Below are 72,089 nucleotides of genomic sequence, written 5' to 3'. Positions count from 1 at the left end.
TAGCCTACTTTTCACATCTTCAACTATTTCAGCTGTGCTGAAAAAGGCTCCACCTTTATAGAACTGCAACAGAGCATGCCTCATCCCTTATCAATAATTAAAGGGGTTGTAAAGGTAACATTTTTTTTCCCCTAAATAGCTTCCTTTACCTTAGTGCAGTCCTCCTTCACTTACCTCATCCTTCCATTTTGCTTTTAAATGTCCTTATTTCTTCTGAGAAATCCTCACTTCCTGTTCTTCTGTCTGTAATTACACACAGTAATGCAAGGCTTTCTCCCTGGTGTGGAGAAAGCCTCCTGAGGGGGGAGGGGGTGAGCAAGAGAGTCAGGACGCCAACTAACACACAGCTCCTTTCTCTATTTGCAAAGTAGAGGGTGTCCTGACCCTCCTGCTTGCCCCCTCCCCCCTCAAGAGGCTTTCTCCACACCAGGGAGAAAGCCTTGCATTACTGTGTGGAGTTACAGACAGAAGAACAGGAAGTGAGGATTTCTCAGAAGAAATAAGGACATTTAAAAGCAAAATGGAAGGATGGGGTAAACGCAGGAGGTCTGCACTAAGGTAAAGGAAGCTATTTAGGGAAAAACAATGTTACCTTTACAACCCCTTTAATTATTGATAAGGGATGAGGCATGCTCTGTTGCAGTTCTATAAAGGTGGAGCCTCTTTCAGCACAGCTGAAATAGTTGAAGATGTGAAAAGTAGGCTATAGCTCCCTCTGATGGCCGGATAAAAAAATTACATAATGTTAATATGCAATGCATCATCTTTACCTGAAAAATGCTACATTTTGTTTTAAGTTGTTTTATTCCTGACAATAATAATAGTATAAATATAAAAAAAACAAAAAAAACAAATGCCTATTCAATTTAAGACACTTGCATAAGTAAACTTTTAGGGCTAGATTCACAAAGAGATACGACGGTGTATCTCCTGATACACCGTCGTATCTCTGAGTTAGGCCGGTCGTATCTATGCGACTGATTCATAGAATCAGTTACGCATAGATATGCCTAAGATCCGACTGGTGTAACTGTGTTACACCGTCGGATCTTAACTGCAAATTAAAAATGGCCGCTGGGGGCGTTCTCGCTGATTTACGCAGAGAATATGTAAATCAGCGATATACGCCAATTCACGAACGTACGCGGGCCAGACGCAGTCACTTTACGTCGTTTACGTAAGCGTTTTCCGGGGGTATACTTACCCCTGCTTCTATGAGGCGCAGCCAATGTTAAGTATGGCCGTCGTTCCCGCGTCAAATTTTTTTTTTTTACGTCGTTTGCGTACGTCGATTTACAAAACCGCTTGTCCTAGCGACGTCATTGGGAGCAAAGCATGCCGGGAAAATTCGCGGACGGCGCATGTGCATTTAAATCGGCGCGGGGACGCGCCCGATTTAAATGCTACACTCCCCCTAGCTGCAAAATTTGAATTCCGCCGGGGGATTTAAGATACGCCGCCGCAAGTTTGGAGGTAAGTGTTTAGTGAATTACCCACTTGCCACTAAAGATCTAAAGATCCGCTGATCTATCTGAATCTGGCCCTTATTGTGGTAAATTATCCAGCTACATGGTCGGTGGCCTCATTGAAAGTCCATTCAGCCAAGACATTTAATTATTAACTGCTTAGCATTAATATTATTTCATCTGTCCTGAATACTATAATGCCTTTTCAGGCCTTTTCAGATCTCCCTGCCTATGCAACCCCTTTAAAGACAGCAGCAAAGCAATCTGCTCTCCTGGGCAGTATCTTCCAAATTCCAAAGTGCTTTGATATTTGAGCAATACATAGATGAATTACATATATGGTAGCAGTTTTAACTCCCAAAGAATTTGTATTTCTGTCCATCTAGTCCTTAGATGTACACAAGTCTGTCACATAACACAGCCCTGTCTGTGAGCGGAGATCCGATTCTGCATCAGCTTGTTGCTGGACAGTAGGGATGAGCCGAACATACCCGCGTTCGGTTCGCACCACAACGTTCGAACAGACCGCGGGTTCGCGCGAACATTTAGAACCCCATTGAAGTCTATGGGACTCGAACGTTCGAATTCAAAAACGATCATTTTAAAGACCAATCTTCAATTTAATGTTGGAAAACGTCGTTCAGAACCCGGGTCTTGCCCCAGGGAACATGTATCAATGGAAAAAAAAACTTTTAAAAACGGCCGTTTTTTCTGGAGCAGCGATTTTAATGATGCTTAAAGCGGATCTCCACCCTAAAGTAAAGTCGCGCTGATCGGCACCCTCCCCCCCTCCGGTGTCATATTTGACACCTTTCAGGGGGGAGGGGGGTGCAGATACCTGTCTAAAGACAGGTATTTGCACCCACTTCCGGCCACACGTCACGGGCAAAAGACGGGTTTTTCCTGACTTCCCGTCTGTCCCCCGTTGTGTGCTGGGAACACTCGGCTCCCAGCACACAGCGTGTGAGCCAATCGGCGGGCGCAGCGCGACTCGCGCATGCGCCGTTTGGAACCCGGGCAGTGAAGCCGGAGCGCTTCACTTCCTGGTTCCCTCACCGTGGATGGAGGGGGGAGCAGCAGGGTGACGAGCGATCGCTCGTCCTCTGCTGCGGACGCCGCTGGACTCCAGGAAAGGTAAGTGTCCTAATATTAAAAGTCAGCAGCTGCAGTATTTGTAGCTGCTGGCTTTTAATATTTTTTTTGAGCGCACATCCGCTTTAAAGTGAAAAAAAAAATTGAAAAATTCCTTTAAATATCACACCTGCTGGGTGTCTATAGTAGTGGCACCTGTTCAGGGCTGGTGCAAGGATTTTTGACACCCTAGGCGAAACCTTATTTTGCCGCCCCCTTGGCTCCTCCCCTGACCACACCCCCTTTGTGCTTGCCCTGACCTTTTTAATTGCTGCGCAAAAACAAAATTAAAATACCTTCAAAGTTGCTGCTTTCTCCACAAACCAAACTTCTCCTGCAATCCTCACTCCCAGTACCCTGCCATCCTGCTCCCAGCAATCCTCACTTCCAGCACCATGCCATCCTGCTCCCAGCAATCCTCACTTCCAGCACCATGCCATCCTTCTCCCAGCAATCCTCACTTCCAGCACCCTGCCATTCCTGCTCCCAGCAATCCTCACTTCCAGCACCCTGCCATTCCTGCTCCCAGCAATCCTCACTTCCAGCACCCTGCCATTCCTGCTCCCAGCAATCCTCACTTCCAGCACCCTGCCATTCCTGCTCCCAGCAATCCTCACTTCCAGCACCCTGCCATCCTGCTCCCAGCAATCCTCACGGGGACGCGCCTGATTTAAATACTACACTCCCCCTAGCCGCGGAATATGAATTCCACCGGGGGAGTTACGATCCGCCGGTGCAAGTTTCGAGGTAAGTGCTTTGTGAATACTGCACTAGCCTCTCAAAATTGCACCGGCGGATTGTAAATCAGATAGATTACGCAGATCTAAAGATCCGCTAATCTATCTGAATCTGGCCCAGTGTCTCTATCTCTCTCTCTAACTGTTATTGTACAGGCTCTCGCGCAGGGGAGCCGACCTGCCGCCGTAGAACTGCGGCGGCAGGTCGGCAAGTAGTTAAAAGGTGTGGTATACATGGGCAGGGCAAACAGGGGTGGAGTCAAGGGGGGGCAGCAACATTAGGTTTTGCCTAGGGTGTCAAAAATCCTTGCACCAGCCCTGCCTGTGGACAACCTTTTTACCAGACAGGAAGTGAAGGAATCTCTGCAAAGAGCTCCCGACTGCAGTAAAACAAGACAGGAGTTCTATTCCTTCGCCACTCTATCCAAAACTTAAAAAAGTGTTGGGTATAAATGCATTTTGAGTGGAAGTTTTATATTTGCCCCTTTGAAAGAGGTGTAATACTGCTGTGGGCACCGAAACAGCAGCCAAGTTTCCAAAGCCTGGAGGCTGCGGTTGGGTCTCTTGGTGCATAAATTATAATTCATTCAACGTGTAATTAGTGTCTAGCCCAGAAACTTTAAAGGAAGTGTTTGATCCTAAACTGTAACATGTTTGTGTACTTTGATAAGGCTTTGTAAGTGATGTGTCTTCCCCAGGTAATACAGACCTAATATCTGCAGCAAGAGGGGTGACCATGTGGAGTGACAGTTTAAAGCACAGGTTATATCAGGACACCACCTCCGTCTGATAAGTGGAAAATGTATTTATACAGTATATACAGTGCTGCTGACACTTTCTTTATAGGCACATTGAACCATGCCTATAAATTTATCAATTTCTCAGGTGACTGACCATTTAGTTCAATTGTTTTAATCAACTGAATGTCTAAAATGATCCTACAAAGTAGCGCAAGCAATAAATTTAACTGTTTTAGTCTAATGACTTTCAAAAAGTTTATTGGAAAATATGAACAAAAAGAAACTAAAAGCGATAGATTAGCTTAACCACTTAAGGACCCCATTCACGCCGATATACGTCGGCAGAATGGCACGGCTGGGCACATCCACGTACCTGTACGTTGCCCTTTAAGCCCAGCCGTGGGGTCGCGCGCGCCGCCGGCCCCCGGAGCTGAAGAACGGGGAGAGCTGTGAGTAAACACAGCTTCCCCGTTCTTCACTGTGGCGCCGTCATCGATCGCGTGTTCCCTAATATAGGGAACCACAATCAATTATGTCACACCTACAGCCACACCCCCCTACAGTTAGAAACACAGATGAGGTCTTACTTAACCCCTTCAGCCCCCCCCTTGTGGTTAACTCCCAAACCGCAATTGTCATTTTCACAGTAAACAATGCATTTTTAATGCATTTTTGCTGTAAAAATGACAATGGTCCCAAAAATGTGTCAAAATTGTCCGAAGTGTCCGCCATAATGTCGCAGTCACGATAAAAATCGCGGATCGCCGCCATTAATAGTAAAAAAAAAAAAAATAATAAAAATGCAATAAAACTATCCCCTATTTTGTAAACGCTATAAATTTTGCGCAAACCAATCGATAAACGCTTATTGCGATTTTATTTTTTTTACCAAAAATAGGTAGAAGAATATGTATCGGCCTAAACTGAGGGAATTTTTTTTTTAATACTTTTACGGACGGCGCATTCGCCGTTCGTAAAAAGCGTCATTTACGTGGGGTCACATCAAATTTACATAACACACGCCCACATCTACCACATTTGAATTAGGCGGGCTTACGCCGGCCTATTTACGCTACGCCGCCGCAACTTTCGTTTGAGAATACGGCACTTGCCTGTAAAAGTTGCGGAGGCGTAACGTAAATAGGATACGTTACGCCCGCACAAAGATACGCGCATCTACGTGAATCCGGGCCTCAGAATACACTGTATTTGACAACATTGAAACAAACAGGAATCGCCCCCAAAAAATGATATTCACCCTGCGAAAGACACATATTAAAAACATTTGTATGGAGGGCGACCTTCTGTCAGGGAAGAAACTGGAGAAGAACTGGCAGATATGCCAATACCTGTTATGGCCGCGCTAATCCCCGCATGCACATTAGCAATCGGCGCGTAACGGCGTACACAAACGTGCCAATTACCAAGTGTTTTGCTCGCCTATATAAGGACTCCAACTGCTCTCATAAATTGCTGTATTATCTATCGTCAGCTCTCCTGTGTTTCTTGCTACTGTTTGATTACCTGTTACCGACCCAGCTTATTCTGACCTGCTCTGTCTTCTCTTCTGGCTCTGAACCCGGCTTGTTTCACGGACCTGCTCTTTGCCTGTTCCAGATTGTTTTCCTGTCTTTGACCCCGGATTAATCACAACTACACCTCCTGCCTCTGCCTCTGACTGCTCTCCTGTGTGTGACCCCCTGCCTGGTTTTGACAACATCTCTGCTGATCCACCTGCTAAGATCCGCCAGTACCTGCAGGGAACCATTGGCTGTGACCACCTTCTCTGCTCCGGGGGAGTCCGCTTCTGGAACCATCAGACAGCTTCATCGGCAGGCAACCCGTGCATCTCTGTGCAGAGCACCCTCTGTCTCCAACTCCAGGGGTACTCTGCTCTCAGCCGCAAGGGGAGCCCTCTCGTCACCTCAGCCTCCAGCCTGGTACGTGACACCTTCCCACCATCACACAACAATTTGGTGTGATATTTTGATTCCCTATTACCTACTCTCCATTTTAGTCGCCCTCCACCCCGTGCTCTGAATATATCTTTTTTAACCAGGTCACTATTATGTCCTCTGTGGACACGCAGGACTTTCTCTTTCATGGGACTTTGTTCACCCCAATCATCGGCAGTGGTCATTACTTTGGATTATCTTGCGCGTTTCATGAATCGTTTGATTAATTCATATATCCCCTGATGAAGCTACCAGGCGAAACATGTCAGGGTAATATACGAATCGGAAACCTCCGCTGTAATCATATACCTTGGATAGAAGAAGATCCTGGACTGCCGCACTCCTAAAAACGATGTCTTTATTGTACAAATAAAATCCAAAAAACAACCAAAGCGATGCAGTCAAAATGAAGTGAACAACAGGAAAAAGGTGGCTGACATGTTTCACATCATGTGATGCTTACTCATAGCTTATACTTGTAATCATATACCTGCTTGTATGACCACTCACATTGCGAAATTGCTGTACACCATTGAAAAAATTGTCTGTGTTACGCTTTTAAATTTATACCTATTAACCACTTAAGACCCGGACCTTTAGGCAGGTAAAGGACCTGGCCAGTTTTTGCGATTCGGCACTGCGTCGCTTTAACTGACAATTGCACAGTCGTGCGACGTGGCTCTCAAACAAAATTGGCGTTATTTTTTTCCCACAAATAGAGCTTTCTTTTGGTGGTATTTGACCACCTCTGCGGTTTTTATTTTTTGCGCTATAAACAATAATAGAGTGACAATTTTAAAAAAAAATCATATTTTTTACTTTTTGCAATAATAAATATCCCCCAAAAACATATAAAAAAACAATTTCTTTCCTCAGTTTAGGCCAATACGTATTCTTCTACCTATTTTTGGTTAAAAAAAAACGCAATAAACGTTTATCGATTTGTTTGCGCAAAATTTATAGCGTTTACAAAATAGGGGATAGTTTTATTGCATTTTAATTAATTTTTTTTTTTTACTACTAATGGCGGCGATCAGCGTTTTTGTTCGTGACTGCGACATTATGGCGGACACTTCGGACAATTTTGACACATTTGTGGGACCATTGTCACAGCAAAACATGCTATAAAAATGCATTGTTTACTGTGAAAATGACAATTGCAGTTTTGGAGTTAACCACAGGGGGGCGCTGAAGGGGTTAAGTGTGACCTCATCTGTGTAACTGTAGGGGGGTGTGGCTGTAGGAGTGACGTCATTGATTGTGGTTCCCTATATCAGGGAACACACGATCGATGACGGCGAAACAGTGAAGAACGGGGAAGCTGTGTTTACACACAGCTCTCCCCGTTCTTCAGCTCCGGGGACCGATCGGGGGACTCCAGCGGCAATCGGAGCTTCGGGCCCACGGCTGGGCACTTAACGAGGACGTACCTGTACATGCTTGTGCCCAGCCGTGCCATTCTGCCGACGTATATGTGCAGGAGGCGGTCCTTAAGTGGTTAAACTTCTATAATAATTTTTTCTAAATATATGATTCTCATTATTATTTGTAAAGCACCGTAACAATCCCTTTGTCCTCCCCATTTGATCCATTTGTATGGGTGTTATTCGTGATTTTTACACGAATGCTGATACATTTGCACAGCAATTTTATTTATTTATTACGAGTGTCTCTGAAAATGATATATAGATGACAACAGGGGGTTAGGGAGCGCGCTGTATTCTGTCACATATGTTTTCCGATCGCGTATAAATAACTGAGTGGGGAGAGTGTAAGATTAGAGGTGGCCGCGTGATGCCAGGAGTAAACGGCATCTGCCTTTGTCTCTGCGGCATAACGTTATGACCAGAAATCCATCAAGTGCCTGACACGAAGAAACGCCAAAATGATCAGAATGAAAAGCGCCAGAGGGGCGCAGGGGACTTGGTGATACAGAGGCAGTCAGGCAACAGCTGAGGAGGAGGAGGGGGGATGATACGGAGGAGTGGGAGGAAGATGGAGGGTGGGGGGGGGGCATGTACTGTATCTCTTAGCTGGGAAATTACTCGGCATATTATCTTCTTACAAGAGCAGAGGGAGACGGAGAAAACGCGCTTAAAGTGAACCTGTCATTAATAGTCACACTTCGCATGACTCAATAGGTTGCCTTGCAACATTATCAACGTTGCGTTGCTATTTCGAGTTATTTAAAAAAAGGGAATCACAGATTGGTAATTCACTTGTGGCTTTACGGTCCGGGTTATAGTGGTTGTAAACCTCCGACATAAAATATGGAACAAAGCATATCCCTCTATACTATGTACTGGTCTCAAGTAAGAGCACAGAGGCCCAGATTCTCAAAGGACTTACGACGGCGCAGGGCCATGTATGCCGTCGTAAGTCCTAATCTGACCCGTCGTATCTATGCGTCTGATTCTTAGAATCAGTTACGCATAGATATCCATTAGATCCGACAGGGGTAAGTCTCTTACGCCGTCGGATCTAAACTGCATTTTTTTTTTGACCGCTAGGTGGCGCTTCCGTAGAATTCCACGCTGAGTATGCAAATTAGCTAGATACGCGAATTCCCGAACGTACGCGCGGCCGACGGAGTAAAGTTACGACGTTTACGTTAGGCTTTTCCCGCCGTAAAGTTGCCCCTGGGTCTATGAGGCGCCGCCAATGTTAAGTATGGCCGTCGTTCCCGCGTCGAAATTTTAAAAAGTTACGTCGTTTGCGTAAGTCGTCCGTGAATGGGGCTGGACGTCATTTGTAGCAATGCACACTGGGATATTTTACGGACGGCGCATGTGCAGTTCGTTCGGCGCGGGGACGCGCTTGATTTAAATGATACACGCCCCCTACCCACCGAATTTGAATTCCGCCGGGTGATTTACGCTACGCCGCCGCAACTTACGGAGCAAGTGCTTTGAGAATACAGCACTTGCCCGTGTAAGTTGCGGAGGCGTAACGTAAATCAGATACGTTACGCACTCACAATTTTGCGCGGCTGTACGTGAATCTGCCCCAGTGTGTCTTTTCTGTCAGCTGCCTCCTTCCTCCGCTATCGGCATGACTCACTTTGAAACATTTTTTTTAAAACCAAGAGAAAAAAGGTGACATGGGAGGGATCTCCAGCACGCAGCCTGTGATGGACAGCCTCAGCTCTTGTCCTGTGTGAAGGTGGGCGTGTCCTTTCGCTCCAATCAGCTTTCACAGCTCTCCTCACTGAGCTCTGCAGAATGTAACTTCAGATCTCCGCCCTCTGATTTCAGAAAGTTTAGACAAGCTTGAATGTAGAGAAGAGAAAACTGCAGATAAACAGATACAACTTATGTAGGAGGGTTTGTTTCATCTCTGTATATCACCCAGGGCAGCCATCACAAATTTTGGGGCCCCTTACCCAGCTTTAGGCAGGGCCCCCCTGGAGCCCTCCTCTCTCCTGCCGCAAGATGATAAGCGGGACGGGGGGGGATTGGTGCTGATGAACAAAGTCAAGTCAAGTCTTCTCTTCTCTCCCCTGCTGCTAATTGCTAAAGGTAGGGGGGTCAGATGGAAAAAAAAGGGGGGGCGGGCCCCTGCTGCAAGTTTCTAAAGATGGGGGGCAGACAATATATAAATAAAAAAGACAGGGGGCGTCCGGGCCCCTGGGGACGACCGGCCCCTTACAGGTGTAATGCCTGTGCGGCCCTGGTATCACCTGACGCCAGACACTTCGCTGGGTGTATGTAAGGGGATACAACCATTTTAAAGTGTATGTAAAAGCAAAACTTTTGTTGTTTTGGATAAAGTGGTGAAAGATTTAGATCCTCTGTCAAGTTTTTATTGCCCTGGAACAGGGGTCTCCAAACTGCGGCCCGTGGGCCAGATGTGGCCCTTTGCTCACCTTTATCTGGCTCTTTGGGCACCATGCCATCCTCTGACACCAATCATGGGACACCACTCCTCTCACAAACACCAATGATGGGGAACCATTCCTTCCACAGACACCAATGATGGGGTACTATTCCTCCCACAGAAACCAATGACGGGACACCATTCCTCCCACAGACGCCAATACTGGAGTACCATTCCTCCCACAGACACCAATGATGGGACACCACTTCTCCCACAGACACCAATGATGGGGGACCATTACTCCCACAGATACCAATGATGGGGGACCATTACTCCCACAGATACCAATGATGGGGCCCCATTCCTTCCACAGACACCAATGATGGGGGACCATTCCTTCCACAGACACCAATGATGGGACACCATTCCTCCCACAGACACCAATGATGGGGGACCATTACTCCCACAGATACCAATGATGGGGCCCCATTCCTTCCACAGACACCAATGATGGGACACCATTCCTTCCACAGACACCAATGATGGGGTACCATTCCTCCCACAGACACCTATGATGGGACACCATTCCTCCCACAGATACCAATGATGGGGTACCATTCCTCCCATAGACACCAATGATGGGGCACCATTCCTCTCACGGACACCAATACTGGAGTACCATTCCTTCCACAGACACCAATGATGGGACACCACTCCTCCCGCAGACACCAATGATGGGACACCACTTCTCCCACAGACACCTATGATGGGTTACCACTCCTCCCACAGACACTAATGATGGGACACCATTCCTCCCACAGACACCAATGATGGAGGACCATTACTCCCACAGATACCAATGATGGGGTACCATTCCTCCTACAGACACCAATGATGGGGCACCATTCCTCCTACAGACACCAATGATGGGGCACCATTCCTCCCACAGACACCAATGATGGGGCACCATTCCTCCCACAGACACCAATGATGGGGTACCATTCCTCCCACAGACACCAATGATGGGGCACCATTACTCCCATAGAGACAAAAGATGGGGCACCATTCCTACCTTGAATACCAACAATAGGGCACGGTTCTCTCACTAAAACCAATGACGGGCGCTATTTGCTCTGACCAACACCGTGCTGTTTTCTAATCCCACTGGCCACAGTCTGGCCCCTCTAAAGCCTCAAGGCCACTAAACCGGCTCTTTGTTCAGAAAGTTTGGTGACCCCTGCCCTGGAACAAGCATGAATAAAGATTCACTTAGCTGGATTTCTGAGTAGATCAATCATATTGCAATAGGGCTCAGTGGTTCCGTGAAAGCTGCTCTTTAAAAAAAAAACAGGTGCCCCTGAAACACGAGGCCCAGAGAGATTCACATGTAAAAAGTCGATTAGAAAGGTCAGAGAGCCCAAAAACGTTTAATACTAAAATTGGTTGACAGCAAGTCAACTCAGACAACTGCACCCTGCGGAAGACAATTTATGTTTTAGAAAATAAAATTTCGCACATATTAAAAACATTCACAGAGGTGTTCTTCATTTTTACACGAGTGCTGATGCGATTCCACCGCAATTTTTTTTTTAAATGAAGAACCCCTCAGTGTCTCTGAAAATGATATACAGTTGAGTTGACAACAGGGGGTTAGGACACGCTATATTCTGTCACATACAGTATGTCACCGATCGTGTGTAAATAACTGAGTGGGGAGAGTGTAAGATTAGAGGTGGCTGCGTCTGCCTTTGTCTCTGCTCCATAAAGTTATGAGCAGAAATCTAATGCCGCGTACACTGATCGTTTTTCGGCATGAAAAAAACAAAGGCCCAGATTCAAGAAGCTGTTGCGCGGCGCAATAGCTGTTTTGCTCCCGCGTAGCGAATGCCCCTGATTCAGGAACATCGCTACGCGGACTGCAGCCTAGGATATGACAGGCATAAGCCTCCTTATGCCTTCATATCTCAGGCTGCATTCTTGCGTTGTCCGCTAGGGGGCGCGGCCATTGTGATCGGCGTATAGTATGCAAATTGCATACTACCACCGATTCACAAAAGTTGCGCGGGCCCTGCGCACGCAAGGTACGGAGTTTCCGTACGGCGACTTTAGCGCAAGGTTGCTCCTGCTACAGCAGGGGCAGCCAATGCTAAAGTATAGCCGCCCTTCCCGCTCGTGAAATTTAAATTTCACGTCGTTTACGTAAGTGATTCGTGAATGGCGCTGGACGCCATTCACGTTCACTTAGAAGCAAATGACGTCCTTGCGACATCATTTGCCGCAATGCACGTTGGGAAAGTTTCCCGACGGAGCATGCGCTGTTCGCTCGGCGCGGGAGCGCGCCTAATTTAAATGATTCCCGCCCCCGGCGGGATCATTTACATTAGGCGCCCTTACGCCGGGCTATTTAGCATAGCGCCCGCGCAATTTACGGAGCTACTGCTCCGTGAATCGCGGGCATATCAAAATATTTGCGTGGGCGCGGAGCAAAAATCTTTGCCCTTTGCCCACGCAAATATTGCGCGGATCTACCTGAATCTGGCCCAAAGTTTTTCGGCATGTAGAAAAAACGACGTTTTTCCAACTTCATCATTAAAACGACGTTGCCCACACACCATCGTTTTAAAAAAATGCTCTAGCAAAGCGCGGTGACGTACAACACGTACGACGGCACTCTAAAGGGGAAGTTCCATTCGGATGACGCCATTCTTTGGGCTGCTTTAGCTGATTTCGTGTTAGTTAGTAAAAGACGATTTGCGCTTTTAACTCTGTTACAGCGTGATGAACGTGCTTTATGAACGGTAGTTTTACCAGAACGAGCGCTCCCGTCTCATAACTTGCTTCTGAGCATGCGCAGGTTATTAACGCCTTTTTAGCCCACACACGATAATTTTTTACAACCCGAAAAATGACATTGTTTAAAACGTTGTTAAAAAATGCAGCATGTTCCGAAAAAAAATGTGTCGTTTTTCAGAACCCGAAAAATGATGTGAGGCCCACACACCATAATTTTAAATGACATTTTTTAAAAACAACCTTTTTTTCATGCCGAAAAATGATCGTGTGTACGCGGCATTAGTCTAATGAGAGTGCTAAACGAAAGGTCAGAGAGTCCAAAAACTTGTATTACCGATATTGGGTCACAGCAAGTGAACTCAGAAAACTGCGCCCTGTGAAAGATAACTAACTGGGCTGTCTTGTTGTGAAGAAACATCAATAATTAAAATTAATGGCCAATTTTGTATTCAGTCCAACCTGGGTGAACATGTTATTTCAGGCACCTCATCCCATAGAAGTGAAAATAGGAAAAAAAGTTTGAGGTGGTTTTATAACGGTGCCAACAGAAAATGGAAACATAGAGTATTGCTGAGGCTTCGGTCAGTCACATAAGGAGCTGTGGAGAAGGTGGCCGTCTGACCGATGCGTTCAGACAATTTTTTAGTCCGCAGCCCCAAGGTATGACCGGTTCCAGCAACCATCGCCAGCGTCTGGTTTACATGGTGCGGGAGTACCTAGGGGCAAGATCAGACTTGGACACCTTCCCCACTGAAAATCCTCTGGCTTACTGGGTCTTGAGGATGGATCACTGGCCAGAGCTTGCACAGTACGAAATTGAGCTACTGGCTTGTCCTGCATCCAGCGTTCTTTTAGAACGCACATTCAGTGCTGCGGAGGCTTTGTAACCAATCACAGGGTGCGCCTCTCCACCAACTTGGTCGATGGACTGACCTTTATAAAAATGAATCAGTCTTGGATCACCACCAGCTACCAAGCACCTGATGCAGATGTAACTGAGTATTTTTTTTTTAAATGTCAGATCCCTTCAAGACTGCCTATGCTGATGCTGAGTGACTATCCTGTTATGCTGAGTGAATATCCTTTTCCTCCTCAATGATCATGCTGATAGCTTGTAAGAACATTGTTGGTTCTGGGCACCGCCACCAGTGGCTAGGGCCCAATTTTTCTGCCTCTGTTTAACAGGGGCGTGTAATTAAAATTTTTGATGCAATACTTTGCAGCGGGATCATTGCTGCGCTCCAACTAGAGTATCTGTGAGGGGTTGCAGTGTTGTGGCACCAGCACCAGTGCCTAAGGCCCAATTTTTCTGCCCCTGTTTAACAGGGGCGTGTAATTACAATTTTTGATGCAATACTTTGCAGAGGGCTCATTGCTGCGCTCCAACTAGAGTATCTGTGAGGGGTTGCAGTGTTGTGGCACCAGCACCAGTGCCTAAGGCCCAATTGTTCTGCCCCTGTTCAACAGGGGCATGTATCTACAATTCTTAATCTAATATTTCACAGCAGGGCATTCCAGCGCCCACCGAGACTAACTGTGAGGGTACAGTGTTGTGGCAACACCAACACCTAGGGCCCAAATTTATGCAGAGTATATAAGGAAGGCCCCTACTTTCAAACATCCAACTTACAAACAACTCCTACTTGCAAACGGAAGGAGACAACAGGAAGTGAGAGGAAATCTACCCCTAGGAAGGGAAATTCTCTTCTGTAAGAGGTGTCTCCTGTCCACTGATGCTTTATCACCAATCCTTGTTTCACTAAAAAAAACAAATTTTCAAAAAATCATTTGTCATTGGGACAGAAAGTGAATTGCAATCTTCTGAACAGATGCACACAGACAGCAAAACAAATGTTTACAGGGGTGATAACCCTTCTCTATGTTTTCAGAAAAGCTTAAAAATAGATTTTATGGCTGGAGCTACACTTTAAAAAAGTACCAGTTCACAATTACAAACAGATTCTACTTAACAACGAACATACAGTCCCTGTCTTGTTTGCACCGCCTGTATACTGCTGTTCAAAGTATATAGGGCCAAAGGGGCTTGTAATGACCTGGGGGGAGTGGGGGGAAACCCATGCTATTTTTCTCAATGATTTTCATCCATATTGCAGGGACCAGACATTACATTAAAGCCACAAGCAGTTTTAAATTACTTTTTTCTTATAGTAATCTTATTTTGTGCAGGGACAGTTCTAAACATGTGCCACTTCACAGGCATACTATAGACACCCAGCAGGTACGATATTTAAAGGAATTTAAATTTTTTTTTCACTTTAAGCATAAATAAAATCACTGCTCTAGAAAAAACAACCGTTTTAAAAACTTTTTTTTTCCATTGATACATGTTCCCTGGGGCAAGACCCAGGCTCTCAAACCCGTTTTCCGACAATAACTTGCATATTAGGCTTTAAAAAAAGCACTTTTGAATTCGAACGTTCGAGTCCCTTAGACGTCAATGGGGTTCTAAATGTTCGCGCGAACGTTCGGTCCGTTCGAAGGTTCTGGTGCGAACCGAACAGGGGGGTGTTCGGCTCATCCCTAGTCGCCGCCAAATGACCACGGGCGGTCAGCAAGTGGTTAATATAGAAAAGGATAAAATAGAAAGAATATAACCTCTATTTTATTTTATTCTATTGATTTTATATTATATTCTTATTTTCAATTCTATTCTAATCTTTTCCATTCTAAACCATTCCATTCTATTCGAAATTTTAATTTTGGAAGATGGATATATATTTTTTGTATTTTATTTTATTTTGTTCTAATTTTCAAATTATCAGACAGTATCAATAACTTAATGCAACAGCTGCATTTAAATGAAAAAAAAAAACCCTCAAATGTGTTTTCAACACCGATTCAATATTTTCTTTCAAATGCGGTCAGATGTTTTTTCAAATTCGGTTGAATTTTTTAAATTTGAATACGAAACTAACAAAATGAATGTAACGAATTTAACTAAACCAATTTATTTAACCACTTAAGCCCCGGACCATTTCACTGGCCAAAGACCAGGCCACTTTTTTCCGATTCGGCACTGCGTCACTTTAACTGACAATTGCACGTGGCTCCCAAACAAAATTTGCGTTCGGCTTTTTCCGGCGTATAGTTACCCCTGCTATATGAGGGGTAGCTAATGTTAAAGAGGGGGTTCACCCTATAAAAAAAATGTTTCTAGCATTAAATTAAGCATAGTAGCGCGAGCTACAGTATGCCTTTGTTTATTTTTTTTGCCCCGTACTCACTGTGTAATCCTATAGTGAAGATTCCGACTCCCCGCGGGGAATGGGCGTTCCTATCCAGAGGGAAGATGATTGGCGGCCGGCTCTGGCGCGTCACGCTTCTCCAGAAATAGCCGAAATAGGACTTGGCTCTTCATGGCGCCTGCGCATAGTCTGTGCGCAGGCGGCGTATAGCGCCGTGAAGAGCCGAGACCTACTCCGGCTATCTTCGGGGAGCGTGACGTGCCATAGCCGGCCATCAATCATCTTCCCTCTGGATAGGAACGCCCATTCCCCGCGGGGAGTCGGAATCTTCACTATAGGATTACACAGTGAGTACGGGGCAAAATAAATAAATAAAGGCATACTGTAGCTCGCGCTACTATGCTTAATTTAATGCTATAATGTTGTTATTGTGGGTGAACCACCGCTTTAAGTATGGCCATCATTCCCGCGCCGAGTTTTGAAATTTTACGTAATTTGCGTAAGTCGTTCGCGAATACGGCTGGACGTAATTTACGTTCACGTCAAAAGTAATGACGTCCTTGCGACGTCATTTAAAGCAATGCACACTGGGATATTTTACGGACGGCGCATGCGCCGCTCAAATAAAATGTAAAGATTGTGAGGTCAACACAAATTTGAATAAAACACGCCCCCTACATCCCCATTTGAATTACGCGGCCTTACGCAGCAACACATACGTTACACCGCCGTAACTAAGGGCGCAAGTTCTTTCTGAATAAAGCACTTGCGCCCAAAGTTAGAGTGGCGTAAAGTATCAGAGATACATTACGCCGGCCGGACAGATACGCCAATGTATCTGAATCCGGCCCACAATTTTTATCTTTTTGCTATAATAAATATCCCCCAAAAAATATAAAAAAACATTTTTTTCCTCAGTTTAGGCCGATACATATTCTTCTACATATTATTGTTAAAAAAAATCACAATAAGCGTTTATGGATTGGTTTGCGCAAAAGTTATAGCGTCTAAAAAGTAGGGGATAGTTTTATGGCATTTTTATTAATATATATTTTTTTTACTAGTAATGGTGGCGATCTGTTATTTTTATCGTGACTGCGACATTATGGCGGACACATCGGACACTTTCGACACCATTTTGGGACCATTGTAATTTTTACAGCGATCAGTGCTATAGAAATGCACTGATTAATGTAAAAATGACACTGGCAGTGAAGGGGTTAACCTGTAGGGGGCTATCAAGGGATTAAATGTGTTCTCTTAGTGTGTGTTCTAACTGTGGGGGGAGGGGACTGACTGGGGAGGAGACCGATCACTGTTCCTACTTACTAGGAACACACAATCTGCCTCTACTCCCCTGACAGAACAGGGATTTGTGTGATCCCCGTTCTGCCTTTGTCAGAAGCAATCGCGGGTGCCCGGCGGACATCACGCACATGCATAATTTTCTAAGTGACACGCCCCACGCGTGCACCCTATACCGCTTAAAGCGTCCGCTGTACAGCTACGGTGATTAACAAAGGGGAGCAATACTTCCGCTGACGGCGGGCGGTCAGCAAGTGGTTAATGTAAAACAGAATACATTAGAAAGAATATAACAGTAATATTCTCTCTATTTTATTTTATTCTATTGATGTTATATTCTATTCTCTTATTTTCAATTCTATTCCAATCTTTTCTATTCGAAATCTTTGAATGAATGAATGACTTGTATAGCGTTACTCATGCGAACTGAATCGCCTCTGGGCGCTTTTTCCAGCCAGTGTCTGCTTGGCTGGTGCGGTCATTTTACCCTGTAGGATCATGACACGCTTGGGACACACAGTCATACACACAGATATACATATATATACTGGGCCAATTTTTGGACAAGATCCAATTTTACCTACCAGCATGTCTTTGGAGTGTGGGAGGAAACCGGAGTACCCGGAGGAAACCCACACAGGCACAGGGAGAACATGCAAACTCCAGGCAGATGGTGTCGTGGTCGGGATTCGAACCAGTGACCCTTTTTGCTGCTAGGCAAAAGTGCTACTCACTACACCACTGTGCTGCCTATCATTCTATTCTAAATTCAAATTTTGGAAGATGGTTATTATTTTTTTGAATTTTGTTCTCATTTTCAAATTGTCAGACAGTATCAATAGCTTAATGCAACAGCTGCATTTAAATAGGAAAAAAAAAACCTCAAATGTGTTTTCGATTTCCAATACCGATTCGATCATTTTTTTCAAATGCGGTCAGATTTTTTATTTTTTTTCTAATTTGGTTGAATTTTTTTCATCCTGGACATGTCTAGCGATGTCATCGATCCCGCAAGTCCCAGGCGCTTCCATTTTTACCCTGTCTGGGTTCCGGCTCTTCAGAGCGCTTGAATGGCCGGGCTGCGATGACGTCATTCCTGCACCTGTGCAATGGGAGTCGCCACGGCACAGATCAGGTGCTGTAAATGTACTCTGCGCTGCGCATGTACGGCGCAGTGTATATGCAGGGCCGTCTTTACCATAGGACAAACAGGGGCAGCTACCCAGGGCCCTATCACTGTTGGGGGCCCAAAGCAACCCCCTTTGAAAAATTTTCTGTCCATTCTGCTTTAGCACCATGGGACCCCATGCCATGCCATGTGTAAAATAGAGGAACTCTTTAAATCACAGACCAGACCTGCAGTCCAGGCTGAGTAAGGCCTCAGAGCACATGGCATTACTGTCTGTATTTAACTGGTTAATGGGCTTATTTTGGGCCTGGCTGGTTCAGATGTATGTGTTTTGGCGGCCCACATTTGCGCAGGCACAGCAGCCCATTCATTTGAATGGGCCGCCATGCCTGCGTTTCCTGCAAAGAAAAGCGCATGCCTCATGTATTAGGCTGCGCACACGGCACACCTATACCCATCAAGCACTGAAATACAGCACTGTCTGTCCATTCTGCTGTCTGCTGTGACTTATCTGCAGTTCCCGCACTGTCAAACTTGCTGCATTTTTAGACGTTTAGGTCACGCTTTTAAAAACACAGTGCGTTTGTGTGTGCAAGAACTGCAGGTAAGTAGCATGGTGCAAAAGCAGAATGGATTTCAAGGCAACTGTATTTTTAAAATGCTGAATGCACTTTTTTTCTGCAGGAAACAAAGGCATGGCAGCCCATTCAAATCAATGGGCTGCTGTGCCTGCACAAATGAGGACCGCCAAAACACATACATGTGAACCAGCCAGGCCCAAAATAAGCTGGAGGGGGGCCCAAAAAAAATGTTTGCCCAGGGCCCAAACCATATTAAAGACGGCCCTGTGTATATGACAACTGATAGGCAGAGGGTGCAATTATGATAGGGTCTCTTCCATTATCAAAACCCTAAAAAAAAAAAATAAGAAGTTTAATACCACTTTAATGATACACAACCGTTTCACAAACGGTGCGTCGCGATCACCACCTTTCTGTCTGTCGCCGCCAGCAGCCGACGTAGAAAACACAAAAATGACTTTGAAACAGCAATCAGTCAACCATGTAACAACATCATTTCTTAACTCCTAATTGTGCAATAAATGAGCCAGTGAAATCTTTATTTTTTTAGTCATTTGTGTCCTCTAAAAAACAACATTACTTATTTACTTTCCATGAAATCTATAAAAAATTAGCAGCTTCTGAATAGGCATCAGTTTAATGGAGAAGAAAGTAATTTGTTTTTTGCAAACAACCTCTAGGTGTGAATGACAGCTTAGCAGTAGATGCCGTCCTATCACAACTGCGAGTTGTAAGTGGCCCCCCAGAGTATTCCGTCTCCATGGAAACGCTAATCTGAGCATTACATATTCACCAGTCAGTACTGTCCTGAAAAGTAAAAGATTTTTCCTGTTTTATTTTCATATTTCAAGTTCCAGGGCTATTCATGTAAAGCAGGCCTTGCATGTAAAAATATTATGACCACGTCATAGAAATTGGTCCCTCAGCCCTGTGACGTCAATAAAAAGGCAAAAAAAAAAAAGAGAAAAAATGGCCTGAGGCCGCGTACACACGGTCGGACCAAACCGATGAAAACGGACTGAGGTTCAGTTTCATCGGTCCAAACCGACCGTGTGTATGGCCCATCAGACTTTTGTCCTTCAGACCAAAGTATTGGAACTTGCTTTAAAATCGGACTGATGGACGTCTGAACGTCGGTCAAAACCGATGGTTAGTACACAAAAGCATCGGTTCAAAACCCGTGCATGCTCAGAATCAAGTCGACACATGCTTGGAAGCATTGAACTTTGTTTTTTTCAGCACGTCGTGTGTTTTACGTCACCGCGTTCTGACCCGATCGGTTTTTGAACTGATGGTGTGTACGCACATCAGACCATCAGTCTGCTTCAGCAGTGAACCGATGAAAACGGTCCGTTGGACCATTCTTATCGGATGGATCGACCGTGTGTACGCGGCCTCAGACTTTTATCCTTCAGATGTTGGAATTTCTTTCCCCTACTACAAACAAAAAGGATTTCCCAGAAGGTTAATGACAAAAGGAAATAGGACAGACTGTGGCACTACAGCTATGATATAGATACAGTTCGGCATGTAGGCCCACTCCTGGGACAAGGCAATCCAGCAACCAGGGCAAAGATGCCAAATTGCGCCCTCCCCCTTCCCTTTGGGTAAGGGTCAGGGCGCCTACAACCCTGCAATAAACCATTGCACCCAGGGCAGTCGACCCTCCTGCCCACATCTTGTCCTGGCCCTGTGTAGGCCCTCTGTCCTACCGATGTCCAGGGATCACAGCATCAACCTTATTTAAGTTACTGCACATGCTCACTATCTTAAAAATGCATTCGTTTTGTAGTGGTCACCTATTTAAAAAAACAGTTCTAGGCAGGATTAATCCATAAAGTGGGCATGTTGTGCTCTCCTAACATATTTAGAGGTGGGGTCTGGGTGGGACTAACTCATAAAATGGGGCATTCCCACCTGGGAAGTGGGCAGATGACAGGATCATAATGCCTGGATCTGTTGAAGTGCCTCTGTCAAAGTCTTTAGCATTCATCACTTCTGGGGAATGTCAGATGTCTAGATTAGGGCCAGTACACACGGGGCCTGTGCTACCACTAGGCAAACTAGGAAGCTGCCTAGGGCACACTGCCACCTAGGGTGCAGCCACGATTGCTGGGAGGGAGGAGATGGGGAAGTATCTGGCAAAAGTGACAAGCCGGCGGAAGAAGGATGTGACAAGCCAGCGGAAGAAGGATGTGACAAGCCGGTGGAAGAAGGATGTGACAACTCGGCGGAAGAAGGATGTGAAAAGAAAGTGGGAGAAGGATGTGACAAGTCTGTGGGAGAAGAATGTGACAAGCCGGTGAGAGAAGGATTTTACAAGCCGGTGGGAGAAGGGTGTGACAAGCCGACGGAAGAAGGGTGTGACAAGCCGGTGGGAGAAGGGTGTGACAAGCCGGCGGAAAAAGGATGTGACGAGCCAGTGGGAGAAGAATGTGACAAGCCGGTGAGAGAAGGATTTTACAAGCCGGTGGGAGAAGGGTGTCACAAGCAGGCGGAAGAAGGGTGTGACAAGCCGGTGGGAGAAGGGTGTGACAACCCGGCGGAAGAAGGATGTGAAAAGACAGTGGGAGAAGGATGTAACTAGCCAGTGGGAGAAGGATGTAACTAGCCAGTGGGAGAAGGATGTAACTAGCCAGTGGGAGAAGGATGTGACAAGCCGGTGGAAGAAGGATGTGACAACCCGGCGGAAGAAGGATGTGAAAAGACAGTGGGAGAAGGATGTGACAAGTCAGTGGGAGAAGAATGTGACAAGCCGGTGAGAGAAGGATTTTACAAGCCGGTGGGAGAAGGGTGTGACATGCCGGCGGAAGAAGGGTGTGACAAGCCGGTGGGAGAAGGCTGTGACAAGCCGGCGGAAAAAGGATGTGACGAGCCAGTGGGAGAAGAATGTGACAAGCCGGTGAGAGAAGGATTTTACAAGCCGGTGGGAGAAGGGTGTCACAAGTCGGCGGAAGAAGGGTGTGACAAGCCGGTGGGAGAAGGGTGTGACAACCCGGCGGAAGAAGGATGTGAAAAGACAGTGGGAGAAGGATGTAACTAGCCAGTGGGAGAAGGATGTAACTAGCCAGTGGGAGAAGGATGTGACAAGCCGGCAGGAGAAGAATGTGACTAGCCGGCGGGAGAAGGATGTGACAAGACAGTGGGAAAAGGATGTGACAAGCCGGCTGGCTGCCACAGTAAGGCTGGATGAAAAGCCTAATTGTGACAGAAGTGACAGTTGGCAGGAGGAGGAAGTACTATTGGCAGAGGTGCAGGAGTGGAGATGATGCAGCACCGATGCGGGCTATAGGAGCGGGAGTAATACTGGCAGGGTCAGGAGGAAAACTGAGGCAGCGCTAGGACACTGAGTGGGTAAGAAGTAATCTTGCTGGCTGGTGGATGGGAAGAGGATGGTGGTATTGGCTCTGGGGGGGGGGGGGGCGACATTGCATTGGAAGGTGAGATACTGACCAGACAGAAGATTGTCTGATTGTCGGCTATGCTAGCTGAGGAAGCATTGAGAAGCAAAATTGTCACCACTTGGGGGTGGGTGGGCTAAGACCCTGTCTGGAGGCTATGGTGAGGATAATAGGGATATGTGAAAGGTGTATGTGAGCTGATTCAGGGGGTGGGGGGGCGCAAGTAGCTGGTCATGCCTAGGGCACAAAATAGTCTAGCACCGGCCCTGAGTGCATGTACAAGGCCTAGGGCCCATTGGATGTTTAGAGGTCTTATGTATAATCTTTGTGCTCCTGCAGGAAACAAAGAGGATAGTGCATTTAGTCAAAGAAACTGTGCACCTATTTGTCACTTTACAAAGGAGCGTGTACTCATGGGCAGTTGGTGCCTGATAGGGAGGCTGTCAGGACCTAGATCACCTGCTGTTGGCACTGTGCTTCCTGGAGGGGAAGTTTGTAGTTCCAGTGTCCAGCAGCTGGGAGATTTCAGTAATAATCTCCACCTGGTGCTGGCTGCTGGGATGGTATTTAGTCCCTCATCTGCTGTTACAATGTGACCTTGCTCCAGCGTTTTGCTTGCTGACTGATACTGCTAGCTGTTATCTTGTTCCTGCTATTTGATTGTGCTCTCTGCCTTCTACCTTTACCTCGATTCTTGCTGCCTTGTCCCTACTCACCCTTGTTTCTGATCCCAGTTTTGGTTCCCCCTTCCCATATGTTCCTTCCAGTTTTACCTTGCTTTCCTGTGTTCCCCATTTTGTATATATTGTATAGTTAGGATTTCTGTAATTCTGTTAAAGATGAAGTGAACTTGATCTTTCCCCTGCAAAGTAAAAGCATAATGGGCTAGTGTTACTTACCTGCAAACGAAGCTCGCGCTGTCCCTGCTGGTGGCCGCATCCATCTTCGCCCCTTTTTCTTCTGAGGCTGCAGACTCCAGCTCTGTGACTGGCCGGAGTCGTGTGAGGTCACGCTAGTGAAGAAATGACATTGAGGGCCGTTTCTTCACAGCGCATGCGCCGATGACTCATCAGCAAATATCTCCTAAACGGCGCACTATAATAAGGCTTACCTATAGATACAAGTGACACAGAGACAACCCCTTTAAGTCATTTAGTTAGGTATTTTCTCACTGGGTTTTTGGTTCACTTATATCTTTATGTTTGTTGCTGTTTGCTGGGGTTTGGATGCCTTTTGCGTTACTATTAATAAATGCTATATATATATATATATATATATATATATATATATATATATATATATGAGCTGCAATTTTTATGAAAAAATATACTTCAATGAATTTAAAAAAAATAAACAGCAACGTTTGCCCAATTTTTTTGTATAATTTGAAAGATTATGTTACACCTCATGGCAAAGAACACTCTGAGGATCTGAGCTCTACATAAAGATGGCCTAGGCTATAAGAAGAATGCCAAGACCCTGAAACTGAGCTGCAGCATGGTGGCCAAGACCATACAGTAGTTTAACAGGACAGGTTCCACTCAGAACAGGCCTCGCCATTGGTCGACAAAAGAAGCTGAGTGCACATGCTCAGCACATATCCAGAGGTTGTCTTTGGGAAATAGACATATGAGTGCTGCCAGCATTGCTGCAGAGATTTAAGGGGTGGGGGGGTCAGCCTGTCAGTGCTCAGACCATACGACGCACATTGCATCAAATTGGTCTGCATGGCTGTCATCCCAGAAGGAAGCCTCTTCTAAAGATGATGCACAATAAAGCCCGCAAACAGTTTGCTGAAGACAAGCAGACTAAGGACATGGATTACTGGAACATGTGTTCTGATGAGACCAAGATAAACGTATTTGGTTCAGATGGTGTGAAACGTGTGTGGCGGCAACCAGGTGAGGAGTACAAAGACAAGTGTGTCTTGCCTACAGTCAAGCATGGTGGTGGGAGTGGCATGGTCTGGGGCTGCATGAGTGCTGCCGGCACTGGGGAGCTACAGATCATTGAGGGGACCATGAATGCCAACATGTACTGTGACATACTGAAGCAGAGCATGATCAATAATGTTGGAATACTGCCCTGCAGCCCAGTCCCAATGGCCAGTCCATCCCTGGCAGTATTCCAACATTATTACCTCCAAGGCGACCACTGCCTTGCTAAAGAAGCTGAGGGTAAAGGCGATGGACTGGCCAAGCATGTCTCCAGACCTAAACCCTATTGAGCATCTGTGGGGCATCCCCAAACGGAAGGTGGAGGAGCGCAAGATCTCTAACATCCACCAGCTCCGTGATGTCGTCATGGAGGAGTGGAAGAGGACTCCAGTGGCAACCTGTGAAGCTCTGGTGAACTCCATACCCAAGAGGGTTAAGGCAGTGCTGGAAAATAATGGTGGTCACACAAAATATTGACACTTTGGGCCCAATTTGGACTTTGTCACTTAGGGATGTACTCGCCTCAGTTGCCAGCGGTTTAGACATTAATGGCTGTGTGTTGAGTTATTTTGAGGGGACAGCAAATTGACACTGTTATACAAGCTGTACACTCACTACTTTACATTGTGGCAAAGTGTCATTTCTTCAGTGTTGTCACATGAAAAGATAGAAGAAAATATTTACAAAAATTCGAGGGGCTACTTACTTTTGTGAGATACTGTGTATATATATATATTGTAAGGGGTTAGCTCGGTAGCGGGGTGTGTGACCCCTTGGATGGGTTCACCACACACTGAATTTATACAGACAGGCAGACGAAGACGGTTGAAAACAAAGATTTTGGTTTATTCTTCGATCTTGCTGGAAACAAGTGCAAGCATCCAAACAGCATAAACAAAATCAAACATAAAATAAAACCTAGCCACTTTGGGCGTCTATGGAGTCTAGCACAGCCTACTGCTGGGTAGACAGTGCTGGTCATACAGCAGAAAAACAATAGTCTTTTGATTTTTATCACACAGAAAAATCAATCCTCTCCTCACCTCCTCAGAAGACTTTCAGTACTGCTCTCTTTCACTCAGAAAGCCTCAGCATGCAGCAAATTAGTGGTAATCCTCTGGACTACTTATATAGAGGCCTTAATTGCCTCATTCCGAACAGCTGAAGTCTTCCAACGCCCTTAGATCTTTCCTGGCTACATTTGCAGCCGACGCCTAATAACAATTGGTGTATTGTCTAAACAAGGCAGAAATGTATGTCCTGTCTGTGACAACACCCACAGATTTACCTGACTTCCTGTCACAATATATATATATGTGTGTGTATATATATATATATATATATATATATATATACACTCCCAGTTTTCTAGTGCAGCTACACAGATTTGGTCATCCTTGCTGCTGATTGCTGACAGTGGCCATTCCAGTATAGACAATGCTAATGGAGTGGCTTCTCTGTACCTACTTTAGTACTTATCACTGTGAATCAAAGGGATTGGGGGGATCTAAGTTGCTACCTTACCTAGGGTTTACTTTTGCCCTAATCTATCTCTGGTCATTATCCCTGTCCACGCAACATCCATTTCTTTTTTTTACATCTATTTACCACTAGGAAGATCTTCCTTCACGTTTTGTCCTGTAGGAACAACAGAAAGTCAAATAAAATTTCTCCAAGGAGAACTCCCTCTCAGGCCTCGTTCACACTTGCAGTGCTCTCTGAAGACCGATCTGCATTTGGATCACCCCTCAGAAAGCATTTGACAGGTGGTGTCAGGAGCTGAATCACCTGCTGGTGGCACTGTTACTTCCCAGAGCAGGAAGTTATAACTCTGGTTTCCACCAGTGGGTGTCTCCCAGCATCCACCAGTTTCTAATAATCAGTCTCCACCTGATGCTGGTTGCTGGGAGGGTATTTAGTCAATTCTAGTACACTTTGCATACCTCCCAACTTTTTAAGATTGGAATGAGGGACACCTATCACCAAAAGTATTTAGGAATAGGACACACCCCTTACCACGCCCACTTAAAGGAGAATTGTACAAAAAAAAGATTAGTTAAACCCACAAGTGCTTTTTTTTTACCACTACTATTCCTTTATTTTGGATTTTGGAATTTACAAATGCAGTCATTTAGAAATCAGATGAAATGTTTAGTGTTGGAAAACACTTTTTAAATAGATAAAAAGTGCATTTTATATACATCTATATTGATCAGGCCAAAATGAGGGACACATGAGAAGGAAGGAGGGACAAATCAGGGACAGTCCCTTGAAATCAGGGACAGTTTGGAACTATATAGCTTTAAATATAGTTGTCCATTATCTAGACCTGACATATCTTTCATGGCTCATTCAGCTCATGACTAATTACCAATGCTAATTGCAATCATCTGACCATGAAATTTACATATGAGAGTTCAAGGGCCCCCATCCATTATCTAGATGTAGAAATAATTTTTCAGTACGGGAAATTGAGCGCTGACATTTCTTTAAAGCTGAATGAACAGAAAAAAAAAATCTTCCTATAGCCCCGGAGCGATCGCAAGAACTCAGACATGTACAGAAATTCCGAAAGGTCAGATTCAACATCTGAGATCCATCGCCTTGTCTGATGACGACCCTGAACTATCATCACATTCATTAATTCAAAAGTTTATTGAGAAATGATACTAAGTATTGATTCAGTGAGAAGTCAAATAATTACATTGGGGTGATTTATTAGTCATTTTTTTACAGTAATAACTGCACTGATGATGTCTGTAAAATAAGGAATATGAAAAGTTCATGAATGTGCGTCACAGCTCAGGTTTTAAAGGGAATGTTTAACCAATTGCTGTCTGCAAATTTTTTACAAATCCCAAACATTACATATTTTCTAAAAGCAGAGACCCTGGAGAATGAAATGGTGACTGTTACAATTCTCTGATAATTAGTGGTCATATTATCACAGAGTGGTACTGTGAATATGATAAAAAAAAGTACTTCCAGGTGGTGTGTTATCCTTGTTCTAAGGTTTATGTGTTTAAATTTAAATTTAAAACCTGTTCTGTATTGCCTCTGTGATAAAATGTATACTTTGTATATATTTAACTGTCCATCTGCCAACTTACTACTTTGTTACAATTCTCTGTCACACGATATCTGCTCGGCCACTTTGCAAATTTTCAGGAACAAAAGTTAACTAAAATGAAATTCAGTGCACACAATAGAATGCCTAAAATTTTTTAAAATGTAGTTGCATCAAGTAAATAGATACCAAACATGCCGAAAATTGCATGTGCCCATGAAATGGCTACAAACTACAGTACCTAACCACTTAAGACCCGGACCAAAATGCAGCTAAAGGACCTTGCCCCTTTTTGCGATTCGGCACTGCGTCGCTTTAACTGACAATTGCGCGGTCGTACGACGTGACTCCCAAACAAAATTGGCGTCCTTTTTTTCCCACAAATAGAGATTTCTTTTGGTGGTATTTGATCACCTCTGCGGTTTTTATTGTTTGCGCTATAAACAAAAATAGAGCGACAATTTTGAAAAAAAAATCAATATTTTTTACTTTTTGCTATAATAAATATCCCCCCAAAATATATAAAATGTTTTTTTTTTCTCAGTTTAGGCCGATATGTATTCTTCTACCTATTTTTGGTAAAAAAATCGCAATAAGCGTTTATCGGTTGGTTTGCGCAAAATTTATAGCGTTTACAAAATAGGGGATAGTTTTATTGCATTTTTATTAATTATTATTTTTTTTACTACGAATAGCGGCGATCAGCGATTTTTTTCGTGACTGCGACATTATGGCGGACACTTTGGACAATTTTGACACATTTTTGGGACCATTGTCATTTTCACAGCAAAAAATGCATTTAAAATGCATTGTTTATTGTGAAAATGACAATTGCAGTTTGGGAGTTAACCACAGGGGGCGCTGATGGGGTTATGTGTGACCTCAAGTGTGTTTCTAACTGTAGGGGGTTGTGGCTGTAGGTGTGACGTCATTGATTGTGTTCCCCTATAAAAGGGATCATACGATCGATGCAGCCGCCACAGTGAAGAACGGGGAAGCCGTGTTTACACACAGCTCTCCCCGTTCTTCAGCTACGGGGACCGTTCGCGGGACTCTAGTGGCGAGCGGGTCCGCAAATCCCGCGGTCACAGAGCTTCGGACCCCACGGCTGGGCTTAAAGGACAACGTACATATATGTTGATGTGCCCAGCCATGCCATTCTGTCGACGTATATTGGCGTGAAGGGGTCCTTAAGTGGTTAAAGCAGAGTTCCACTCAAAGTGGAAGCTCCGCTTGTTTGCTTCTTCACACCCCCCACCCCACTTCAGCCCTTCAGTGCCACATTTGGCACCTTTCGGGGGAAGGGGTTCCTGTTTTTGAGAAGTACCTGTCCTCACTTCAGGGAGACCTGAATGCGGCAAGGTCCCATATAACTTTAGCCCCCCTTCTCCTTCCACCGATGCAGGGTAAGTTATAAAGCGCTTCGCACATGCACAGTAGGGATCTGGCTGTGAAGCCAAAATGCTTCACAGGCAGTCTCCTTTAACACGAATAGAGGCAGCAGCGCCCGAGAGCCGATCGGACAATCGGCTGGGGTGCCGACATTGTGGGTTACCTGGACAGGTAAGTGTCCTAATATTAAAAGTCAGCAGCTACAGTATTTGTAGCTGCTGACTTAAAATTTTTGGAGGAGGGGCTGGAGCTCCGCTTTAACCCATTCACTCCTAAACGCTAGTACACTATAAGAAAAGTGGGCAAACATTTCCGTCCAAAGAATTCTCTTACAATTTTAGTACAGTGTGTATACAACTTTCGACAGCTGATTACGAATTTTCGGATTAGAACAGAACGAACGATTTTAATGTGTACAATTATCATGACAGCTTTGGATAATGACAGGTCCTCTTCGTGGAGACATCAGGGGCCCATTAAACTTCCGATATCTCCTCTGCTTTCCAAAGAAGCTAAGTACAGATCGTGTTTTGTTAGGTGCTATCTGCATGAATCAATAGTGACAGTCAATGTTGACACCAAACAATCCCAGAAGAAAGCTCGGACCCGCCCCCCCCCCCCATCTCCAGCATGTGATTGACAGCTTCAGCCTCAGCTGTGCACATCTCCCTATGAGACTGGGGCATTGGCCAGTGAGTCCATTCCCTCCACTCACATCCAAGATTACACTCAGCTATGTGCTCTATGCTGTGGAATGTGCGACAACAGATCCCCGCCTCCTGCCTACTAGAACTCAGAGATGCTGTGTAAATTGTGTGCTTAAGGAAGCTGTGGAGGAGTGAGTGCTACAAATAAAAAGGTGCAACTTATGTAAAAGGATTTGTTTCATCTTCGTGTACCTGCGTCATCCGCGTCACCTGAGGCTAGTTACTTCACTGAGTATATGTAAGTGTTCACCAGTTCACTGGGAGAAGGTGAAGACCTACTTTGGCAGTGAGGCCTTGTAAACACGAGCAGACATGTCCGATGAAAACGGTCCGCGGACCGTTTTCATCGGACATGTCTGCTGGGATCTTTTGGTCTGATGTGTGTACACACCATCAGACCAAAATCCCAGCGGACAGAGAACGCGGTGACGTAGAAGACACCGACGTTCTCTGACACGGGAGTTCAATGCTTCCACGCATGCGTCAAAGCAATTCGACGCATGCGCGGGATTTCGGGTCAGCGGACATGTCCGATGAGTCGTACTAACCATCGGACATGTCCGACGGACAGGCTTCCAGCGGACAAGTTTCGCTAAGAAACTTTTGTCCGCTGGAAACCTGTCCGCTAGGCCGGAAAACTGTCCGGTAGGCCCTACACACGGTCGGACATGTCCGCGGAAACTGGTCCGACGGTTTCAGCGGACATGTTCGGTCGTTTGTACAAGGCCTGAGATATAACAGGAGCCCTCGCATTTCTTGTCGGCACGCCCTACTGGGCACCAGGTGATCCAAAGAGCAAAGTTCCGGTCATCATTTTGGTTAGGATGCTTTGTCGAAACCCTCCAACGTTACAGGTCATGTATCATTGTATAGCAGGGTGGATGCACACTCTATGCTTCCTTAATATGGGGATACCAAATTACAAGCCTGCCATGCTGTGCTGGGCTTGTTAGGGAAAGGGGGTGTGACAGGTCCAACTGGGGTAGAGGCTTTTAGAGGGGACTAAGGGCAAGCCTCTTACCCACTGATTATGGTCCATGTAGAGAGCAGATCATTCTCTGATGATGGACAACAACGCGATGAACGCTGAGAGTGAGGCTTGGATTAATTCAGGCCTCGCTCTCAGCGTTCATCACGTTGTTGTCCATGATTATAGGGATAATGGCACCGCAAACACGGTGTGAATTTGGCAACAGAATCATGTGGCAATTGCGGCAAAATGTGCAGTTAGAAATCAAGCTAAGCTTGTCACCCAAAAAGGAGCAGGAGCTCCTTGGGTGAAAAATGCGCATAGGGCAGCCCACTGAACTGAATGGGCTATCCTATGCACAGCTTGTGTTCCTGCATGTGAGCAGGAACGCTCCTTCTATTACGTGAGGTCCGAATGGGAAGACAGAAGACAGTTTACATTTTTTAAACTGAAAGCGTAAAAGATTTTTAAAAATGTAAACAAACCGTAACACACTGAAATGATAACCAGTCAAAATAAATGTTTAGTAAGCATTTACCTGCCACGGGTCGAACAACAGCTTCGGGCAAAAACAACTTACGATTTGCTTCAAAAGTTAGGACATCATTTTTCTTGTTGGTCAGTTTGTTGCCTGATACAGTGAATTGAAAAAAGTATTCATACTCCTTGAAAATTTCCAAATTTTGTCATGTTACAACCAAATATTTTAATGTATTTTATTGGGATTTTATGTGATAGACCAACACAAAGTGGCACATAATTGTGAAGTGGGCATGGAGTTTACCAGAGCTTCACAGGTTGCCACTGGAGTCCTCTTCCCTTCCTCCATGACGACATCACGGAGCTGGTGGATGTTATAGATCTTGCGCTCCTCCACCTTCTGTTTGGGGATGCCCCACAGATGCTCAATAGGGTTTAGGTCTGGAGACATGCTTGGCCAGTCCATCTCCTTTACCCTCAGCTTCTTTAGCAAGGCAGTGGTCGTCTTAGAGGTGTGTTTGGGGTCATTATCATGCTGGAATACTGCCCTGCGGCCCTGTCTCTGAGGGGAGGGGATCATGCTCTGCTTCAGTATGTTACAGTACATGTTGGCATTCATGGTCCCCTCAATGATCTGTAGCTCCCCAGTGCCGGCAGCACTCATGCAGCCCCAGACCATGCCACTCCCACCACCATGCTTCACTGTAGGCAAGACGCACTTGTCTTTGTGCTCCTCACCTGGTTGCCACCACACACGCCTGACACCATCTGAACCAAATAAGTTTATCTTGGTCTCATCAGACCACAGGACATGGTTCCAGTAATCCATGTCCTTAGTCTGCTTGTCTTCAGCAAACTGTTTGCTGGCTTTCTTGTGCATCATCTTTAGAAGAGGCTTCCTTCTGGAATGACAGCCATGCAGACCAATTTGATGCAATGTGCGTCGTAAGGTCTGAGCACTGACAGGCTGACCCCCCACCCCTGCAACCTCTGCAGCAATGCTGGTAGCAATCATATGTCTATTTCCCAAAGACAACCTCTGGATATGACGCTGAGCATGTGCACTCAACTTCTATGGTTGACCATGGCAAGGCCTGTTCCGAGTGGAACTTGTCCTGTTAAACTGCTGTATGGTCTTGGCCACCGCGCTGCAGCTCAGTTTCAGGGTCTTGGCAATCTTCTTATAGCCTAGACCATCTTTATGTAGAGCAACAATTCTTTTTTTTCAGGTCTTCAGAGAGTTCTTTGCCATGAGGTGCCATGTTGAACTTCCAGTGACCAGTATGAGGCTGGGTTCACACTTGTCCGACAAATGGTCCTACATTGGGAGCCTCATGTAGCATGACGTGTGAAAATCAATGTTTCCCTATGAGAGCTGTCTTAACTGGTCCTACACAAGTCGGTCCGACTTTGAAAATGCTCCCTGTACTACTTTTGGTCCTACATTGATCCTACTTCAGGCCATTGAATATCATTGAAGTCGGACCAAAGTAGTATCCTGTTCATGAAAGTAGGATGGATGTAGGACCAATGTAGGATGGATGTAGGACCAATGTAGGATAAATGTAGGACCAATGTAGCAGAGCAAAGTAGGATGAAAGTAGTGTAGTAGTGTGAACCCAGCCTGAGAGAGTGAGAGCGATAACACCAAATTTAACACACCTGCTCCCCATTCACACCTGAGACCTTGTAACACTAACGAGTCACATGACACCGTGGAGGGAAAATGGATAATTGTGCCCAATTTGGACATTTTCACTAAGGGGTGTACTCACTTTTGTTGCCAGCAGTTTAGACATTAACCACTTGCCGCCCGCCAATGACAAATTGACGTCGGCAAAGTGGTTGTAGAATCCTGACCGGACGTCATATGACGTCCTCAGGATTCTGAGCCGATGCGCGCCCCCGGGGCGCGCATCGCGGCGATCGTTGTTGCGGGGTGTCAGTCTGACACCCCGCAACACCGATCTCGGTAAAGAGTCTCTCACGGAGACTCTTTACCACGTGATCAGCCGTGTCGAATCACGGCTGATCACGATGTAAACAGGAAGAGCCGTCAATGGCTCTTCCTCACTCGCGTCTGACAGACGCGAGTAGAGGAGAGCCGATCGGCGGCTCTCCTGACAGGGGGGGGGGTCGCGCTGATTGTTTATCAGCGCAGCCCCCCCTCGGATCGCCACATGGACCACCAGGGAAGCCCACCCTGGACCACCAGGGAAGGGCAGGAAGAAAAAAAACGGGGCAAAAAAAAAGTCAAAAAAAAAAAAAGAAGTTTGAAAAAAAAAAAAAAAGTTTGAAAAAAAAATGTGCCCATCAGTGCCGCCCATGTGCCCATCAGTGCCGCCTATGAGTGCCCATCAGTGCCGCATATCAGCGCCCATCAGTGCCGCATACCAGCGCCGCCAATCAGTACCACCTCATCTGTGCCCGTCAGTACTACCTCATCGATGTCCATCAGTGCCATCTCATCTGTGCCCATCAGTGCCGCCATATCAGTGCCCATAATTGAAAGAGAAAACGTACTTATTTACAAAAAAATTTACAGAAAAAAATAAAAACTTAATTTTTTTTCAACATTTCCAGTCTTTTTTTAGTTGTTGCGCAAAAAAAAAAAATCGCAGAGGTGATCAAATACCACCAAAAGAAAGCTCTATTTGTGGGGAAAAAAGGACGCCAATTTTGTTTGGGTACAGTGTAGCATGACCGCGCAATTGCCATTCAAAGTGCGACAGTGCTGAAAACTGAAAATTGGCTTGGGCGGGAAGGTGTATACGTGCCCTGTATGGAAGTGGTTAAAGGAGTTCTCTGACCTAAAACTTTTAACCCCCGCTGTGCCCGGGCTGTAAAACTATACAAAATAAACTTTCACTTACCTGCCTACGATCCCCCGTTGTTCCGATATCGCCGTCCCGTTCTCCGGTCCCGGTCACTTCCGCTTCCTGCGTGTCGGTGACTCACAGTGCGCTCAGCCTATCAGCGGCCGCAGCAATGTCCCGTCGCGGCCGCTGATAGGCTGAGCGCACTGTGAGTACGCGGCCTTAGGGGGTTATTTACTAAAGGCAACTCCACTTTGCACTACAAGTACAAACTACAAGTGCAAAGTGCACTTGAAATGGCACTGAAAGTGCAGTCACTGTAAATCTGAGGGGTAGATCTGAAATGAGGGGAAGCTCTACTGATTTTATTATCCAATCATGTGCAAGCTAAAATGCTGTTTTTTATTTTCTTTGCATGTCCCCCTTGGATCTACAGCAACTGCACTTCCTAGTGCACTTTCAGTGCAATTTCAAGTGCACTTTGCACTTGTAGTGCAATGTGGATTTGCCTTTCGTAAATAACCCCCATAGACTAACTTAGAGGGGAGTTTAGAGGCAGAGAAAAAAAAAACTCAAAAGCCTGTAAAAGCAGTTTTATTGAGCTGCAGTGGCCATACCCACTTTAGGCCGTGCTCACACAAGCCAGGGCAGCAGGGGGTCCGGTCCGTCTCTGTTCTCCATTTCAGGTGCGAATCAGGTCCAAATGTTTGCCCGAATTCGGACCTGAAACGGACCAGAAGACGCACAGGACCCTTTTCCAGTGCAGACCATGGCCACCCCGGAGAGGTGTGAACCGGCTCCATTGCAAGCCGGTTACACTCTCCTGCCATGCGAACTGAATGTGGGGAAACCCACATTCCAATTCACATAAGTGTCAACCCAACCTTATACAGTTGAAAGTAAGGCCCGGAGCGAGAGAAAATAAAATAAAAAGATAGTACAGGGCCGGTATGACAGTGTGAGAAGGGGAAGCAACTATGAGGTTAAGGATTGTAGGTGGAGAATGAGGGCGAAGTGGATTGGTTGGAGCAACAGGATGAGGAGGGGTTTGTGGTAGTTAGTTATGGGATAGCTGGGGTCTCCTGGACAGCAGATTAGGGACAGGTGACAAGCAGGCAGTTTCCCACCCACCCTCCCTGTGTTTTGTTTTGTTTGGTTTGCTTTATCTCTTTGCAGGTGCAATATGAGCAAAGGACATCATGGCAGCTGATCGTGTGGTGGTGGTTTGTCTTTTGACAGTGGAAGAAAATACGGTTGAGATAGAAGTGTGGGGGGCTCATCGGTGAGCCCCTCTGGTGTATTCCAGTTACTAAGGTTAGCTGGAATACGGTAATGGTGTGGGTTGTCTCCGAGCCGGTGTGTCACGGCTGGAGGCCTGGTACGGTAAAAGGTCCCGCAGTGTTACAAGTGGAACAAGTTGGAATTCTGGGTGCCGTCATAAGACCAATAGGCTGATAAGTTGTTTTTGTTAATAAAAAGACTGGTATGGCCATTTGTACTCCAGTTCATGTGTGGTCTCATTAATTTAGTTAATAGCAAGGGTGATGGTGAGTACTCATGGTTGGGCAGACACAAAACAAGGTGGGACATCTTATCTACACTGGTCAAGTCCTAACCAGTACAACAAATTGGTCTGTGTCCTCTACAGAGCTGCCTTAATCAGCTGGATTGGCGATATCCTTTCAATACCTCTGTAATACATATGGTGGGAGAGACTAGACTACAAATATTGCAGTTTTAAGTTATGGGTATCGGGCCTTTAAAGGCCACCAGAGCAAGATGGGTTGCTTGAAAGCCCATTAGGAGCTCGAGCAGCTTCTGCCGCTTTGAAAACAGATTGCACTTGCATTTCACGGAAAGTGGCAATTAGAACATGAGTACATTTGTCCCCGTCCAATACTAGTATGAAGGAAAGAAATTGAATGCTGTAAAAGTGGGTTCACCTTGTGTTACCTTCCATGGATTGTCTCAGTGGGAAGAATGGATTTACTGCTGAATTAAAAGGCCTATTTATTCAATTGTTTTTCATTTCTCTTCTGCACAAATAGATCTCCACCGAGATGTAACCTCTTATCTAATACTAATCACTAAAATCTCATATAAGCTTTAACAAATTAATTTGATTTGAGAAATGGTTTCAGTCCTTTTAAATCTGCAGAATTCAATTAAAGTGGCCGTGCGCCGAAAAATTACCATCCAAAGCCATGTTACCTGTAGATGAAGGCAGATTAAGCAGGTAAAGTGGAACTTTTCCTAGAAAAGTGAAGATTTACACACTCTATTGTGCCTAAAGCCTTAGGGCCAGATTCACATAGAATTGCGGCCGTGTAACGTAACCCGTTTACGTTACACCGCCGCAAGTTTTCAGTGTAAGTGCCCAATCCACAAAGCACTTACCTGTAAACTTGCGGCGGTGTATCGTAAACACGTCCGGCGCAAGCCCGCCCAATTCAAATGGGGCGGGTACTGCGCATGCTCAGTTTCGAAATTCCCGCCGTGCTTTGCGCGATGTGACGTCATTTTTTAGAACGGCGACGTGCGTAGCGTCCATTCGTATTCCCGGACGTCTTACGCCGAAACAAAAAAAAAATAGAAATTCGACCCGGGAACGACGGCCATACTTTAACTTGGCTCGACTAAAGTTAAGCCATGTTAAAGCAGGTGTAAAATTGCGACGGGAAAAAATTACTAGCGACGACGTAACGACGGGGAAAAAACTTAGTGGATCGCCGTAAATCCTCATTTGCATACCCGACGCTGGAATACGACGCAAACTCCCCCCAGCGGCGGCCGAAGTATTGCATCCTAAGATCCGACGGTGTAAGTCAATTACACCTGTCGGATCTTAGGGCTATCTATGCGGAAATGATTCTATGAATCAGCCGCATAGATACGACAGGAGATACGACGGTGTATCAGGAGATACGCCGTCGTATCTCCTCTGTGAATCTGGCCCTTAGAGCCCATTCACACAGGGATGACTTTGGATCCGACTTCAAGACGCCCCAATGGAAAAGAGTACCGCTCCAAGCCCTGCAACCTATGCTGTGCTCCCGCCCTGTAGTACTGACAGGTGCAGACCCTGCGCTGATCCGTGGAAAAAAGAAATGTTCCTGGACTGCCGCACTCTGATAGGCGATTTATTGAAACAAAATGAACAAAGGATAAAATCCAAAGCTGTATAACATCCAAAAATTCATGCAACACTGCAATCAATGGTAGAAAGTGGACATAGGGGACAAAAAAGCTAACATGTTTCACATCATGGATAGATGCTTAGTCATAGCTGAGTAAAGGATAATCTTCATTTGGGCCAGCTATTCAAAATGAAAGACCACCTAGAATTAGGTTTTAGCCATGAATTATGGCCCTAGAATTATTGCTCTCACTCAGATGTTCACTGTGATACCTTACATGTGGCACAATTTTGTTTATATGCATGCTTGCATCCAGATACAGGGGGTGCTTTTACATTAGTTTTATTTCTTTACTTTATTGCTACCCCAATGTCTTCCCCCATGCCACTGCATCTAATTAAACATAGATTGTGCTTGTTAGCTGCTCTCGCCTAGCCATAGTAGGCACGGGATGACCACTCTGAACCTGGAAATTTCGAAATTCTTGTTGCTTACGGATTCATTGGTTGCTTAGGAGATTGAGGAAACAGCTTTTCCTCACTGTGCCAAGGTCAATGTTGGGAGCAGTTTACCATGATCCCACCTCCAACCACCACAGGCACTGGCACACAGAAACAGTTGTAACACTGAAGGAGCGCTGTGATAGGCAGAGAACCAGGATATCTTGGCGGCCAAGGGAATGTAGTTCATTGAGAAGGAGCGGGTGGTCAACGGTATCAAAGGTTGCAGAGAGGTCAAGTAGGAGTATGGAGTACTGTATATTTGGTTTATATATACTCCCTTTGACGTCACTGCGTTCTACGCTAGGAGGAAGGGCTCCTGTTATGCCAGCCGGCATCTGCTTTTATATGCCTATTTTACATGGATGTTTGTAAGGTTTTTACTCTTTTTCATTAAACCTGAATTCAAATGTTATTACGCTATGGTCCGGTTTCCTTTATTATGCATGTCTTTTGGATTGGCTGTCTAAACACGGATCCGATGACTCCATAATCCGAGGATTCTAATACCCACCTGTAGCTCCGTTCACCCTAGTTCCATCCCGCTGTGGATCAATATACACTGCTATTGTTTATCCAATATCTGGTAAGCTGCTCTCCATGTGGTGGTGGTTCCCACAGATATCAAGTGCACCCGGGTGTTGTTCGTCCTGATTCCTGAATCTGAGGCGTCTTGTTCATTATTCAAACTAATTGGACTTTCTGTTTATTTTGATATTATACTTGCTCTCTGCTATGTATATTTTGTAGTTGGCGCAGTTTTTCTCATTCCCAATACTCCATAATGACAACGGGAAAGAAGTTTGTTTGAAATCTTTGCAAATTTATTAAAAATTAAAAAACAAAAAAAATCCCATGTACATAAGTATTCACAGCCTTTGCTCAATACTTTGTTGAAGCTCCTTTGGCACCAATTACAGCCTCAAGTCTTTCTGAGTATGAGGCTACAAGCTTGGCACACCTATTTTTAGGCAGTTTCTCCCATTCTTCTTTGCTGAACCTCTCAAGCTCCATCAGATTGGATGGGGAGTGTCGGTGCACAGCCATTTTCAGATCTCTCCAAAGATGTTCAATCGGGTTCAAGTCTGGACTCTGGCTGGGCCCCTCAAGGACATTCACAGAGTTGTCCCATAGCCACTCCTTTGTTATCTTGCTTATTGTCCTGTTGGAAGATGAACCTTTGCCCCAGTCTGAGGTCCAGAGCGCTCTGGAGTAGGTTTTCATCAAGGATGTCTCTGTACATTGTGGCATTCATCTTTCCCTCAATCCTGACTAGTCTCCCAGGTACTGCCGCTAAAAAACATGCCCACACCATGATGCTGCCACCACCATGCTTCACGGTAGGGATGGTATTGGCCAGGTGATGAGCGGTGCCTGGTTTCCTCCAGACATGATTTTTGCCGTTCAGGCCAAAGAGTTCAATCTTTGTTTCATCAGACCAGATAATTTTGTTTCTCATGGTCTGAGAGTCCTTCAGGTGCCTTTTGACAAACTCCAAGCGGACCGTCATGTGCCTTTTACTGAGGAAGACAATTGCGAATATTAATTCGCTATTGTCACACAACTGGGTGAGCTCGGGGCACTGTTACATGTTACTGTAATTTAAAAACTCATTTACAAAGTTTAAACCTGCAACTTTTATTAAAATCATACCTGGTGATCCTTCCATGAAAGTTTTTGTGCATGTCACTCTGTTAGGGCTTTTTCACGTGAGCGGTGCCCTCAGAAGAGTGATCCATGGTGGATCACTTTTTAGAGGGTATGTGACAGGCGAAGAGGACGCGATATGTCACCTACTCACTGCCTGATTTAACCTCATAATTGCCGCAATACCACGTTGCAATCCTGTGCATTGCATGCAGTTGCAGCCCGGCCCTATAGAACTGAATTGGTTACATTCAGCAGCTGCACCACCCACCAAAAGCGACATGGAGCTAGATTGAGAAAGATCAGCGGATCTTTCTGCTGGCGTAACGTATGTCATTTACGTTACGCCGCCGCAAGCTTTTCAGGCAAGTGCTTTATTCACAAAGCACTTGCCTGTAATGTTGCGGCGGCGTTGCTTAAATCACCCGGCGGAATTCAAATTAGGCGGGTAGGGGGCGTGTATCATTTAAATGATGCGCGTCCCCGCGCCGAACGAACTGCGCATGCGCCGTCCGTGGAATTTTCCAGTGTGCATTGCTCCAAATGACGTCGCAAGGACGTCATTGGCTTCGACGTGAACGTAAATTGCGTCCAGCCCCATTCAGGGACGAGTTACGCAAACGACGTAACATTTTCAAATTGCAACGCGGGAACGACGGCCATACGTAACATAGGATACGCCACCTAGGGGGCATGTTTATCTTTACGCGGCGTATCTCTTACGGAAACGGCATATCTTTACTGCGACGGGCAAGCGTACGTTCGTGAATCGGCGTATCTACTCATTTGTATATTCTACGCCGAACTCAATGGAAGCGCCACCTAGTGGCCAGTGTAAATATTGCACCCTAAGGTACGACGGCGCAGGTCGTCGTATCTTAGGCAGGTTTAAGTGTATCTCAGTTTGAGAATACACTTAAACATACGATGGGCTTAGATTCCGAGTTACGACGTCGTATCTACTGATACGCCGGCGTAACTCTTTGTGAATCTGGCCCATGATGTTTAAAGTTTTGTGCACAGCAGCAAGCGGCTGTATGTTGGTGTTCAGGCGGATGGTTGGAGGGGGGCCTAAAACCACAACTCAACCACCTGGTTTTACTGGACAAACAGGACATACAGACAGCTTCCCACTTGGATGTAAACCTCAGACATGAAATATGAACAAAGCATATCCCTCTATAGCGTGTACTCGTCTCCATACAGTTGAAATTAAGTGTCATTTCTGTCTACTGTCTCCTTCCTATGCTATCAACATGAGACACGTCTGACAAGTTTTCCATGGAGAGGGACCTTCAGCACACAGCCTGTGATTGACAGCCTCATCTCTGTTCTTGTGAGCTGTGTGAAGGAGAGAGGGTGGTGGTTAGTGTCCCTTCCCTCCAATCAGCTGTCAGAGCTCTTCTCACTGGGATCAGAGTGTAACTTCATCTCCCCGACCCATGTTTTCTGAAATGTCAGACAAGCTGTGTTAATTTTGCACTTTGGATGGATGTAGAGAAGAGAAGACCACAGACAGGTACAACTTATGTAGGAGGATTTGTTTCCTCTCTGTGTATCACCTGAGGCCAGTCACTTTACTGGGTTTATGTAAGAGTTTACAGCCACTTTAAGGCTATGATCCTAACGCATTTCACCCCCTACAGGGCTTAATCATAGGGACATTCACATAGCAACTTTATCTTATAAATAGACCCCTTAAAGTCAGTTATGGTTTACATCTGTTTTAAATAACTGTGCATGTGAGGGAAAGACAAAACATGCACATAAAAATGTTTTATACATATATTTTTTTTATATACAGAATAAAGAAAAGGTTTGCAAACATTAAAGACTGAACTAAAGAGTTGGGCTTTATATAACCAAGAAACTTGTTTTAGAAGAAAACAGACCTGCTCCCTGGCCTAAAAAACAAAGTGATATTGTCTTTCGGGAAGGAGAACGATGAATTGTATTATGTTCTAAGAGCCAAAGAGCTCCTATAATTATGTGAGTATGTGGGCCAAGGGTCCTGAATAAGAGAACGCCAGTTTCTCCAACGCCATTAGGAGCATAACTGTAATTTCGGTTGCACTAATGGTAAAGCTGAAGTCAGCAAAATCAAGGCTATGGTCCACCGGGCAGCTGAAATGACGTGAGATGCCTGGTCCCTGAAGGAGTTCTTTTTACATAGGACTTGTAATGAGACCAACAACATATCTAAGTTAACTGTAAAGCTTGAATCCATATTTAAAGCTTCTACAGAGAATAGTCTTGCAAAGCTAGCTCTGCCGCTGATATATTCGTGTTTTCTAACATTAACGGCAAGACCACAAGCACAATGTCAGCTCAGTACCTCATACATGTCTCATCGGATTGACCGTTCTCATCGGATTGACCGATCGTGTGTACGCGGCAGAACTCTCAAACCAAGGTTTTCCTGTACATGTAACCTTACAGCATAGCAGACATTACTCTGTAATAGAGAAAAGGAGTCACCGCTCCAGGTGGATCTTTAGCAGACAAATCAAGGAACCTCCCAGGAATTACTCTGTAATAATCATTCAGAACTTGTTCTCCTTATTCTTAGCGTCGCGATTATGAGAATAGTTTTTGCGCACGATAATTATGAAGTCATTTTTAAATGATAATATTTTTAAGATACAGGAACGATCAATATGTACATAAACTAAAAATAGGAGATTTTAATCACCAAGCATGTATTCATACAACATAGTTATATGTATTGGTTGACAGAAATAAATGTTACATAAAATATTGAAAACCAATTGAAACACTGGCTCATGGGAGTGTTGTACTTTTTAAATGACACAGAAATAATAAAACTTCCCTGTAGAGTCAATAACCGTGTACAAACAAATTCAACCATTACTATACTGCAGGTAAGTGATCAACAGCGTGAAATAAAATAGACGCTCTGCTATGTCAACAAAAAGAAAAATTACAAAAATCGTAAAGTAAAAATTAAGCTACAGAAAAATGTACACGGTGGTTATCAACTAGAGAGAAAAAGTTATTCCACTGTTTATAATGATCAATAAATAAATATTTTCAAATAAAACAATTGAATATAAGGTCAAATCAATACAATATAATTACCCTTTCCAAAATGTCTGCTGGTCTAAAATGGTGGTTACCAGAGTTCTGTGGTTAGCAAGATGGCTTCTGCTTAAGGCGGAGCTGCGTCTTGCGTCGTCAGAGTTTAAGAGTATAAAGCATCAAGGAATCTTCATGAATGTGGATGGGGTTACAAGTATGGTTAAGTTTATGGAATGTATGAAGTTGATGGATGAAGTGTCTGTCTGTACTTTGGGTATTGGTCAGTGGTCTTAAATACCACTATGATCAATGAACTCATAAAACATTTTATAACCTAACCCACAAGGTGTGTCTTCATTTCCATTGGATGAGATAGTTAATAATTTACCTACCCGGAAATCCTTTTGTTTGAATTATCACTGCTCCTTTAAACCACCAAGGGTCATCGTAGAGCAGAAATATTTAACCTGAAATATCTTAATATAATATAAGTACCGTATATACTCGAGTATAGGCCGAGTTTTTCAGCACATTTTTTGTGCTGAAAATGCCTCCCTCGGCTTATACTCGAGTCGTTGCCTTTTTGCGCCTGATCTTTGGGGCCCTGGTAACTTGGCACACATGTAGCCCCACTCTTCCTCTACAAGTGTGCAAAGTTTGTTGTCCGGGGGATCTACGGCTGGGGAGCACCGATTTTTCAAAGCCGGGCACCCCTTCCATAGACTCCCTTGTTAAATGGTAATTTCTCTGGTGATTTTGGGGACCAAGTACCAGCCGGTCGTAGGTCCCCTGGACCCCAAACTTTGGGGACCCGGTAACTTGGCACACATGTAGCCCCACTCTTCCTCTATAAGTGTGCAGTTTGTTGTCTGGGGGACCTACGACCGGGGAGCACCGATTTTTCAAAGCCGGGCACCCCTTCTATAGACTCCCATGTTAAACGTCAGTCTAGTCATGGACACAGTGAGGCACAGGCACAGTGAGACATGGACACAGTGAGGCATGGACACAGTGAGGCATGGACACAGTGAGGCATGGACACAGTAAGGCATGGACACAGTGAGGCATGCACATGGACACAGTGAGGCATGCACATGGACACAGTGAGGCAAAGTGATGCACAGTGAGGCAGATGGACACCCTAGGCTTATACTCAAGTCAATACGTTTTTCCCATTTTTTTGTGGTAAAATTGGGTGCCTCGGCTTATATTCGGGTCAGCTTATACTCGCGTATATTGTGGTGGAAATTTGAAGATGTATTGTCATAATGGCACCCAGTCTTAGTACTTCCGCAGCCTGCTCTAAATAGAACTGACTGGGGCAGTCTGAGGCTGGTTGAATCTCGTCTGGTAGTAGAAAATGTCTTGAGGTTGGAATGTGATGTTTGCGGCGTGGGCATATGTCCCCGACGAGGGGCCCTCTGTGCATTTAGCACAGACGATCGTTGAGGAGGGGGTGCGCTCACTCCGCAAGCACACGAGTGGTTATGGACAGACGTGCGTTCTTATCTGGGTCTTGTCTGATCAGCATGGCTTGGGATTCGTAGCGTACGCCTGTAGATAGCCTCCATTCCACCTTAATAAGGGTATAATCTGGATATGCAATATTCTATGGAATGGTGCAGATTCAGGATTCTATCAGCGATTAATAGAAGAGCTTGTGATCGTTTCTGGAGGCAGGGGGGGCACTCCCTGACTTGGACACGCCCATAAGACTTTAGCAGCATTGTATGTATTTGTATTCATTGTATGTATTTCTATTCATTGTATTGTATTGTGGTGTTGTTGTATTATTTTGTTATTGTTATATTACTGTATTGAATCCCTGTTGGAAGGGCTTCTGTATATGGGCATCTGCTGGGTAGAGCTGACACCCTGTGAGCTCACTTCCTATGGAGGCGGTCACAAGTTGTGACATCACTTCCTACTGAGTCTTTAATAAAACTGCCTGTGAGGGCTTCGGCAAACGAGTGATGACTGGGACGGTGACTTGAGAACAAGCTGGTGTGAGGTCTCTTGACTTGTATGAATGGCAGAGAATGAATGGTAAGTGAATTTATTTAGCTTAAATATGGATTATTTCATTAAGATGAATTACAGAAAAGATATCTGTCTGTCTGCTCTGCAAACAGCCAGAAATTCCACTACAGAATATACGGTAATATTTTGTAGAAAATGTGCAACCTTCATAATGTGTATCTGATTGTATAGTGTTGCTAGTATATATAATATTTAGGAACTCTGGTAACCAATACAATTTTATACATTAATATCACATGAATATGAAGAGGTATTTTACCCCTCTAGCTACTATAATTACTTATGCATCCTAGGTAAAAACACATTCTATATGGATATATATATATCTGTATACATGGTTAGACTATATATAAACTCTGGGCTGCAAAAAGCGCCTAAAGGTGATTTAGTTTGCATGTGTAGCGCTATACAAGTCAATCATTCATTCATTTACATCTGCCACTCAATAGAGGTGAATGGAGGGTTCCATTGGGTCATACTGACCGTGTGAAAGGGGCCTAAGGGGCACCGCGGTTTCACCTGTGGCTTTTCATGCAGGTTAGATGTTAGACTTCTAATTATATCCTATAGGTGTGGTGCACTTTCAGAAAGCTCACCAAACTCGCAGGTAATAGAAGTCTTTGGCTCAGTGCAGGTAACCCGCTGGTGTACTGCTCTGCACCTGTGCATAGGGTGCCCACGTGTCCCGGATTGCCCGGGACTGTCCCGCAATTGACATGTCTGTCCCGGGTCCTGGGCACCTTCATTCCGGGACAATACAGTGTCCCGGAATGAAATAGATGACACAACCACCCCCTACTAACTAGTAACTACATTTCTGAAACTGGTTGCTAGAGCCGGCGCTGCCTGGCGTCCTGCAACCAGTGACAATTTACTCTCAGACAGTGAGACCGGGAGTGAGGCCGGTGCCTAGTGCAGCACTGCTGTCCCCTGATCTTCACTCTCCAGATAGTGACGCCACTCCTTTCCTTCAATGCACGTGGCTCATGCAGAGGGAGTGACAGCAGCACTGCATCTGGTGGCAAGTGGCACATTAACCTGACAAATAACCTGCCGCCAAATTCCCCATCAACCCCGGAGACTACATTCCCCCCCACCCTCATCTTTTTTTGGGGAAGGTGAGAGAGGTTGTGTGTCCCTGAATGGCAGTTTGAAAATGTGGTCACCCTACCCGTGCATCAGTTTGAAAGCAGCCCAGTAACCACTGCAAAACACATGCTCACACTGATTTTTTGTAATAAACATAGCAAAAATGCAAAATGCCCTGCAGCAACGGATCAAAAGCAAGCTGCATAGGTGTGAATCAGGGTTTGTTTTACCCTGGTTTTGAAGGGGTTATAACATATAAATAAAAAGATAAATAAAACAAAACTAACACCACAGCGTACAGTGGGGGACCAGACCCACCCAAAAGTGTTAGATACCACCAGCAGCCACATTTCTGCAAAAGATTGGAACTGCTGCTTGTCAGACAGGTAAATTATACCTTTTATTTTACAGGTTGGTTCCAGTTAATAGTTTTTTGATAGGGAGAGGTTTGTATCAAATAAATGTGAAGTATAAGTAAACACTGCTGCATTGCAGCACAACAGAAGGAGCTCCCGGTGATTGCAAGAAGGCTCTTATCTTTAAAAAAAATGCTTCTTTTCCATCCCACCCTGGGAATTATGTGTACATTCTTTTATCCTTGTTAGATCAAAGTCCACCAGGTTAAGTTTATTCAGGCTTAGTAAAAAAAAGAGCCAAATTTTCTTTAGACCGAGGGCTGTAAAGACTGGACACATGGATGGTAACGATTTATCTTCATAATAACAACTTTTTTCTCTTTATCTGCCCCTAGCACAAGACTCCTATAATGTGCAACATTAAAATGTCTCCCCCCCCTTCCCCCCAAACTGATGTAAAATCCCCCCCCCCCCCCCGTTTATCTGTGTCCGCTTATTACTTTATTGCTTGCATTTCCCAAGACCTGCATATAGATTGCTGTATTTCTACGATCAATATTTAATTAAGCCTGGCGTGTGAGAAGTCGTATATACGAAAAAAAGTATAATACTCTTATGTAAGTCATTGTGTTAAAATATGCTGCCCACTTACGGCACAAACAGATTGTAAGGTTTAAAAATGTGATATATTTAAAAAAACTTTATTGGTACAGTATTATATATATTTTATTTATCTTAGCCAGGATTAAAAAATAATTAAGAAAAAAAAATAAAAGGTTTTAGTTGCATAAAAATTGTGTGCACCAGTAGGTGGAGCTGGGGCCTCCACTTTACCAGGATCCCGTTTTCCAGGATCTCCTTGACTTCTTTGTTGTAAAAAGTTTTCTGTAATCGTTAGTGCGACATTTACTAAATGCCGCTAAGGCATGTACACCTCTTAAAATGGAAACAGCAGTGTCCACCGACCATCACATGCTGGCTGCGGAAAGGTGGAGGACGTGAGCAAGATGGAGGACTTATGCCGCGTACACACGATCGGGCTGTTGCCTGGCCAGATCACATCGGAATTCCGACAGAATTCCATCGGAAAAATATAAAAAATGTTCTATATCTAAAGTCCAATGGAATTCATCGAAACTCAGATGAGGCTACACACGATCGGAAAATCCAATGGAAAAAGTCCATCTGACTTTTTCCATCGGAAATTCCGATCGTGTGTAAGGCCTTGTACACACGACCGAACATGTCTGCTGAAACTGGTCCGCGGACCAGTTTCAGCAGACATGTTCGGTCGTGTGTACGGCCGACCGGACAGGTTTCCAGCGGACATTTGTCCAGCCGACCGTTTTGCAGCGGACAAATGTTTAGCATGCTAAGAAACATGTCCGCTGGAAGCCTGTCCGTCGGACATGTTCGGTCGTCTGTACAGACGTCAGAAGTGATTCGACGCATGCGTGGAAGCTTTGAACTTCCAGGGCCGCGCACGTCGTCGCGTCATCGTCGCGGCGTGGCCACGTCGCCGCAGATCGTGTACGTGCGGATTTCTGTCTGATGGTGTGTACAACCATCAGACAGAAATCTCCGAGGGGACATGTCCGCTGAAAACGGTCCGGCGGACCGTTTTCAGCGGACTGTCCCCTCGTCTGTACGAGGCCTGAGGGGCATAAGTCTTTACTGTGCAACATAACCGTGAGAAATACTCAAAAACCTGGAGCCTCTGGAACATATTCATTTTCTCCGATGAGGGTACAACCCTTTTGGGGTCATAGCTTGTTTGTAGACGGATGCTAAGCTTTGGAACCTTAGTCGTTCCCCTACCTATGCCCATGCCCTGCTCCATGGATGCTTGATCCCCACTGCCGCTCCATGGATGCCCGATTCCCGCCACCGCTCCATGCTCCGTGGATTCCCGATCCCCACCGTCGATCCATGGATGCCCGACCGGCAGACAGTGAGGAGGGGGTGGTGTTGAATTAGAGTTGACGCGGGGGGGGGGCATTCGGTTGTTTGCCGCCCTCCCTAAACAATAAACCACCAGCCGCCACTGTTTTTGACTGATCTGATGCTAATCCGTTGTATTTGTAACTCACTGTTATTGGATTCCTTGTATGCTTCCTATTTTGTATATGTACATTTATTTGGAAGCTGCCTTTCTTGGTTACTTATTTTCTTAAATAAAAAATTTGAAAAAAAAAAAAGAACAAAACTCTAAGCATCCTCCACTATGGTCAAACAAAAATTGTCGTTTGGTGTTTCACATAAGTAGAAACTCCCTTGTTTGATAACTTTTTACAACTGTGTGGTGTTTCCCGAATACTAATGTAAATTACTTTTTTGTATTTCTTTTCCTTTCCTCTTTGCTGCACTGTACGGCATATTTGTGCTCTGTGTGCACGCAGTCAGTGTGTGTTCAGCTTATGAACCTCACACTGGTACGGCGCGCACTGCTCCCTTTGTATTAGCAGTCATCCTGCTGGCGTGCTGTGAGAAGCTCCTTTCTGACTGTTATCTTCAAGTCTCACAAATCCTATTTAATGCCGGGTAGCAGATGCATGCATATCTATAAAAAAAATAAAAAGCTACGAAACGTTTTCCAGAACGTCTGTCTGCAAAATATTTACACGTACAGGGGCCTATTTGATCTGCAAGAGCTACATGGTCATTTTACCCGCACATTTATCACCATATAAACACTAAAAGCTCATAGAATTTTAACATGAAATGTAATTGAACCCTTTTGCGCCTAAGGGTAAAACAAATCTTAATGCCTAAGCACAATTTTACAATTTTGACATGTGTTGGTAAAACTGTACATATCATCACACCTACTTTGTGTATCCAGGTCGATCATACCTTGTTTTTTTTCAGGACAAATTGGGCTTTCATTTGGTGGTAACTGGTAATGGATAGCTCCAGATTTGTTTTCATTATTATAGGAAAACTGACCCCAAATAGTAAAAAAAAATGTTTTTAAATTAAGTTGCATATTTCTTATTACTACTAGGGATGAGCCAAACAATCCCCCCCCCCCATCCTGTTTCGTGTTCGCAGCAGAACATGAGAAAAATGTGTGTTCGAACACTGTTAAAGTCTATGGGACACAAACCTGAAAAATCAAAAGTGCTACTTTTAAAGGTTAATATGCAAGTTATTGTCATAAAAAGTGTTTGGGGACCCGGGTCCTGCCCCAGGGGACATGTATTATTGAAAAAAATAATTAAAAACTGAAGTTTTTTCAGGAGCAGTGATTTTAATAATGCTTAAAGTGAAACAATAAAAGTGAAATATTTAAATTTTGTACCTGGGGGGTGTCTATAGTATGCCTGTAAAGTGGCGCATTTTTCCTGTGTTTAAAAATTGAAAAAATTGAAAAAAACGGCATGGGTTCCCCCCAGTCCATTACCAGGCCCTTTGGGTCTTGTATGAATATTAAGGGGAACCATGTGCCAATAGTTTTTTTGTTAAATGGCGTAGAGATCCCCCTCAAAATCCATACCAGACCCTTCAGGTCTGGTATGGATTTTAAGGAGAGCCCCGCGCCAAAATAAAAAAAAAATGGCGTGGGGTTTCCCCCAAAAATCCATACCAGACCCTTATCCACACACGCAACCTGGCGGGCCACAGGAAAAGAGAGGGGGACGAGAGAATGCCAGGGCGTATCAGGGCACATGCCCTCAACATGGGTACAAGGGCCTCATCCCCACAACCCTTGCCCGGTGGTTGTGGGGGTCTGCGGACAGGGGGCTTATCGGAATCTGGAAGCCCCCTTTAACAAAAGGGGACCCCCAGATGCCGGCCCCCCCATGTGAATTGGTAACCGGGTACATTGTACCCCTACCATTTCACAAAAAAAGTGTCAAATTTTTTTAAAAACACAAGACACAGCTTGTCCTTTATTGAGAAAGAAAAAAAATTCCAGCGATGTAATCCATTCTCGACCCGGGATACGGAAAAACCCGCTGCCACGAACCGACTGTGCCTCTATGGGAGGCGCCCGCCGAATGATGCTACACCCGCCATGGGGGCGGAATCGGATCGTGGCAGTAGTTTTAAATGACTTTTTTCCTTTAGAAACGTCATTTTGCGCAGGCACTGTTCTAAACGCGGGAAAAACGCGCCACTTTACAGGCCTATTATAGACACCTCCCAGGACCGAAATTTAAAGGAATATTTCACTTTTATCGCTTCACTTTCAGCAATTATTAAAATCACTGCTCCCGAAAAAACTGCAGTTTTTAAAACTTTTTTTTGCATTGATACATGTCCCCTGGGGCAGGACCCGGGTCCCCACACACTTTTCATGACAATAACTTGCATATAAGGTCTGTTACTGATTAAAATATTCGTGTTTGATAAAAAAAAAAAATGTAATCGATTAATTGACTAATTTCGATTAATTATAACGCACAAACAGATCCAACTACTTTTAGCTGATCTCCTTGCAGGCTGATTCCCAGTGCAGCTACCAACCACTGGAAAAATTAATAGCAGGATACAAAAAACACACAAAGGCATCGTTCGTTGCGAATAGCATTAAAACGTTTATAGTCTTCAAGTAGGTAACAAAATAAATATTGCACTGGAGATAAAATCGATGCAGCTACATAAACTGTAAAAATGGTGCAAGTAATACCAAACGGTAGCAAAAGCAGTCATAAAAACATGTAGCTAAGTATGATACTGGTATAAAAATGTGTACAACGATACCACTTCTGAATCCAGATGAGGAGTGGTTAACATCAGTCCGTCGGCATATAGATGTCCCGTGAAGGGAACTCCCAGTGGGTGGCTGTAGAATCCCAGGTTAATAGAGGGAAGTGATAGAGGGAAGTGTAACAGCCCTTGTGTGTGGCAGATAGTGAGGTCCCGCCGGCATGCAGATATAAAGGCACAGCAAAGGAGCCCTTCAGATGGACACATAAAGCCCCGCCGTTGTTCGTATCGTCAACGGATCTCCGACGGAACTCCCTGAAGACCCGGAAGTCGGCAGAGAGGTGAGTACCGGTGAAAAGAATTTTGATCGATCAAAAGAATTCATCGATTAATCGAGGAATTAATAGTTAATTTCCACAGCCCTAATATTAACCTTTAAAATTAGCACTTTTGATTTCTCCCATAGACTTTTAAAAGGTGTTCCGCGGCTTTCAAATTTGCAGTGAACACCCCACATTGTTCGCTATTCGGCAAACAGGCGAACACCCGATGTTCGAGTCGAATGTAACATCGGGCGCTGAAAGCTGAAAATTGGTCTGGGCAGGAGGGGGGTTTAAGTGATCAGTAAGCAAGTGGTTAAGATAAAGTAAAAGCTTCTGCCTTTAGAACCACTTTAAGGGAGGTGCTTTAGTGACTAAATTTGGGATGAGCCTGCAATAGTACCCAATGACACTCAGGAAGGTTCTCACTTGTTTGTTGTAAACAGGGGCAGGCCACATATTTTATTTTTTTGTGGTATTTAATCACTCGTCCAATACTCTTATTGTGTGTACAAGCGAGACTGGGATGAAGAATTATTGAAAAAACTTGCTGAATAGCTGCAATAATATGTATAAGGACAGACAATATCAAAAAAGGTGTACTGCGCTAATTCAATAAATGGTAAAGCGGCCACTGAAATGTTATACAACACTAGTAATAATAATCAAGAAAAAAGCTGCACTAATGTAAACTTGAATATGACACTAGTAACCCTGAGTACTAGATGAATAGCAATTAAAAAAGGGGAAACATAAATATAAATATCTATAGAGAAGATTTGTGAAACTTCAATTAAATGGCAAAAATGTATTAATAATTTCTCCAAAAACTAATTGAAAAGCTAGAGGTAGCAAGTGAATGGATATCAATCCGTGTGAACAAAAAATATCATGAAAAACCACCCTTAAAGGTGACATTAACAATGGTGTAATAAATAATCAGGGAAAATGATAAAAAATGTCCATATACACTAAAACATCCCCAGTGTTGAGTGAATCCGATGAATTCAGAAAGGAGTGATGACAGGATAGTGCCTCCACCAAAAATTAACACTGCCGCTTACCAGATCGATGTGATCTCTAAATTATAGGAGATCAGTTGGCTATTGTCCCAGCCTAGGGTCTCTAATGATAAGGTATATGCCTCAGTATTGCGTGGAAGATGTCTCATACAGCATAGCAATTTGGGATACACCACATAGGACAAAAAAGACTGTCATAGCGTAAAACCCTTTTAAATTTAATAGGTGACATAAAAATGCACACTTACAATCAAGCAGTGAGATGTAAACATGTAAAAACAATCGAGCCGGCCGGCTCTTTGATTCAGCAGCCCATATCTTCCCGGGTCTAGCGCACAATGCGGTGATGTCAGAACATCGTTCCTCCCAACGTTTCGTCATTAGAAGGACGTGGTCGCGGGATACGGGCGGCGTTCTAAATCACCGCTTAAGTACACACATCAAATAACACAGCCTCGTTGTGAGTGCCGAGAAGCCGCTGGAACACCATCTTAACTGATGGAAAACCAAACTAAAACCTATATAGAATGAACTAACTACAAGGGTAAGGATCACATGTGGGGAAAAAATAAAACCAAAACCGTGCTACAACCACATAGGTAATAACAACCTCTAGGTTAAGCATCACGGTAAATAAACCATATGCTAATAGCAAAAAGACCTAATGTGGATCATTGACTAAGATCCACACAGAACTAAATATACTTAATTGCAAAGCACTATAAATTGCCGATCGCATATGCAAACATAGGTATACCAGTACACACGGGATCTCACGCGAGCATCCAATGGGAATCAGTTAACCAAAATTAATAAAAATAAATAAAAAAATATATATAAAAATCACAATATCACCTATGATCGACATTTATTACATAAATGAAAAAAATGTGTGAATGTCAAAATACACAAACACACTCATCTATTTGGAAAACTCTTCCAATCAACAAAAACTCTATTTTTAATTATATTAATAATAAAAATGTGGCCACTCAGGACTCACAGCGAGTTTACATAATATAAGTATCCTAAATAGACCGACATCAATCAAAAATTGGCCTAAAAAGGGTAATTGAAGTGATTAAAAAAAATTGTCTCTAAGAATTGTCAATAAAGCAATTGACATATACATCTATATTCAAACCGAAAGGTGTAGAACATTTTAGCTTATGAACCCATGCCATCTCTAATTTGGAGATACTCTTAACAAGACAGCTCCCTCTCCAGTGGGGGCTATACTTATCAATGCCTAAAAAGATTGTGTTAGTGGGGTCCCTATTGTGTACTGCAAGATAATGCTTTGATACAGAGTGCTTTGTAAAACCTCTCCTGATATTACTTATATGCTCATTCGACGTACTTGCAGTGGGCGCTTAGTCCTGCCCACATATTGGAGACCACACGGACATTGGAGCATATAGACCACTCCCACCGTGGAACAGGTAATGAAAGGCACAATGGTGTAATTCTTTGAGGTACAGCTGGAACTAAAATTGGTGGTTCTTCTAGTTCTGCATCCGTTTAAGGAACAAACTTGGCATTTCCTACATTGATAATAGCCAGTGAGGCCTGAAAAGAACATGGGTCTTGTAACCGCAGGATTGAAAATGTTAGGGGCTAATTTTTGTTTTAAAGAGGGAACCCCCTAAAAACAACCTGAGGTTTATCAGGTAAGATGGCTTTGAGGATCTTATCATTCTTTAAGATATGCCAGTGCTTATTAACAATATGCTTAACACTGGCATACTGACAAGAATAGTTAGTGATAAATGGGTTACAAACGCATTACTACCAACCTCATCAGTTTTTTCCTTCAATAGATTAGCTCTATCAACATTCTTGACAAAGTCAAGAGTGTTGGAAAGAGACTCTGTAGAGTAACCTTTATCCACAAACCTTTGTATAAGAACCTGAGCTTGTTCTAGAAAGGTGGTCTGTTCAGTACAATTACGTTTCAGCCTCAGGTACTGGCTTTTTGGCACAGACCTAAGCCATGAGGCATGGTGACAACTATGAATCGGAATAAATGCATTCCGGTCGGTTGATTTGAAAAACGTAGATCTGATAAAACTATCAACACCGACAGAAATGGTTAAATCAAAAAAATTGATTCTTTCTTGACTCGCTTCATAGCTTAAATGGATGCCGCTCTCATTGATATTAAGAGAATCAATAAACTCTCACTCTCACTGCCATTCCATAGGAGGAGGATGTCGTCTATGTACCGGGCCCACAGGACTACTTGCGGCCTAGTTGCAACACAGACGACATCCTCCTCCCACTTGGCCATAAAGAGGTACGCTAAACTGGGGGCATATGTAGCCCCCATGGCGACACCCCTATCTTGTCTAAAAAAAATGGCCATCGAACCAAAAGAAATTGCGAGTAGCTGCATACTCCAACAATTCCATAATAAATGCAACCTGTTCTTTTGTTAAGCTGGAATCTCTATCGAGAAAAAAGAATACCGCCTCTAAATCTAACTGATGGGGAATCGGAGTATACAATGAAGTGACATTCGCGGTCACCATCCAATGGCCATCACACGACCTGAGGTTGGATAAAAGATTAATGACATGCCGAGTGTCTTTTACGTAAGATGGCATCTCACGTACCAGAGGTTGAAAAAAGAAGTCTATATACTTGCCCACCCTGGAGGTTATAGAATCAATCCCACTCACTATGGGACATCCCGGGGGCAAGTAAGGCTCTTATGCACCTTTTGTAGGTAATATATGATTGGAGTCCTAGGGGACTTAGGCACCAAAAAAGCTTGTTCCTTCTTATTTAAGATACTAAGATCAAACCCTCTAGAGACAATTTTTTCTAAAATGATCCTGTATTTCTCCCCAGGATTCGATATCAAGGGGGTATAAGTAGCCTCATCTCCTATGATGAAGTACATTTCCTGCATGTAGTCCTCCTTATTGAGGACCACTATGCCTCCCCCGTTATCCGCTGGGCGGATAACAAGATTTTTGTTAGCACAAAGGGACTCGATACCTAATTCAATATCTCTCTTATTTTTAATCTGTTTAATTCGCATCTCATCCAGATCTTTTAAAGTTAAGTTCCTAAACACTCTTAATAAAGGAGAAAGGTGACTAGGCGGGTTAAAAACTGAGGCGTTGTAAAGGTCAGAGTGTGAATATCCAAAAGCAGGCGTCCTTGAGGGGTTGAGTGGATTGGAAGCAAAATGTCTTTGAACATTTAATTTACGAACATATTTATGGAAATTAAAATTTACTTATATTCCGGGGTGGGGCATATTTCAGTCCTCTATCCAGAACTGCTAGCTCAGGATCCGTCAAGGATAAACCTCAGGTTGTTTTTAAAACAAAAATTAGCCCCTAACATTTTCAATCCTCCGGTTACAAGACCCATGTTCTTTTCAGGCCTCACTGGCTATTATCAATGTAGGAAATGCCAAGTTTGTTCCTTAAACGGATGCAGAACTAGAAGAACCACCAATTTTAGTTCCAGCTGTACGTCAAAGAATTACACCATTGAGCCTTTCATTACCTGTTCCACAGTGGGAGTGGTCTATATGCTCCAATGTCCGAGTGGTCTCCAATACGTGGGCAGGACTAAGCGCCCACTGCAAGTACGTCTGAATGAGCATATAAGGAATATCAGGAGAGGTTTTACAAAGCACTCTGTATCAAAGCATTATCTTGCAGTGCACAATAGGGACCCCACTAACACAATATTTTTTGGCATTGATAAGTATAGCCCCCACTGGAGGGGGAGCTGTCTTGTTAAGAGTATCTCCAAATTACAGATGGCATGGGTTCATAAACTAAAATGTTATACACCTTTCGGTTTGAATATAGATATAGATGTCAATTGCTTTATTGACAATTCTTAGAGACAATTTTTTTTTAATCATTTTAATTACTCCTTTGTTTAGGTTTTTTTATTTTTAGTGACCGGGTTAGACCCCCTGGCATTTTCTTAAATGCTAGGAGAGTCTTTTCCTTTTTAGGCCAATTTTTGATTGATGTCTGTCTATTTAGGATACTTATATTATGTAAACTCGCTGTGAGTCCTGAGTGGCCAAATTTTTATTATTAATATAATTAAAAATATAATTTTTGTTGATTGGAAGAGTTTTCCAAATAGATGTGTGTGTGTGTGTGTGTGTGTATTTTGAAATTCACACATGTTGTTTGGGTTGAAATAAAATTGATATAAAAAACTTTTTTTCATTTATGTAATATATGTCGATTATAGGCGATATTGTGATTTTTATATATATATATTTTTTTTTATGAATTTTTGGTCAGCCGTTTCCCATTGGATGCTCACGTGAGATCTTGTGTGTATTGGTATACCTATGTTTGTATATGCAATCGGCAATTTATAGTGCTTTCCAATTAGGTATATTTAGTTCTGTGTGGATCTTAGTCAATGATCCACATTAGGTCTTTTTGCCATTAGCATATGGTTTATTTCCTGTGATGCTTACCTAGAGGTTGTTGTTACCTATGTGGTTGTAGCACGGTTTTGGTTTTATTTTTGCCCCACATGTGATCCTTGCCCTTGTAGTTAGTTCATTCTATATAGGTTTTAGTTTGGTTTTCCAAAGATGGTCTTCCAGCGGCTTCTCGGCACTCACAACGAGGCTGTGTTATCTGATGTGTGTACTTAAGAGGTGAATCAAAACGCCGCCCGTATCCCGTGACCACGTCCTTCTAGTGACAAAACTTTGGGAGGAACGATGTTCTGACGTCACCGCGTTGTGCGCTAGACCCGGAAGATACAGGCTGCTGAATCGAAGAGCCGGCCAGCTCGATTGGTTTTACATGTTTACATCTCACTGCTTGAATGCAAGTGTGCACATTTTTATGTCACCTATTAAATTTAAAAGGGTTTTACGCTATGCCAGTCTTTTTTGTCCTGTGTGGTGTATCCCGAATTACTATGCTGTATGAGACATCTTCCACGCAATACTAAGGCATATACCTTATCATTAGAGACCCTAGGCTGGGACAATAGCCATATGCACCAACTGATCTCCTATAATTTAGAGATCACATCGATCTGGTAAGCGGCAGTGTTAATTTTTGGTGGAAGCACTATCCTATCATCACTCCTTTCTAAATTCATCGTATTCACTCAACACTGGGGATGTTTTAGTGTATATGGAAATTTTTTTCATTTTCCCTGATTATTTATTACACCATTGTTAATGTCACCTTTAAGGGTGATTTTTCATTATATTTTTTGTTCACAAGGATTGATATTCATTCACTTGCTACCTCTAGCTTTTCACTTAGTTTTTGGAGAAATTATTAATACATTTTTGCCATTTAATTGAAGTTTCACAAATCTTCTCTATAGATATTTCTATTTATTTCTGTTTCACATTTCTAATTGCTATTCATCTAGTACTCAGGGTTACTAGTGTCACATTCAATTTCACATTAGCGTAGCTTTTTTCTTGATTATTATTACTAGTGTTGTATAACATTTCAGTTGCCGCTTTACCATTTATTGAATTAGCGCAGTACACCTTTTTTGATATTTACTGTGTATGTATATATATATATATATATGTGTATGTAAAGCGCTGTGTAAATTAATGGCATTATATACGTACGTGTAATAATAAATAAAAATGATATTGTTGTGGAGCAAGAATGTCTAGCCATTACATTTTTGTGATATTATTTGCTGGGACGTTCTTCTGGCAAATAACAGACTATGATCGCTTTAAAAACGGATGCCCCAGTGAAATTTGAGGTTTCCGCCCGGGTTCTTGGCCCTCCAGGACTTTTCTTTCGAAGTGGAGCACCAATGTGGTTTTAATAACAAAGGAAATGCTTCAGAGCACACCGTTTCTGAGCAGCTGAAACCTTGAACATTTACAACCACTTTAAATATACTCTGCCGGACCCAAGATGGCCACCAAAGTCATATGGGGTGACAGCATCCAACTGGATATTGGACCCTCCTGTGACTGAGGAAATCATAGATGAACCAAGTTCCTCTCATCTCCCTCCCGTCTGCATTGTCGTTGTGGTCGAGCGCCACCTGCAGTGGAGACTACAGATTGCACTTGTCTTCATGCTATATTTATTAAGGATTATATGAATAACCCAACAAATATAAGGATTATCCATTATTTGGACAAAATACACTTTGAAGTGTTAACATTTGTAATGCACTAGGCTAATGCGCTGTGCTTATCTACATGTCCTGCTAGTTTTTCTAGTTGTGAAGATTTGGTGCATATTACGTTCTTGTGCTATCAGTTTTTGGCGGAGAATTAGGAGCAAGATGGATCATGGTTGCCGTAGTTCAAGATTCATGATAACTTAACTGTGAGTGCAAAATTGGCTTCTTTTTTCTTTTCCACATACAGTGCATTTAAGATAATCCACAAGGTCATTGTGCCTTTTTCTCTTGTTTGTCAAAGTAAAGATTTGTGGCACTTGAGATTGTACAATTTTCTCTTGCGATTAGAAGGAAGTAACATTTATATCAAGAACAGACAGTGGATAAGCCATGTATGATTTGCATTACAAGTGGAAACTTTAAAAGTGACAGTAAAATGCTGGCAGTGTGTCTATTGAAGATTTAGATGCTTACGGAAAATTGCACATACAGTTTTTGTGGTGTAATTGTACACTAGATATGCTAAGATGATTTTCTGGTACTGAGAGAGATAAAAAAAGGATATGAAAAAGAAAAAGTGGTGTATCACTTTATAAAAACAAGAGTTTCACTATGAGCTACCACAGACAGAACCCCCCCCCCCCCCCGTTGCTCCAGCTCGCCACCCCCCTATTATTACTTGAGCCGGCTACCATTGACAACACCACCTGCCCCACCTCCGGTCGCCAGCTCACCCTCTAGCCCACCAGGTTCCCGTCAGCCCAGCACTTACCCCGTTCAGGTCACGGCTGTGGCTTCGGCTTTCCCACTCCGTCTCCTCCGTGTCCCGGCCGTTGCTTCTCCTCCTGGCCAATCGGGTTTTCGGACTCTCAGCCAATGGGGTCTTAGGACCTGCTTCCTGATTGGCCGGGAGGAGAAACAGAAAAAGACATTAGCGAATATTAATTTGCTATTGTCACACAACAGGGTGGGCTCGGGGCGCAGTGCTCTGCGCCCTGAGCCCACCCTTTTTTAAAGCTAATTAGAGCCTTAGCCTCTAATCATGTGCTTCTAAAAAAACGAATCCATAGAAATCCATGCATCTGGCGCCCTGCCAGTAGATTAGGGGACCAGGCACATGTATTGGGGGGGTGTGCGCCCCAAATGGACGGACCGTTACTGGATTGCACACATTTAAAATGCTTACTACCCACTTGCCTCCTGCATGATGGCAGTAGGATGGACCAGTATTCTGAAGCGCCCTTTTTTTATATAATCTTTATTTATTGAGTTTAACATTTTTAACATTGCAACAAAAAAGAAAAAAAGAAAGAAGAGGAAAGGTGGATCTTCAGTCATGGACCAAGGAAAACAATAATAATGGCAGTGAGATATATCAACATGTTATAACATTGAGGGTATCTACCTTGTCCCGGATGTTCAGTCCATGTGGACAGACCATTTTCCCCTGTGGGGAGAGGGTAGGAAATTTCCCACATTAACTTAACGATAATTAGTGGATACATAACTCAAAGATTGTTTAAAGCATGTAAAACCTCGGAATACCATAAATTAGGTTACCGCTCACATATCAATAACAAAGTGTTCACACCCATTTCGTTTTCTGATTGAGAGCCGTGGAAAGTAAGGTTGTCGACTGCAGAGTTTTGGCCCGTCTGAACAAGTTGCTTAAATGCCTGGTCTGCCAAGGGCAACAATACAATATCCAAGCTAGAAGAGACCGAGGCTGAGCCGTGTATGTGATCTCTCCAGGTCGTCCAGGTGGACTTGAATCGCTTCCGGGTATCTTTACAGGCAGCAAGCCAATCCTTTGCCTCCATGATCTTCCTCACCTTCCTAACCCAACCTAGCTCGCTCGGAATGTGCAAGCTTTTCCAATGAACTGGTATAAGGCACTTTGCGACATTGAGGAGGTGGGGGAGAGCACTGCGCTTGGTAGTGTGAAACAGGTATGGGTGGAGCAGAAAGTGTTTTGGCGAAGTGAGGAGATCTATACCAAGACAATCCGATATGTGCTCACTAACCATTGACCAAAAAGGTGTCAATATCGGGCACTCCTACCACATGTGTAAGAATGTCCCCTCCAACACTGGTCAGAGGCAGAAGGATAAATTCTAGCAAGGGACCTGGGCACCCTATACCCGCTAGATAAAAGCCTATAATTATTCTCTTGCGTTTTGGAGTCCACAGAGCTAGAATGTGTCAAGCGGTATTGGTGATGCAACTGCTCATCAGTGAGTTTACATTGGAGCTGACAATCCCATCTCTCGCCCAGGTTCCAAAGAAGGACAGTTGTTCACCAGGGGGAAAGCAAGGGTAACCACCTACTGGCGCCAACGGGGACATCCGAAGTACTAGGGCTAAGGACCCGTTTAATCTATCCCAAACTTTTAGAGAGTGAGTGGCCAATGGGGAAACCCAGTCAGAGAAACCCCTGTCCTCCGAAAGAACCCACAGGGCATATGAAAGGTTTTGTCCTGCAATAGTTTTTTCATGGGGAACCCAGTGCTTAAAGGAAGTTTAGAACACACTGCAGTACAACCACCTGTTAATATTGCAAAAAAATGGGTAAACCTAGGCCCCCTGCCTGCTTGGAACTCTGTAGCAATGCCATGGCAAGTCATGGTCTCTTACTGCCCCACACAAACCTAATGAAAAGGCTAGGGAGCTCTGCAAAGAAGCCCTTGGGTAAGGGTACAGGCACCATCTGCAGAAGGAAGAGTATACTTAATAATATTTGTGGGACCAACCCATGTAAAGGTTACTTTATCCCAAAACTGCAAATTATAGCAAATCTTCTTAAGTAGGGGAACATAGTTGTGTGTGTACAAGTAGCTAGATTCAGAAAGAGTTAGGACGGCTTATCTACAGATAAGCCGACCTACAGTAACTCAGAATCTACGCCGACTTATGTTTAAGTGTATTCTCAAACAGAGATACGCTTAAACATATCTAAGATACGACGGCTTGCGCCGTCCTATCTTAAGTTGCAATATTGAGGCTGGCCGCTAGGTGGCGCTTCCATTGCGGTCGGCGTAGAATATGCAAATCAGTAAATACGCCGATTCACGAATGTACGCCCGGCCACCGCAGTACATTTACGCCGTTTCCGTAAGGCATTATCAGGCCTAAAGTTATTCCATCTAATAGATGGAATAGTAATGTTAAAGTATGGCCGCCGTTCCCGCTTCGAAATTCGAAATGTTTACGTCGTTTGCGTAAGTCGTCCGTGAATAGGGATTTACGTCGTTTACGTCCACGTCTAAATCAATAGGCCCGTGCGGCGTACTTGGCCGCAATGCACACTGGGAAATGTAGGCGCCCGGCGCATGCGCAGTTCATAAAAAGCGTAAAAAACGTAAGGTCAAGCCCCATTAACATAAAACACGCCCCCTTAGAGACATTTGAATTAGGCGCCCTTACACCCGCCCGTTTTAGGCTACGCCGCCGTAACTTAGCAGGCAAGTACATTGTGAATCATGTACTTGCCTCGCTAACTTACGGCGGCGTAGCTTAAATGCCTTAAGCTACGCCGCCACAAAGTTGCGGCCATGTACCTGAATCTAGCTACAGTAAAGGTGTCTAAGCAATTAGTAAGTTGGATGCCCAGGTATCGAATGGAGGGGGACACCCACTTAAAAGAAAAGGCATCCTTTAAGGTGGATGCCAGGGCCTGAGGGGACGGTGACTGGCAAAATCTCAGATTCAGTGTGCACGTCATTCGCCTAAAGCAGACTTTCAATAGAAAAGAAAAAACATGTAAAAAAATAAAAAATGCTCTATTTCGCCAGAGGAAGGGAGGAGGGTGAGTACTGATCACTGTATTAGTGTAACTGGTCTCCAAAAAGTGTCAAAAGTGTCAGTGTCCAATTTGTCCGTCGCAATATCGCCGCCCCACTATAAGTCGTTGATCGTTGCCATTACTAGTAAAAACATGTAAGCTCTATCCCACAAAAATATATTAAATGATATAAAATGTATTTGGGTACAGTGTTGCATGAGCAAATAATTGTCATTCAAACCTATCACAGTGCTGATAACTTAAAATGGCTTGGTAACGAAGGGGTATTTCAGACTCATCCTCAAATGGTTAAGTAAATTCCCCCCAAAGCAGGACTGTCTACAATGCTCACTTTATCACATTGCACCGGGTGAAGGATACTTGTTTCAATGCCTGTGATGACCTGCAGACAGGTCAACACCCTCCTCTTTTTGCAGCATAGGCTTGGGACTGGACATGGCAGATTAAAAAAAGAAATAAAGCAGTGGTAAGCAGTGGAACAGGCAGGAGCCATCCCACCGGCCACCAACCAAAGGGGCGGGAGCGGACCCATCAACCAATTGCTCTACAAATGTTTTTTACAGGGTAGGTTTGCTGTCCCAGCACTGAACCCTCCTCTTTTCACAGGCCGGACTTGGGACTGGCCAAGGCAAAGTTAAAAAAGTAGTGGTAAGCAGTCTTCCAGTTTTGGAAGGGAGCAGAGTCCCTCTGCACTTTACGTAGGCTTGCACACCGCCTTCAGACTGGCCTGTACATGTGCCTTCTTGAGGAGGGGGACTAACCATGTTTGGAGGAAGAAAAATGCTGACTATGACCCTAAGAACACCATCCCTACCAGGCCCGGATTGGCCATAGGGCAAACCGGGCATTTGCCCGGTGGGCCGCGGCCGCCGGGCCACTGTTCTGACTTGCGGGGCCAAGGCAGGCTGCTCTTTAAGCCCGCGCCGGTCCTCCGACCTTTCCGCGGCCACCCGGCTGCCAGTTCAGCCTCAGGCTCAGCCTTCGGCGTCGGCATCAGCAGCTCCTGAAGGGGGAGGGACTAGAGGAGACGCCGCTCCACGGCCGCCAATGAAGTTCAGCCGTTGGTGCCGGGGGGCGTGACCAGGAAGGGAGAGGAGCCTGCTACAGCCTGTGTTCTGCGGATGGGATCTCTCAGCAAAAACGTAAGTGCGGCCCCTGTAACCTGAATAGGAGGAGCGGTGGCTGCATATAGAAGAATAATTCTCTCCATCGTCCCCCCGCGGTTTCTGAATGCCTGCTTCTGCTCCTCTCCCTCTCGCAGGCATTCAGGTACTGCGGGAAGAAGATGGAGAGAATGATTCTTCTATATGCAGCCACCCCACCGCTCCTCCTATCCTGCTTATCTCTGCTGCCCCCCCAGTGCTCTCTAGTCTCTACCCCCCCCCCCAGTGCTCTCTAGTCTCTACCCCCCACAGTGCTCTTCAGCCCCCCCCAGTGCTCTCCACCTCCCTCCTGTGTTCTTCACCTCCCCCCTGTGCCCTCTGCCTCTCCTCCTCTCCCTATGCTCTACACTTCCCCCTGTGCTCTTCACCTCCCCCCAATGCTCTCCAACACCCCCAGTGCTCTCTAGCCCCCCCCCCCAGTGCTCTCCAGCCTCACCTTCTCTCCACCTCCCCCCATGCTCTATGCTGCCCCCCTGTGCCCTCCATCTCTCTCCCTGTGCCCTTTATCTCTCCCCCTGTGCTCTACACCTCCCCCATGCTCTACACTCCCCCCTGTGCCCTCCGTCTCTCCCCATATGCTCTCCACCTCCCCCCATGCTCTACGCTGCCCCCTGTGCCCTCCGCCTCTCCCCCTGTGCTCTCCACCTCCCCCCATGCTCTACGCTTCCCCCTGTGCCCTCCACCTCTCCCCCTGTGCTCTCCACCTCCCCCTGTGCTCTTTTCAATTCCCCCTAATTCTCTACAGAATCCCCCCTCCTCCATCTCTCTCCCTGTGCTCTCCACCTTCCCAATGCTCTACGCTGCCCCCCCCGTGCCCTCCGCCTCTCGCCCTGTGCTTTTCACTGCCCCCCGTGCTCTCTACCTCCCCCATGCTCTACACTGCCCCCTGTACCCTCTGCCTCTCCCCCTGTGCTCTCCACCTCCCCCTGTGCTCTTTTCAATTCCCCCTAATTCTCTCCAGCCCCCCCCAGTGCTCTCTATCCCCCCAGTGCTCTCCAGCCCCCCTCTTCTCTCCACCTCCCTCTTGTGCTCTCCACCTCCCCCAAGGTTCTACGCTGCCCCCTGTGCCCTCTGCCTCTCCCCCTGTGCTCTCCACCTCCCCCTGTGCTCTTTTTAATTCCCCCTAATTCTCTCCAGCCCCCCCCAGTGCTCTCCAGCCCCCCCAGTGCTCTCTATCCCCACCAGTGCTCTCCAGCCCCCCTCTTCTCTCCACCTCCCTCCTGTGCTCTCCACCTCCCCCCATGCTCTAGGCTGCGCCCTATGACCTCCATCTTTTCCCCTGTGCTCTCCACCTTCCCAATGCTCTACGCTGCCCCCCCTGTGCCCTCTGCCTCTCCCCCAGTGCTTTCTAGCCCCCCAGTGCCCTCTAGCCTCCCCTGTGCTCTCTAGCCTCCCCTGTGCTCTCTGCCTCCCCTGTGCTCTCCAGCCCCCCAGTGCTCTTTAACACCCCAGCCCAGTGCTTTCCACCTCCCACATGCTCTACGCTGCCCCCCTGTGCCCTCCGTCTCTCCCCCTGTGCTCTCCACCTTCCCAATGCTCTACGCTGCCCCCCCTGTGCCCTCCGCCTCTCCCCCTGTGCTTTTCACTGCCCCCTGTGCTCTCCACCTCCCCCATGCTCTACACTGCCCCCTGTGCCCTCTGCCTCTCCCCCTGTGCTCTCCACCTCCCCCTGTGCTCTTTTCAATTCCCCCTAATTCTCTCCCCCCCCCCCCCCCAGTGCTTTCCAGCCCCCCAGTGCTCTCCACCTCCCCCCATGATCTACCCTGCCCCCTGTGCCCTCCGCCTCTCCCCCTGTGCTCTCCCCCCCCATGCTCTACGCTGCCCCCTGTGCTCTCCACCTCCCCCTGTGCTCTTTTCAATTCCCCCTAATTCTCTACAGAATCCCCCCTCCTCCATCTCTCTCCCTGTGCTCTCCACCTTCCCAATGCTCTACGCTGCCCCCCCCCTGTGCCCTCCGCCTCTCGCCCTGTGCTTTTCACTGCCCCCTGTGCTCTCTACCTCCCCCATGCTCTACACTGCCCCCTGTACCCTCTGCCTCTCCCCCTGTGCTCTCCACCTCCCCCTGTGCTCTTTTCAATTCCCCCTAATTCTCTCCAGCCCCCCCAGTGCTCTCCAGCCCCCCCCCCAGTGCTCTCTATCCCCCCAGTGCTCTCCAGCCCCCCTCTTCTCTCCAACTCCCTCTTGTGCTCTCCACCTCCCCCCATGCTCTACGCTGCCCCCTGTGCCCTCTGCCTCTCCCCCTGTGCTCTCCACCTCCCCCTGTGCTCTTTTTAATTCCCCCTAATTCTCTCCAGCCCCCCCCCCAGTGCTCTCCAGCCCCCCCAGTGCTCTCTATCCCCACCAGTGCTCTCCAGCCCCCCTCTTCTCTCCACCTCCCTCCTGTGCTCTCCACCTCCCCCCATGCTCTAGGCTGCGCCCTATGACCTCCATCTTTTCCCCTGTGCTCTCCACCTTCCCAATGCTCTACGCTGCCCCCCCTGTGCCCTCTGCCTCTCCCCCAGTGCTTTCTAGCCCCCCAGTGCCCTCTAGCCTCCCCTGTGCTCTCTGCCTCCCCTGTGCTCTCCAGCCCCCCAGTGCTCTTTAACACCCCAGCCCAGTGCTTTCCACCGCCCACATGCTCTACGCTGCCCCCTGTGCCCTCCATCTCTCCCCCTGTGCTCTCCACCTTTCCAATGCTCTACGCTGCCCCCCCTGTGCCCTCCGCCTCTCCCCCTGTGCTTTTCACTGCCCCCTGTGCTCTCCACCTCCCCCATGCTCTACACTGCCCCCTGTGCCCTCTGCCTCTCCCCCTGTGCTCTCCACCTCCCCCTGTGCTCTTTTCAATTCCCCCTAATTCTCTCCAGCCCCCCCCCCAGTGCTTTCCAGCCCCCCCAGTGCTCTCCACCTCCCCCCATGCTCTACGCTGCCCCCTCTGCCTCTCCCCCAGTGCTTTTTAGCCCCCCCTGTGCTCTCAAGCCCCCCCTGTGCTCTCCACCTCCCCCATGCTCTACGCTGCCCCCTGTACCCTCTGCCTCTCCCCAGTGCTCTCTAGCCCCCCAGTGCTCTCCACCTCCTCCCATGCTCTACGTTGCCCCCCTGTGCCCTACGCCTCTCCCCCAGTACTCTCCAGCCCCCCATTGATCTTCACCTACCCCTGTGCTCTCCACCTCCTCCCGTGCTCTCTGCTGCCCCCCACTCCCTGTGCTCTCCAGGCCCCCATGCTCTCCAGCCCCCCTTGTGCTCTCCTCTTCCTCCCTGTGTTCTCTGCCTCTCCCCCGTGCTCTCACCCCACCCCATGTTCTCAAGGTTCTTCCCGGTGCTCTCTGCCCCCCCCTGCTTTCCCTGTCCCCTTACCCCCTGCACCTTTGCAGGGTTTCCCCCTCCCCTCTCCCGGGGGATCCCTCAGGATGAAAAGTGGAGAAGGAGCCGGTTAAGATGTCATGGGCTGCTCATTCCAAAATGCCCGGGCCTATTTTTTGTGCCAGTCCGGGCCTGATCCCTACAGTCAAGCATGGAGGTGGAAACATTATGCTTTGGGGCAGTTTCTCTGCTAAAGGTACAGGCCGTATTGAGGGGCCAATGGACGGGGCGATGTATTGGTAAAATCTTGGATAAGAACCTTCTTCTCTCAACCAGAACACTGAAGATGGGTTGTGGATGTGTCTTCCAGCATGACCATGACCCAAAACATACCGCCAAGGCAACAAAGGAATGGCTCAAGAAGAGGCACATTAAAGTCATGTAGTGGCCAAGCCAGTCTCCAGACCTTAATCCTAGAGAAAATGTATGGAGGAAAACCTTGAGTTGCCAAGCGACAGCCAAGAAACCTTAAGGATTTAGAGAAGATCTGTAAAGAAGAGTGGACCAAAATCCCATCTGAGGCCTCGTACACACGACCGAGTTTCTCGGCAAAAACCAGCAAGAACCTTGCTGGGAGATATTTTTTTGCCGAGGAAACCGGTCGTGTGTACATTTTCATCGAGGAAACTGTCGAGAACCTCGACGAGCCAAAAAGAGAGCAAGTTCTCCATTTCCTCGACATGAGTCAAAATTGGCTCATCGAGTTCCTCGATGGGCTGGTTTTCGAGGAGAAACTCGGACGTCTGTATGCTAAGAAACCCGCGCTTGCTCAGATTAAAGTATGAGATGGGAGTAAAAGTAGCGTTTGTAATGGAGATAACACATTTTTAAAGCTGTAACAGACTAAAAAGTGCAAATCGTCTCTTACCAAACTTTTATTTAACACGCAAATACATGAAATTAGCAAAAGCAGCCCCAAGAGATTAGCCAGTGGAATCGAACTTCCCCTGCCGTTGTATATGTTGTATGTCACCGCGTTTGAGAATGAGGAGATTTAGGCTTGACAGTGTGTACGCAAAGCAAGCTTGTCGAGTTCCTCGACAAGCCTAACAAGGAACTCGACGAGGAACTCGATGTGTTTCGCCCGTCGAGTTTCTTGGTCGTGTGTACGAGGCCTGAGATGTGTGCAAAGCTGGTCACCAACTACAAGAAACGTCTTACCTCTGTTTTCCAAAAAGGGTTTCTCCACCAAGTACTAAGTCATGTTTTGCTTGGGGATCAAGTACTTATTTTACTCACTGAACTGCAACTCAATTTATAATATCTGTATCATGTTTTTTTTTCTGAATTTTTGGTTGATTGTGTGTCTATTATTTGAAATGCCTATGATAAAAATTATAGACCCCTCATTTCTTTGTAAGGGGGCAAACTTACAAAATCTGCAGGGGATCAAATAATTATTCCCCCCCACTGTATTGCTATGTATCTAATAAAAATGACAATCACTAAAGCCTCGTTCATATGGGGTGGATTAAGCAGGGCCCCCGCTAATGTGTTTTTAATGATTTGCTGCGTGTTGAGAAATTGAAAGAAGCACAATGTGAATAACGGCTAAATGAGTGAGGATGGATTTTAATTACTTATTGGAAGAATGCCACAGATCATTTTTGTATATATTTTCAAAGTGCGTTCATCCGTGAGATAGGTTCTCTTGTTTCTTTTTGTTCTCCTTTTTTGGCTAGCTAATAATGATTCAGTGATTAACTCTCAAATATAGGGTTCTATCGCTCTTCATGTCACCGTTGAGGAGATTTCAATACACTGGCCTGGATTCACAAAGCATTTGCGCCGATGTATCTCCAGATACGCCGCGTAAGTGCAAATATGCGCCGTTGTATCTGTGCGCCGTGCCCACAAAACTAAGATACGCCTGAAAATAGGCTTCATCCGACCGACGTAACTTGCCTACGCTGGGGTAGAGTGGGCGCATATTTACGCTGGACGTATTTGGCGCACCCATTGATTTTCTAGTCACATATGCAAATGAGGGAGATAGGCCGATTCACGAACGTACGTCCGTCCGACGCAGTGCGCGTAAAGTCATACGTCCGGCGTAAAGTTATGCCCCATAAAGGAGGTGTAGCTCAGCAGCATCCATGCAAAGGTCTGCACCAGGGAACTCAAGCCGTCGTATTTTACGTTGGACGTGAATATGGCTGGGCGTAGGTGACGTTCACACCGTAGGCAGTGATCCGTCGTATCTTAGGGAGTAGATCCGACGTGATTCTGAGCATGCGCACTGGGATGCGTCCACGGGACAGCGCATGCGCCGTTCATTATACGTATCTGTCTGAGCCTCAGCCCATCATTTGCATGGGGTCACGCCTCATTTGCATGGCTCACGCCCACTTCCACATACGCTGGCTTACGCCTAGGAAACCCAGCGCAGATTTTGCAGCACTGGCTTTGTGAATCCAGTGCTTGCCTCTCTGCGCTGCGTCGGCGTAGCGTAAAGAAGATACGCTACGGCGGCATAAATATGCGCCGATGTATGTGAATCTGGGCCTCTGTCTGTTACCAGAACAGCAAGTGAGGGGAAAACTAGAATTTTGAAGTTGTCACCAGAACAGAACAGTGAACACTGAAAGGAAGACTGCAAGCAGGCAGGTAGGTAGGTTTATTGTATTGCAGAAGACACACTGCATGTCACTTCTGCACAGTGTTGCCAACCGTCAGTCTGAGTGTCTGCTACAGTGTGATTGGGTAGCTCTGGCGGAGGCGGTGCCTGAGCATGTTGTGTGATGTCATGGTGCAATGGAGCCAAGCAGAGCAGCCAGAGCCTCGTGTGCGGGTCCATGGTATGGGAGCAAGGCAGGCTGGGACTGGGACCGTCGGTGCTGTTTAGAATGGAGTGGACTGGAGGGACAGCCTGGCTTGGAGAGAGACTGTCACTGTGACTCAGGAGGGGACGCGTTGTGTCAGTGAGGTCTCATCATCATCTGTACTGCTGCACACTGCTGTCATTGTCACTGTGAGTCAATTTTATGTGCGTCTGTGCGCCCATTCTAATTTCTTGCCCTCCTGTCCCTGAGCTACTTACTTACTCTATTGAAAATAAAATAAGAAATATGTTTTTTGCCTTATCATCTACCTTAAATCATATTGCTATTTGCATATTGTATTTGTTTGTAGCCTAAATACTCAAATTTGCACTTAAAACTGTAATTTTGTAACTTTTGGAAATGCCAGTAAAAACCTGGCTGTGCCAGTAAGTTTTGGGTGTTGTGTCAGTAAATTTCAATCTGGTAGGTTGGCAACACTGCTTCTGCAATAAAGAGCCTGCCTGTTCGCAGTCTTTAAATCCGGGACTTTAGTTCAGCTTTATCCCCGGTTCACAATGCTGCGTCTTCCCATGCGACTTGCTGTGACGTGTGACACAGAAAGCGGCATGACAAGTCCCAACACATTAACCTCTTGACCACCGCCCCATGTCAAAAAGACGTCCTCCTTTTTAAAGTTAAATATCTCGATAACGGCAGCAGCTGCTGCCACAACCGAGACATTCATCTTTTCAGGGGGCGGTGGTGTACACGATAACGGCGGTCTCCGCGGCGGATTCGCCGCGAGATCGCCGTTATCGGTGGCGGGAGAGGGGCCCCCCCCCTCCCGCCGCTCTCCCGCGCCCTCCGCCGCTTACCGGAGCCGTCGGTAGCGGCGGAGGGGATCGGATGTGTCCGGCAGCTGAGCGGGGACGGGACTGAAGGAGAAATCTCCTTCACCCGTCCTCATAGCTCTGCTGGGCGGAAGTGACGTCAAAACGTCAGTCCCGCCCAGCCTCTTAAAGAAACATTTTTTTTTTTGTCATTTGAAAAAATGACATTTTTTTTTTTTTTTTTTTTTTTTTTTTTGCATTTAAGTCTAATTATGAGATCTGAGGTCTTTTTGACCCCAGATCTCATATTTAAGAGGACCTGTCATGCTTTTTTCTATTACAAGGGATGTTTACATTCCTTGTAATAGGAATAAAAGTGATCAATTTTTTTTTTTTTTTTTTTCAGTGTAAAAAATTATAAAACTAAATAAAAAGAAATAAGAAAACCAAAAAAAAATTTTTTAAAGCGCCCCGTCCCGACGAGCTCGCGCGCAGAAGCAAACGCATACGCGAGTAGCGCCCGCATATGAAAACGGTATTCAAACCACACAAGTGAGGTATCGCCGCGATCGTTAGAGTGAGAGCAATAATTCTAGCCCTAGACCTACTCTGCAACTCAAAAAATGCAACCTGTAGAATTTTTTAAACGTCGCCTATCGAGATTTTTAAGGGTAAAAGTTTGACGCCATGCCACGAGCGGGCGCAATTTTTAAGCGTGACATGTTGGGTATTATTTTACTCGGCGTAACATTATCTTTCACAATATATAAAAAAATTGGGCAAAATGTATTGTTGTCTTATTTTTTAATTCAAAAAAGTGATTTTTATCCAAAAAAAGTGCGCTTGTAAGACCGCTGCGCAAATACGGTGTGACAAAAAGTATTGCAATGACTGCCATTTTATTCCCTAGGATGTCTGCTAAAAAAAAATATATAATGTTTGGGGGTTCTGATTAATTTTCTAGCAAAAAAATTGTGATTTTCACATGAAGGAGAGAAGTGCCAGAATTTACCTGGTGGGCAAGTGGTTAATTGCAATGGGTATTGTACTAATGCGTTTGTTGCCTATTGATTTCATATTCCTTATATGTGCCTGTACTTGTAAGGGAAAGTCTCCTAGTCTCTTTGTATCGCTTCCTTTGTGTGAAATCCCTGGTGGTCCTGCCAATTCCTTTTGCTTTCCTATTTCAAACTGACCACACTAGGCATAGAAACACATCCTTCCCAGCGTGGTCAGTTCCCAGCTATGTTGGAAATTCAGCCCGCTGTCTTCCAATGATTGGACTTGTCCTGACATCCCCTCACAGCCATTACTTGGGAAGCTTAGTGCATAGCTCACAACTGTCCCTGATTTCGAGCAATGTCCCTCTGTCTCTCATTCCTCCTCATTTTAGTCTGATCTATATGGATGTACCGTATTTATCGGCGTATACCGCTCACTTATTTGGCCTTAAAATCAGGGCAACATTGTGGGTGCGCGATATACGCCGGTACACGCTTCCCGCGCTGTGTTTGAACGCGGCCGCCGACATATACCGAGCGCAGTACACTCGGGTACACTCGGCCATGCTTGGCTCCCCTCGCGGTTATGCGAGAGAAGCCGAGAGGAGCCGAGCATGCCTGAGTGTACTGCGCTCGGTATATGTCGGCGGCGGCGTTCAAACACAGCATGGGGAAGCGGCGATCGGCTCAGAAACCAGCGCGGGAGAAGCGGGGAGGACACCACGAAGGCCGCAGACGGATGCCGGACAAGGCCGCCGATGAACACCGGGCAAGACACCAAATACGGTAAGTAATAAAACATTTTTTTTCCAGGAATTTCAAGTCCACATTAGGGGTGCACGCTATACGCCGGAGCGTGCAATAGGCCGATAAATACGGTATATAAAATGCACTTTTTATTTATAAAAAGTGTTTTTCAGCGCTAAACCTTTCATCTGATTTCTAAATTGCTGCGTTTGTAAATTCCAAAAGCTGCTTTCAATCAACCAATGAATGAGCCGAGAAGCCGGCCGAGAAGCCTGCGCATTCACGGCGCAGGACTTTTTGAGGGGTCAGGTAAGTAAATGGGGGCTCAGGGGGGGCTGCTAATGCACAGATGTTTTTTCACCATAGAATGCATAGAATGCATTAAGGTGAAAAAACTTTTACCTTTACAACCCCTTTAATATCAAAGTATTCTTACTTAACCACTTGCCGACCGCTGCACGCAGATATATGTCGGCAGAATGGCAGTGGGAGGCAAATGGAGATACCTGTACACCCCCTTTAAGATTCCGTGCAGTGGACACGCGCCCGTCGCACTCTCCATGACCGTGCCCGCAGGACCCGTGGCCTCGAAGTCCGCCAGTGTCCCACGAATGGGTCACAGAGAGGCAGAACAGGGGGATGCCTTTGTAAACAAGGCATTTCCCTGTTCTGCCCTGTGACAGGACACTGATCTACTGCTCCCTGTCATCGGGAGCAGTGATCACTGTTGTGTCACTGGTAGCCCAGCCCACACACAGTTAGAATCACTCCCTAGGACACACTTAACCCCTTCCTTGCCCCCTAGTGGTTAACCCCTTCCCTCCCAGTGTCATTTACACAGTAATCAGTGCATTTGTCATAGCACTGATTGCTGTATAAATGACAATGACCCC

The sequence above is a fragment of the Rana temporaria genome, chromosome 2 (genome assembly GCF_905171775.1).
Source record: "Rana temporaria chromosome 2, aRanTem1.1, whole genome shotgun sequence".
Taxonomy (NCBI): domain Eukaryota; kingdom Metazoa; phylum Chordata; class Amphibia; order Anura; family Ranidae; genus Rana; species Rana temporaria.
The sequence above is the reverse complement of the archived record's forward strand: the minus strand, read 5'-3'. Positions refer to the sequence as shown.